Source organism: Callospermophilus lateralis, unplaced genomic scaffold, assembly GCF_048772815.1.
Source record: "Callospermophilus lateralis isolate mCalLat2 unplaced genomic scaffold, mCalLat2.hap1 Scaffold_121, whole genome shotgun sequence".
Taxonomy (NCBI): domain Eukaryota; kingdom Metazoa; phylum Chordata; class Mammalia; order Rodentia; family Sciuridae; genus Callospermophilus; species Callospermophilus lateralis.
Window position 1 is genome coordinate 1,962,117 of NW_027512399.1, and position 72,089 is coordinate 2,034,205.

The 72,089-nt window shown below is 33.1% G+C and overlaps 1 pseudogene; it reads left to right on the forward strand.

The window, feature by feature from the left end:
- The first annotated feature begins 13,279 nt into the window (after nt 1-13,279).
- LOC143387180 (cadherin-10-like) lies at nt 13,280-48,817 on the forward strand (annotated as a pseudogene).
- Nucleotides 48,818-72,089: the final 23,272 nt, after the last annotated feature.

Here is a 72,089-nt window from a genome sequence, read left to right on the forward strand (position 1 = left end):
GAGTCTTGAGAAGGAAAAGGGTAAATATCAAGGATTATATGAGGGATATCTCATCTATAGTGAGCATGCTAGGCCCAGCATCCTTACTTAAATGTTGCAGAGAACAGCTGCAGAACTCTACTCTCAATTTCTTTCAAGCAAAACAAAACAAAAACATCAGAAAGGAAGCCCCTCTTCTAGAGAAAAAGAGTTTGCAAAAGCAGTTAAACCGGTGGTCAGGTTTTCATTCACCTAGTTAGTGTCTAAGATTTGGCTCCAGTTTTTGAAGGAACTGCAAGTGTCAAGATAGCAATAGGACTCAAGAGACTTGATTTAATATACAAGACTAGCATCTGAGACTCAGGCAAAACATACAGACCTGACCCACAAATGGGATGCAAACCCTTGCAAAATTTTCAGAGGCTACAGCTATTTACACAACACTGAAACAAAATACAAAGGGAACAGATTACTTTACATTCTAACTGAGGATGTGTCTGCTGTCCTAGCATTTACTCACAGAACTTGTTTCGTACAACTTAGGTTGAGAAATCACAAACCAATAGCAAGTAAATTTATGTAACGTCAGGTTAGCTGAGATTTTACGAGGGGAAAACTTTTAAATTATAAACCAAAGATCATGCAATGAATGAAAAAACCCTCATTTGTGGTATATTAGATATATGTCAAATTAATATGATATATTATATATTATTTATATATATATATAAGATACATGTCAAATTAATGAGAATCTGATATGGTATTTATTATATAGCATCCAGATATATCCAAAGTGTACTCAGAATAGTGAATTTATTACTGTCTGTTATATTTTTTTCCCATGAACTATTGAGAATAGTAACAAAAATCAGTTGTTGACCACCATTTATTAATGACCTGAGAACTAATGCAAAATTTCTCACAGGAAAGTTTTTGTTAAAATAAATTATAGGTGATGGATGAGCTTTGGGATTGAACATTAATTTAACAAGACTCATCTTCTGCATATTTCAAAACCATCCCTTAGCTGGGCACGGTAGCATGTGCCTGTAATCAGCTTGGCTGGCTGAGGCAGGAGGAGTGCAAGTTCAAAGCCAGCCTCTGCAACTTAGTGAGGTCCTGAGCAACTTTAGCGAGACCCTGTCTCAAAATAAAATACAAAATAAGGTTGGGGAGTTGGCTCAGTGGTCAAAGTGCCTCTGAGTTCAATCCCTGGTACCCAATAAAACAACAACAAAAAAAGAAAATGCTGTCTCTTCATATTTCCCTTCGATTATCACTAAATATTACACACAACTATAACTATTTAAAAGAAAAAGTAAAAAACAATTCAGAATCACTGAGGTCTGGAAACAATTTCATATTTATATATGCTTTTTGTTCTTTTTATTTGGATCTTCTTTTTTTTATTACAGCTTTATAGTTATACAAAGCAGTTGGTGTTATCCTGACAAGCTTATCAATGCATGGAAATCAATTTCAGTTATAATCCCCTACATTTTTCCTCCTCTTTTGCCCTCCCATTTTCTCTCCCCTCTCTGACTCACCTTTCTCTGCTTGACTTCCTTTTGTTTGTGTATAAATTTGTATTTGATTGGTTCTATATAATATCCTGTCCTTCCTTCCCTCTTTCCTTTTATTTTACTCTAGCTTTCACATATGAGAGAGAACATTCAATTTTCAGTTTCTGATTTTGGCTTATTTCACTTTGCCTGATAGTCTCCATTTCCATCCATTTAGCAGCAAATGACATAATTTCATTATTTTCTATGGTGGAAAAAAAAACCTGTGTGTGTGTGTGTGTGTGTGTGTGTAATAATTTCTTATTCCATTCATCTATTGATGGGCATCTGGGTTGATTTCATAAATTAGCGACTGTGAATTGTGCTGCTATGAATATTGAGGTGGCTGATTTGCTACAGTATATCAATGTTAGACCTTTGGGGGCAATACAAAGGAGTGGGATAGCTGGGTCCTACATAGTGGCTCCATCCCTAATTTTTCAAGGATTGTCCATACTACTTTCCAGAATGGTTGTACTAGTCTGCAATCCCACCCACAATGTATAAGTGTATCTTTTCCCTCACAATCTTATCAGCATTTTTTATTATCTGTAGTCTTGATTATTGCCATTCTGACTGGAATGATGCAAAACATTAGTGTACTTTTAATTTGCATTTCCCTGATTGCTACACATCTTAAACATTTTTTCATGTATTTGTTGGCTATTTGTGTTTCTTCTTTTGAGAAGTTTCTGTTTAGTTCTTTTTTTTTTTTTGCACATTTATTGATTGGGTCATTTTTTTAGTTCATTGTATATTCTGGATATTAATCCCCTACTGGAGGAGGAGTAGCTGGCCAAGATTTTCTCCCACTCTATAGTCTCCCTCTTCATACTATTAATCATTTTCTTTCCTGTGGAAAAGCTTTTCAGTTTAATGACATCCCACTTATTGATTCTTGGTTTTATTTCTTACACTTTGGGGATAGGTGTCAGCACCAATATGGTGGAGTGTTGACCCTTATATTTTCTTCTAGTAGTTTTAAAGCTTCGAGACTATTTTCTTAATCTAATACATTTCAATCTGAGTTTTTTGCAGTGTCTAGTTTTATTTTTCTACATATAACTATCCAGTTTTCCCAGCACCATTTGTTAAAAAAGCTGTCTTTTCTCCAAGATATATTTTTTGGCAACTTGGTCAAATATTAGATGACCTATTGGTATGTAGATTTGTCTCTGTGTCTTCTATTCTGTTCTATTGGTCTTTATGTTTATTTTGATGCCAATACCATGCTGTTTTTGTTACTACTTTTTTGTAGTATGTTTCAGATTAGAAATTGATCAGATATTGTGATTCCTCTTGCTTCTCTTTTTCTGTTTAGTATTGCTTTGGCTATTCTGGATCTCTTATTCTTCCAAATGAATTTAAGAATTGTTTCTTCTAATTCTGTGAAGAATATCAGTGGTATATTGATGGGGATTGAATTAAAGCTGTACAATGCTTTTGGCAGAATGTGCACTTTGACAACAATGCTCCTGCCTATTCAAAAACATGGGATGTATTTATCTTCTAAAATTGTCTCCATTTTCTTTCTTCAGTGTTCTATAATTTTCATTGTAGAGCTATTTTTTCTCCTTGGTTAGGTTAATTCCCAAGTATTAAATTTTTTTTTTTTTTGGTCATTGTGAATGAGATGGTTTTTCTGATGTCTTATTCAACTCAATCAGTATTGGAGTTTAGGGGAGCTATTGACTTATGGCTATTGATCTTATACCCTGCTATGTTGCTAACATCATTTATAAACTGTAAAAGTCTTCTGGTAGAGTTTTTTGAATCTTATAGAATCATATCATTGGCAAACATAGATCGTTTGACTTCTTATTTAGTTTTATCCCTAAGATTTCCTTTTCTTTCATGCATGCTCTGGCTAATGTTTCAAGAACTATATTGAATAGGAATGGTGAGAGTGGACAGCATTGTCTTGTTCTTGATTTTAGAGGAAATGCTTTTAGTTTTGCCATTTAGTATGATGTTGATGTTCTTGATTGATGACTTATATTATCCCATTAGTTTTTTGTAAGTATAGATTATATGTTTTGCTCAAAATAAACAAGATAGAACAATATTATAAAATAATAGGTATTTTTATAGCATGTGCTAAATAGTATAAAATATAACACAAACATTCTCATTTAATCTTCACAACATCTATATGAGGAAGACTATTATAATTTTCTCCCTCCTTTTACTAGTTAAAACAATAGAAATTTATAAACTGAAGTCACTATTCAGAATTATGCAGTTGGAATAGAAGAAACAGTCTGAAGACTGACATAATTTGGCTCTCAATTCTGTACTTATAAGCAGTATATAAAGAAAATAGTACATTAAAAAATCGTTCCTCCTTCTTGCAGTCCACTTTTAGTTAATTATATGATTCACTTTACACATCTGGATTATAGGGTCAGCTTCAAGGAGGACACACTGAATTCTTCAACATCTAAGCATTTTGGTACAAGAGCATGAAATCATACCTTCATAGGTGGGTGCTTTTGTGATACTTAAAGACCAAACATGACTGGTCCTTTTCATGAGTTCTCTATACTGCTTGGGCAGATGCATAATCAAGTTTTCACTAGACAAGGTCTTTCAAGGAAATTTTATATGATATGCATAGGAATTTAAGGCATGTATATTCAGGGAGCTCTGAGACTACTATAATCCCTGCCTGGTACCAAAGAGATTTGATTTAATAACTGCTGGTTTTCTCTTTGTAAATAGAGTCAACCTCCCCTCAACTGGGGATCCAAAGATAATGCAGGCCCCAGGCTGATATGCATATTTTAAAGTTAGCAAGCACTTTTCAACTAGAGTAACTGTCAGGTATGTCCCAAGGAAGATGCTTCAGCTTGAAAAGAAAATGAAATTTAAAATGTCTTTTTTCCCCTTCTTATTTTCTAGAAAAAATAAATATACTCATGTTTCACAGCACTGTTCTATAATTTATTTAGTTAGATATAGTGTGATTTTTACTGCGACCATAAAAATAATGTCAAATATTTGTTGGATTTTTTCCCTCTTCGCCCCAATGCCTACAGTTTGCAAGAATTACACAGCAATAATATTATCAAGAATTTGTCAATTTAATAAACATTGATTAAATTCCTAGTGTGTGTCAATAACTATGCTGGGAAATAATAATAGTTTATAATAATCATAAAGCAAGTATTAAGAAGCAGGGTAGACACACAATAATCTGCATTTGGATAAAGTATAGAGATTGATTCTCTCTCTCTCTCTCTCTCTCTCTCTCTCTCTCACACACACACACACACACACACACACAGAGTTTATGATGTCACTTTGTAATTTATCTTACAATCTTGATGCTTTTGCATGCATATATTGTGTGTATAAATATATATCATGTGTGTAAGTGAAAATACAAATGTATACACCACATATATATATACAAAACATGAATGAACATGTAAGTAGAGATTATCTATGAAGATCAGTGCTACAGCTATAAAAGACTGCTGTAACACAAGTGATGTGCCCTCTCACATGTAAAACCATCAGTAAAAAGAAAATTATCTAAAACTCCCTCTAAAATAAACAACAACAACAACAAAAATATTGGCACTGGCAAAGAGCATTTTTTTGTTTTGTTTTGTTTTGTTGCTAGAACAGAGTGAACACCATTGGTATTCAGTGAAAGGTGTATGATTTAGCATGGTGGGGCCCCAGGGTTCAAAGCAGGGATTGTGAAATGAAGTGTAAGCAGTGTTAGTATCAGGAGAAGGGCTAAATATAAAGCACTGCATGTATTATCTAAGAGATCCTTACTATTTTCAAAGCATCAGGCATAGCTCTTCTTTTTGACTAATTGTTTTGGTAGCAGTGAAGCATGCTACTTGGACAGGAAAGGCAAGAATTGAAGAGAGTCTGAACTAATGCTGAGGAGAGGAGGGATTTGAGATTATAGTATATTTAAGGAGGTGATCCACAGGACTTAGAAACCAGGTCGATAAAAGATTTGTAAGATAAAAGGTAAAATATCAATACAAAGATACTTTCACGCTTTCTACCAGACAAGTCTCTTTGAAGAGAAAGAGATTTCAATTCAATTTGAACATTTTGAATTGAGAGAGCTAAAGAAAGACAGTGGGTTATAAATATCTATAACTAGTAAAAAATGACTATCGGAGCTATGTATGTGACACACAAGTGAACACAGACGTGACCAATCTTGGCTAAAGGTTTAGGGTGACCAAAAGTGGGAAAATATACTATTTCTCACATGTGATAAAATCATATGAGTCCAAGAGAAATCAGATATACAGAAATATGTAAAAACTCACTTGCAATATTCCAGTTATTCTAAAGGAAACTTGACCTACACCAATCAACTTGGCATTTTGTGTAATGGGATTCAAAGTCCTTCTGTATCATGATACTCTCTAGAACAAACTTGTGTGTGTGTGTGTGTGTGTGTGCGTGGTGTGTGTGTGTGTTTGTGTGTGTTTGTGTGTGGTGTGTCTGTGTGTTTAAAAAAATAAGGTATGCAAAATTAGGCTGTTGTTTAAGAATTTTTAATGCACTTAAAATTTCAGGTGAGACATATTGTCTGTCAGAAGACTGAATAGTACTATATCTATGAATGATTAACTTAAGGTTTATCATAACCTTCCACAAACCTATATACTTTTTATGTTTGTACACATTGCAATTCTGCATAACTGTTGATGCCAATTAACTCAGAGACAATTTCAAAGAAATGTATAAAGATAAATTCTAAAAACTATGGGGATCACTGGCAGCCTATCTGAAAGCTTTGTCATGCTACTTTCCTCAATGGCATAAACAGGAAACTAAGATATTTTGAAGAATCTCTGTTTGCTCCAATTTAACTTAAATGCCCAAAGCTAAGTTTGTGATAAGGTCTCCAGGGTTCACAAATATAGGTTTCTCTCTTTCCTCTGATGAGTATCTTCAATTCCAAAGTCTTAGCACTTCCTCAGTCTCTAGTGTGACTTTCAATTCTCCTCTGCTTTCTCCTAAATGCCCATTTAGCATTGCATGATTTCCTTAACTACTCTGCAGTTGCCTCCAAGGAGCTTTATCTAGTTTTTAATTTCTTCCTGTTAAGCTCATTGAAAAACATCTTTTAAACATTATACAATGGAATTGTTTATAAACATGCATAATTGTGTCATTTTTCTTGAAGCAAGTATTGTTTGAGATTATTATGCAGCATAGAGATGTTACCATAAGATTGCACACAAAGCAAATAAAAAACTAATGTTAAATTATTTTGTTGATTCACATGTGTGGTGCTTTTTTATCTCAACTCTGGAAAAGCAGAGCACTCTTATGTAAATGTGAATAGCAACAAGGGCAGGGAACAAAGGATAAAGACAAATTACAGCTCTTTGAACCTCATTGTTTTTAAATCAACATAACAAAACAGTAGCTATTTGGGGCTAAATTCAAAAACTGAAGGTGAAAATTTGCCTGGCTTCCCCTCTAGCTGATTTCTGCCACTTCTTGTGTGGCTCTTAGGGAAGTCTGTGTCACATTTCTTACTTTGCCTGTCTTATGTCTGTCCTCCAATGTTTCTTACCCACATTGAGCTATCGATGATTTCAATTCTGGTGCACCAATCTGTAATGTTTTTAATATTCTAGTGAAAAGTCCTATCGATCAATTGTATGGTAGAACAAGTGACTTGAAATATCAGTCTCAAATGTCAGAAGCAGAAAACAACAACAACAACACAGAAATAACTCAAAATCTTTTGAAACCTTTAATAATGACAATTCAGGTGATGTGCAAATGCATGTTTATTTAAGTAGCCATATATTTTGTTCAGTTTTCAGGGAACCTTCTCTGCAACATCACTGTCTAGATTTTTACTTGCTTATTACAATTCTTTGTATGCTTTACAGAAATGGCAATTACCTGTCTCCTCACATTCTTGCCTTGGCCAGAGCATACTTACCAGGAAGAATTATTTATCTGCCCTCAACTTTAAAAGAGAAGCAGATGATTCAATCTGACACCTGAGAATGAATTTAAAACAACTATAAATTGGAATTGATAGGAAAGCATACCACATAATTAAAGATCCATCAACTGTAAGATAAAAAATAAGAAGCATGCAAATAGATGTCTTTAAGGAGAAATTAAACTTAAGATGGGTGACAGATGCTCTTTTGCCTTAGTCACTGTGTAAGTAACAATCTTTGCACTTTTCCAGCTCTCCTCTGCTGCATGCCCTATGTGGTAAATGCTCTTGTAGGGAGAACAGACTGGCTCTCAATTAAATCAATTTCAGTGAACTTGACAAACTGAGATACTTGTATTCAACACACAGGACATGCAAATAAATAAAGTATGAATAAATCATTCTTCCATGTGTTTAAAATGTAGAGAAACACTTTTTAATTTTGAAAAATACTCAATCAATCTTGCCCTAAGAATGGTTTCTGAGTAATTCTGAAAAAGAAGCATTATTAAAGTATACATGTAGGACCCTGAATAAAAGTATTTTGAATGAATTAACTACTGAAATTGACGTGCCATGAAACCAACTGTGATATGTGTACAACATTTTTTTTTCCTTTTTGGTACTGGGAATTGAACCCATGAGTACTTAACCACTGTGCTACATCTGGAGCCCTTTTATTATTTAATTTCAGACAGGGTCTCATTAAGTTGCTTATGGCCTTGTTAAATTGCTGAGGCTGGCTTGTGATCCTTCTGCCTCAAACTCCTGAGCTACTGAGATTATAGGCTTGTGCCACTGTGCTCAGCAACATATGTATTTTTAATAAATCTATTTAGATTATTTGACAGAAGACCAAAGTTTTTATTTTGATGAGGATCCATCTCAATTGTAGTTTTTCAGAAAAGTACAGAACACCTTGAAAATATTTTAATTAATATCTTAGGAAAAGACAAATACATGTATTTGCAAATATGCATACACCTTTATCCACATATATACTTTCCAACAAATTACTGAGGAAGAATACTGAGAGATCATCATTGCAATTATAACAATACAGTTCTAAAACTTGGGTTCCCCTTAGTGTGAACCAATGGAGCATGAACAATATCCTAGTTAAGTCTCAGAAGGTACTAGAAATTAACAGGAATATCACTAATTATAATCAAAATGAAATATACACCTTGTAATGGATATTGTCCTGTACAAATCAAGAAATTAAATAAAATGATAAATAATTTTTGATACTTCACCAGAGCTATAATAGCAAGTTCACAGCAGACCAACTTTCAGAATCTAAGGTTGTGTCTAAGAATACAAAGAAGTCCAAGCTAACATGAAAAAGTAAAAGAAAACATAGAGGCTAGAGTAAGTAGTCATGGTTAAAAATAATTTTATCATCAATTTTGATGACATTAATTACCTGGCAGAAACACTTTAGCCAGGTGACCAAGGTTAACTTCTTCAGTCCTAAGAAAAATTGACAGCATGTACTCCCTGACAAGTTATGACATACAGAGAAAACATCCCTTTTGGATATATCTCACAAAGGTGCATAGCCTTAATCTACTCATGAGAAAATATCAGACAAACCCAATTTGAAGATACTCTGAAAGAACTGACTAGTGTTCCTGTAAAGTATCAATGGAGTGAAAACAAAGCCTGAACTCACACACTGGAAGTCAGTAAGGAGATATGATAACCAAAAGCAAAATGAGATCTCCTAAAGACTAATGGAAAAGATGATGAAATTCAAAGAGTAAGAAATTTGATAGTGAGAAACTAATGTGACTCCATTTTTGAGAAACTGGACTCTACCTCAGAGCAAAGCCTGTCCAAGGATGGGGCGTGATCCTTGTCCTTGGAAAAACCCACAGAGCACTCCTAGGCACATACCCACCCTGCTGAGTTGTTTGTCTGTAAATAACAGGAGAGGTCCCTGGTGCCAGGTGTCCCTGATTCAGTTAGGCTAGGTGAGGACCCATAGCAATCCCCCTAGCAACCTCCAATCAGCATGAGACAGGGAAAATACTTGGAATGCCAGATGACCCCCAAGTAGTTTATGGTGGTTGATAACACATTGGGAAACCAGGTAGGTTAGCACATATACCCCTCATGGCCTAAACCAATCAGTTCAAATGAATCCCCCTATTGTACTAACCAGTCACCCCTACCCAATTTGTTCCCGCCATTGAATGTGCTAATCAATGTTAAGAGTTGTTGTTTGATTTTCCCGCAGTATGGGATGATTTGCTGTGTGATGTTGTGACACATAGAGTATCCCCCCAAAATCTATAAAATCTCACTGAACAAAGGACCAGGACTCACTCCCTAGGACACTGCATCGGGAACAGTTGTGAGTCCAGGCTTGAGATAAAGACTTTTGTGTGATTGCATGGGATTCAGCTCCTGGAGGTCTATTGGGGTCCCACAAATCTGGCATAACAATAGAAAAGTGATTAGAAAACTATTTAGCATAAACTGAACTTTAAAATTGAGATTATGAAATATAAAAAATGGACTGAGTATTTACATGTGGTAGACTTGAAATTTTGACCATACTATATTACCCACCAAACACTTATCATTTGCTTTCTTTACCAGGGTTATACTGATCTCATATAGTGAGTTAGAAAACAGTCTTTCCTTTCTGTTCTCTGGAAGACTTTGCATAAAACTAGAATTATCTGGTCCATGAATTTTCTGTTTTTTGAAAAATGAGCTATTTGTGTCTAAATGGTAGATGATTTTAAAATCATCATTTACTTCTTCATTAGTAGGGTTTGGTATAGTTTAAATTATTTGTATTCATTTTTCAACATACAATATTTCTAATATTTTCTAATTTTTCAATCTTCTGCAGTTGTAGTCTTTTTCTGTAAAATTTTTAATAATAGGTTTTTTTTTCTTCCTTTTCCATAAGAAACGTTTCCAGACATTTGGTTGTTTTGTAAGGTTTTTAATATAAGAAACAAAGTTTTATATTTTTTTAAAAGAGAGAGTGAGAGAGGGAAAGAGAGAGAGAGAGAGAGAGAGAGAGAGAGAGAGAGAGAGAATTTTTTTAATATTTATTTTTTAGTTTTCGGCGGACACAACATCTTTGTTTGTATGTGGTGTTGAGGATGGAACCCGGGCTGCACACATGCCAGGCGAGTGAGCTATCACTTGAGCCACATCCCCAGCCCAATGTTTTATATTTTTAATCTCTTCCTTTTATATCTATCAACTTTATTAGTTTCTATATTTTTTTACTATCTCCTATTTCTTAGCTTTGTGTTTATGTCATTTTCCTATGTTTCAGGCTTAAACTATTAATTTAGATTCATCTTGTCTTTATTTTTTTATAAGTATACAAATTGATAAATTATCTTCTTTTGGTAGTATTTTCTGTGCACCACATTTTACTTTATTACTTCTTCAATTGTAGGATTTTCCCCTCAACTTGTTTTTTCTTCTTAATTTGAACATTTATAAGTTAATTTTGATATTTTTCTTTCAAGTTTTTTTCAAGAATATAAAGATTTTAATTTACCATTTTGTGCTAATGTTTAGCTTGTGGCATAGTCAAAGAGTTTAATAAATACTGTTTTAAAAAATTTACTCAAACTTGCCTCATAAACTAGTCCTTGATCATATTGCAATAAATGATATCTGCTTAAAAATAATATGTAATCTCAAGATGGATATCATTCAGTTTTATGTACATATAAATCAAATCATTCATATTATTTATATTTGTTTTCCAAACATATCATATATTTGTAATTTTTGGGATGGTTAACTGATACTTAGTTGAGAACACATTAGCTTGGCTGCATTTCTTAAGTACTATAGATTTGAAAATAGATAATAAAAATACTAAGGTTTTTAGCAGAGATCAGATTTTAGGCTTTCTAAAACAAATGAAGTTAAACAGTTGACCTTCATAATGAGTTCTTTCTGTATTGTAGTGATCATTTTTGTATTCTTTCTGTTTTGTGATCATTTTTGCATTTCACAAAGGACATTTTTCTGTATTTTAATAGATTGATTTGTGACTGTATGACATTTAATTTTTTAAAGAAAGTTCTTGAAGTAAGAAGGCTAGAGTTCTAGTTCTGCACTAGAAGATTGATGATACAGGCATATATCAAACAAATAATAAGCACTTCTATAGATTTAAATGGGTAATTTTTTATGAGGAGGGAAATGTATTAAACTGAAATAAGAAAAACATGTAGGAAAACCTCAAGGAGAAAGATGTTACTCCTAAGTATAAATTAAGGGAGAGAATGAAAGAGCAAAATTAGGAAAAGTCAGCCTATGGATCTTTTGTTGTACCTTAAGTAAAATGGGAGCAATCATCATATAGTGCTTATAATATTCACAGGGAAAACATTGGTGAAAAAATGCAACCAGCCTATGTTTTATGTCCTTGTGGCATACATAAATAGGTATGTAGGTAGTATAGTGCCTGGCAATGGAAAGAGGTTAGAAGCACGACTGGGATTAGTGCTTCTGACTAGTCTATTTGCAATTAGGTTACTGATGGAATGTTTCTGAGAAGGTCATAGTTGGGCAAGTACTTGAAGGAGGTGATCAAGGGAACCATCCAAATACCCAGGGCTCAGGTGTTCCAAAGTGAAGTGATGAAAAAGGCCAGGAGAGGCAGTAGGAGAGTAGTCACGAAATGAGTTAACTGACTTTCCATAGTGTGATACCAGAGACAGAGAAAAACGTAAGAAAATACCCTCTGAGACTGACTGGTATGTGATGAAAACTGAGTTCTCACAATGTTCTCCTGGAAAATTACTTTTAAAACTGAGTGAATGTATATGCCTGTATTAGGTTGTTACATCTGCCACAGAAATTCCATAGGCTAGGTAGCCTAAAGAAAAGGAAATTTATTGTCTCACAGTTCTAGAGGCTAGATTTCTAAAATCATGCTGTAAGCAGGTTTATTTCTTCTGAGCCGCCCCCTGCCCTCGACACCTTGGCATAACACCATTCCTGAAGCGCTTCGCCCATGAAAGTGCTATTTTATTCTGACAAACTGCATTTTAAATATATTTGGGTAATGGGGAGAGGATTTTACTTGAGGGAAATAGCATGAGAAAAATACATAGAATGATGTTGGATAGAAAGTAGGGGTCAGAAAAAACTAAATGGTCTAGTTCGATGCAAATCTTTCATGAAAGTGAACAAAAGCCAAATATGTTAGGAAAGATATATGTAGGCAATAACATGGCGAGACAAGAGGTCTGAACTTTATTATGTATATTAAGGAGAATTACTTAAGGTTTATGAGCAAGAAGGCACAATAATCAGAACTGTGCTTCCAGTCGATTAACCTGTTAGAAATATGTAGTTTATGACCAGGTGCTAAACATAAATCTCATTAGCAGTAGAGGTTGTTCAAGCTGGAAGCACATCCAGGTACACCAAGGGCTTAGATAAATTCTTGTTTTGCTCTGGAAGGAAGGCGAGTTTGTCAGATTTTAGTGTTGTTGTTTTTTTTTTTTTCTCTGACTCTGAGAAGGGCATCTTGATATTTCTGCCATAGACTTTCCTTTGTTTTTTGTTGTCACAAATAGAAATAAGATTCCTACCTGTTACAGCTGATTTCACTGGAATTTTGGAATGTTCTGTCTTGCAGCTAAAGGAAGAGAAGAAAATTACCAAATACAGCATAGCAAAATTAATTAAATAGAAATAGTCACTGTGTATCCTGTGATTTATTGTGATTATATAAACACACATAGATATATAACTGCACTCAAAGCAAACGAAAAAAAAAGACAACATGCTTATTTTCAAAACCAGAACTCCTGATACTATTAGAGGTTGGTTCTCAGTATTCATTTTAACACACACACACACACACACACACACACAAGTCAAAGCCCTCATGCTCCTAGACTTTAATAGAATGTTAACCATAATTGGTATACTCAAAGAATGAATCAATCAACATCTAATGTAGAGTTTAAGATTTACAGGATTCTCATATACATTTTACTTCTGAAAATTCTGTTCAGAAATCTCTCTATTCATCTCTTCTTATTCTCTGCAGACACCATTCATCTTTGGGTTCTTGAATCTTGCCCAGTCGGCACAGCTGTTGGAAGTGTGAAAGCAACCGATGCCGACACTGGGAAAAATGCTGAAGTAGAATACCGAATTATTGATGGTGATGGGACTGACACGTTTGACATTATAACTGAGAAGGAAACCCAGGAAGGCATCATAACCCTGAAAAAGGTGCTCTGCATCAGCAGAAAAGCATGGTGTGTTTAAAGAGTTAAGGTTTCATTATGTACTTTTGACTCATGCATTATCCATTAAAAGATATATTACTGCCATGCTTGAATGTAATTCATAGTTTACTTAAGTAAGAAGGATATAAAGCCAAAAGCTTCTTAGACATGTTCACTGTGTTTCTATTGATTGAAACGTGAGTCTTGAGATTTTACAAAATTTAAAACGTTAATGTATGTGTGATTATATTTTCAAGTCATATTAATAAAAGGCCACGATAATAACATTATTTTCTTCAGAAAATGCTTAGTAGCTAATAAGATCAATATATCATTATAGTTGAAAGCATAAAATGTAGTACACCATCCAGATTCATGAAGCAATAACTAGAGATGCTAATAAAAACAGAATGGATTGGAACATAATTCAATTGTTCACATTTCCCCTTATGCTATGTAAATTAAACTTTTCTGCTAACATATGTTCAGTGATACAATTTTAAGGTAACCAGTTACGTTATTGTAGGATCAGTGCCATATTATGAGAAAATGCAGGGAAATTAAAAAAAAACAATAATTTCTAATGAAATGCCAACCATCAAGTAACCACTGAGGCACTGGTTAATAAGAAAACTATCCTGAGAGTGCATGGCAAGGCAGGAGGTACTCAACCTTCATTAAACAGTGACCAGCAAAGGGCAAAGCAGTTTTATTATTTTCCATGACCAGAATGTAGCACTCATGCAAACAGAATCTTGGGGATCTAAAAATGAAAAAGAAAACTTATCTTTCAGAGTGAATGTGAGGTGAGAGACATAGTTCTTTATTTGTGACAGTTAAACTATATTGATATTTAAAGCCCCTTTTTTTTTATTAATGCATCCTCATGCCAACTTGCTATTAAATCTGTGCTCTCTTTTTTATGTGTTATTTTTACTTATATGTGACAGTAGAATGTTTTTGGCATGTTATATATACATGAAGTATAACTTCTCATTCTTGTGGTTGTACAGGATATTGTCCTTTCTTATTCCTGAGATTTTCTTTATTTTGACTCTTTCAAGCAAGTATGGAAATTTATCACCAAGATTTTGTAAATTTAAAATTTAAAAAAAATTTTGGTACCGGAGATTGAACTCAGGAGTACTCAGCCACTGAGCCAAAACCCTAGCGCTATTTTTTTTTTTTTGATGCTGGGGATTAAACCCAAGGCCTTACACATACAAAGTAAGCAGTCCACTAACTGAGCTATATCCACAGCCCCTCCCAACCTTATTTGGTATTTTATTTAGAGATAAGGTATCACTGAGTTGCTTAGCACCTCAATTTTGCTGAGGCTGACTTTGAACTCACAGTCCTCCTGCCTCAGCCTCCTAAGCTGCTGGGATTAGAGGTGTATGTCACCACACCCAGCTTCACTTTTTTTGCTTAGAAAAATTTAGTAGTACCCAATACCTCAAAACACACATGTGTGCATGCCAACATATACATAATCTGCCAGTCAATTTTTTTTTTTTTGTAGAGAATCACCACCTATGAGATAGATTTGAACATCTAGCCCAATTTTTTGCAAGGTTTAAAATCTCATTTTCTTAAGTTCCAAAGTGCTACATTTTGAATATATAAAAAGTAAAAATTGAATCCTAAACAATATTTAAGGATTATATAATTATCTGTGCTACTTTCTAAACTTATTAATAAGCAAATCAAATGCATTCAACCTGGATTTTAAAAATCATTCTCTAACTTGAAATGAGCATGTCATACAATTCCCCTCACTTTAATTGAATGACATTTGTCTTTTTACAGCCACTTGACTATGAGAGCTAGAGACTTTACACTCAGAAGGTTGAAGCAGAAAATACCCATGTGGACACACGTTTTTATTATCTAGGACCATTCAAAGATACCACAATTGTGAAAATCTCTATAGAAGATATACATGAACCTCCTGTTTTCAGCAGGTCCTCCTACCTCTTTGAGGTTCATGAAGATATTGAAGTGGGCACAATAATCGGGACTGTAATGGCAAGGGATCCAGACTCTGCTTCCAGCCCCATTAGGAAATTATGCCTGTGTTTGAGATGAAACAGAAGAAATTGAAATTCACATAGAGATTATGAAATTCTATTTGAAACATTTAATGCAATAAAATACTACAGGAGTTTTTCTGTAAGTTATACATAAATTTGGTGAGCCCAGTGTTTAAGGTATATTGGCTTTGAATATATGGGAGCAGGTGTGCACAAGGGTTATAGCTTATTCTTATCACATCCTATAGACTGAAGTCTGGCTTGTATCATCTGTTTGTCTCCTTAAAGTGTTTGTTGTTTTCTGGGGGAAACGAGGTACTGGGGATTGTACTCAGAGGCACTCAACCACTGCCATATCCCCAGCCTATTTTGTATTTTATTTAGAGGCAGGGTCTCAATGAGTTGCTGAAGCTGGCTTTGAACTCTTCCTGTGTCAAACTCCCACTAGGATTACAATTGTACATCACTGTTCCTGGGATCAAGAATACTTTTTTAGATGTACATTCACGTTGCAACCAAGCCATGATATTTGTATGTGAGATAAATATAAACGGTTAAAAATAATGTGATTGTGTTATAATTCAGTTTTCTCATAATTTTTATAAATTGTAATTATACTCTAGTCATTAAAGAAGGGAATTTTTGCATTGTTCTTGGTTTTGGGCTTTGTTGTTGTTGTTTAGCTGTCTCAAAAAAATGCAAGGACATTCCAGAAATATCAGTCACTCAACATTTTTCTTTATTATGGCAATCAAAACACATGAGACGTGATAGACACATAAAAATTAGAAAGACTCAAAGTTTGCATTGACATTTGCACTGATATAGCAAGGAAACAGAGATATACCTAATATTCATCATCAAAGTGAACGCTTACTTTAGTCTGTTTTTCCAGCATGTGTTCTGGATTTCATTTGTTTCCTTAATTCTCAGCAGGTTGATTTTGCTTCCACATGAGCTAGTAAAGTATGAGTTTAAAGGTTTGCTGTACAATTTCTGTATGTACTCATGACTCATTCACCTGACTCTGGTCAGACTTACTTTGAAAATTCTATAAATTCTGCAAACTTTCAAGTGAAGTCATACTATATACAGTGACAAATGTATGTATGGTTTTATTTAATAATATAATTATGCATAAATACTATTTTTTGGATTGATGTGCAGCATCACAGTTTACATGCTGCAGAAGAAAACTGTACATACTATTCACATATTACTCCCAACTGCCAGCAGGACTTTCCTATAAATATCACACCTCCAGTCCACTTGTCTTCATCTAAGTGGCTGCATTCCCTGAATTTTTCTGTAAGCTTTAAAATAACTAATATACATGTTTAATTTTACCCCTTAAATACTTACCAAGCATTTTCTTGGCAGAAATTCTAACTAATGTCAGCCATCTCTGTTCTGGGTTCCTGATTTCAAAATGGTCCTTTTAAAAAATGATACATCAGAGTTTTGATGATACAAAATTAAGTTGACTAGTATTAAGTCCTGATATAAAGATATATCTCCACAAAGTGAAATATACATTCCATCCTCACATAGATTGATGGCTATTTTATATTAAAATCTATATGTAGGTACTTAAAAACACAATAAATATAATGTTTAATGAAAACACAAATCAAAGGACCAGGAAGAGTCCATTCATGTATAGAATATACAATGCCAATAGGTATGGCTTTGTATCACCTTGTTGTAGAAAGTAGGAAGGCATACTCTTATATCTTATTATTTTTGTAGAACAAGCAGATACAATGTATACATGTGATATACTATACTATGTATATAATCAAATAAATATAAATATTGTGGATAAGTATGCACATATATGAAGTAAATTTATATATTCTACAGGTTCTGCATCTACCAATTCAAACAAAATCAATGGAAAGTTTTTGGAAAGATATTGTTTGTACTGAATGTATGAAGACATTTTTCTTGTCATTATTTCCTAAATAGTATAGCACAATAATTACTTGTGTAGGGTATGGCATTTATCTTATATTAGGTATTATAAACTATCTAGAAATGATTTAAAGGAGAATGTGCATTGGTTCTAATCCCCAGTGGATATAAAAGGACAATTTTATATATTCAAAGAAATAAAATAGCCTTGCAAGTTTAATGTATTTATGTCATCATTCTGGACATGTTACAAATTATGTCATATATCCTTAATGGTAATGCAGTAATCAAAAAGTTTTACTGAAAACATGTATGTTGGAAATGATTTTAAAAGAAAAATGAAAGTTAACATATAATTTGGTGATTAAGAATCAGAAAATAAAATTATATTTTGAATAATATTTGAAAAAGAAGGGCTGTAGTTTCTCTACATCTTCAAGATAATATCACATAATACTCTAAATCTTATTATTTCTTCTTTAAACTGAACTGCAAAAAACTAATTAAGAAAACCACAAAAACTGTGTTTGGCAAAATCATGGTACATGATAACAAAAGCTTTCTATTAATGTACATATTTCTACTTCACATCCTATTTCTATATAAATAAGGGAACTTCTATTTGCCAAAATTCCTAATAATTCTGTCATTTTTTCTTACATTGGATAAATATTTGTAGATAACCATATCAGATATTAACATATTATTCAAGGAGTTTTCATTCCATTGGAGAAGAATATGAGAATCAAATAATATTCACTAACTGCCTACTAAAGTTACAGTAGTAGATATATTATGATAGTGGTCAGTAGGCACATTGTTTTCAAGTTTAAATTCCTGTTTTAGATTTGGAATGAAACAAATTTCAAATACATGAGATAAATGACAGATATAGTTGTACAGTTACTTTAGGTAGGAAGCAGATAGATTCTTGAAATTTAGGTGATCATGGAAGACTATAAGGAGGAGATAAAATGTATGTTGAGTCTTTCAGTAGTAAACTAATTTTGTCAATCTTTGGTGGAATTTGGGAATTATTCTAGATATAGGGATAAAATTATTTGCTTTATTTGTGAAGGCTAAAACATGTAGTGTGTTTTTTTTTTAAAAAATGGGATTTATCCCAATGACATCATTAAGATTGAAAAACCTGGTATTAGGTTTCAGAATGATATACAATACAATGCCACAATAACCAATTGCTGCCTATTTTAATACAGATATATGAAGATTTCTCATCTGGAATTATACTATTTTAAAGTTATACATTTTATAATACATGTGGTTAGAAACTGAAGCTATGTATATATCATACTCTGAAGCTCCAAAACACCATTAGTTGATGTCCAACCAGTTTGATGAACCTACTGTTATCTCCAATTTTGTCATTAAGGAAAATCTGAGCTTCTGGGATTGATCTGTTGCAATGGATTACTGCAGTAATTCTCCACTACTAATTAAAGCAATGTAACCACATGTAATGCATACTATTTTGTGGTCAAATATATCAATATTAGTTCACATGAAAATAGACAATGATTTTAAGAGCAGAGATTTTAGAAGACTAGCATTTCAATACAGAACCAAGTACTTGGAGAGAGTGTATTTCTGTGATTAACTCATGAAACTCTACATTCTAGATCAGTACTGTGTTTCTTCTGATAATTATTAGTAATATGTGTGTCTTTTAATTTTACCATTTTCTCCTGTAACACTTCAATAACACTGCCATGTGCTTTTCTTTGGCCTCTATGTTCAGATTTTCTTTGGATCGTTATACTGACCTTGATCATACATTCTGGAAATGGATCGCTTTACACATCAAAACCACTTGACCGTGAACTATCTCAATGGCACAATCTTACTGTCATAGCTGCTGAAATCAGTAAGATGACTTTATGTCTATAATACATAGTTATGTTTATAATTCTGTATATTTTAGTTTTGTATATTTAACATATATTTATAGATTTAATTATATACTAAAATAATTCATTCATTGCTTATGCAAATTATACAAATTATAGTTTTTGTTCTAAGAAATTTATATTTATTTTATTTATCTTTAAAATTTATTTATATATGACAGCAGAATGCATTATAATTCTTATTAAACATATAGAGTACAATTTTTCATATCTCTGGTTGTATACAAAGTATATTCACAACAACTCATGTCTTCATACATGTTACTTTCGATAATAATGATCATCACATTGCACCATCATTTATAACCCCATGCCCCCTCCCTTCCCTTTCAACCCCTCTGCCCTATCTAGAGTTCATCTGTACCTCCCATGCTTCCTCTTCCTACCCCACTATGAATCAGCCTCCTTATATCAAATAAAACTTCCAGTGTTTGATGGTTTGGGATTGGCAAATTTCACTTAGCATTATCTTCTCTAATTCTATCAATTTATCTGAAAATGCCATGATTTTATTCACTTTTATTGATGAATAATATTCCATTTTTATCCATTCATCTATTAAAGGGCATCTAGGTGATTCCACAGTTTAGCTATTGTAAATTATGCTGCTATAAACATTGATGTGGCTGTGTCCCTATAGTATGCTGTTTTTAAGTCCTTTGGATACAGACCAAGGAGAGGGATAGCTGGGTCAAATAGAGGGTACATTTCCAATTGTCCAAAGATTCTCCGTACTGCTTTCCATATTGGCTGTCCCAATTTGCAGTCTCACCAGCAGGGTATGAGTGTACATTTTTTCCCACATCCTCGCCAGAACTTATTGTTGTGTGTCTTCATAATAGCTGCCATTCTGACTGGAGTGAGATGAAATCTTAAAGTGGTTTTGATTTGCATTTCTCTAATTGCTAGAGATTATGAACATTTTTCATATATTTGTTGATTTATTGTATATCTTCTTCTGAGAAGTGTCTGTTCAGGTCCTTGGCCTATTTATTGATAGGGTTATTTGGGGTTTTTTGATGTTTCACTTTTTGAGTTCTTTATATACCCTAGAGATTAGTGATCTGATTTGTGAGGGATAAAGATTTGCTCTCAGGATGTAGGCTCTGTATTCACCTCACAGATTGTTTCTTTTGCTGAGAAGAAACTTTTTAGTTTTAGTCCATCCCATTTATTGATTCTTGATTTTAATTCTTGTGTCACCAGAGTATTATTAAGGAAGTTGGGGCCTAATCCCACATCATGGAGATTAGGGCCTACTTTTTCTTATATTATATGCAGAGTCTCTGGTTGTATTCCTAAATCCTTGATCCATTTTGACTTGAGTTTCGTGCATGGTGTGAGATAGGGGTTTAATTTCATTTTGTTGCATATGGATTTTAAGTTTTCCTAGTACCATTTGTTCAACAGGCTATCTTTTCTCCAATGCATGTTGTTGGCACCTTTGTGTCATATAAGATAAATGTAATTTTGTGGGTTAATCTCTGTGTCCTCTATTCTGTACCATTGGTCTACCAGTCTATTTTGGTGCCAATACCATGCTGTTTTTGTTACTATTTCTCTATCCTATATAGTTTAAGGTCTGGTATAATTATGCTACCTGCTTCACTCTTCCTGTTAAGGATTGCTTTAGCTATTCTGGGCTTTTTATTTTTCCAGATAAATTTTATAACTGCTTTTTCTATTTCTATGAAGAATGTCTTGGGGGTTTTGATCAGAATTGCATTAAATCTGTAGAGTGCTTTTGGAAGTATGGTCATCTTGATAATATTAAGTCTGTCTATCTAAGAGCAAGGTAGATCTTTTCATCTTCTAAGGTCTTCTTTGACTTCATTCTTTAGGGTTCTGTAATTTTCATTATATGGATCTTTTACCTCCTTCATTAAATTCATTCCAAATTTTTTGAGGCTACTGAGAATGGGGTAGTTTTCTTCATTTCCCTTTCTGAGGATTTGTCACTGATATACAGAAATGTCTTTGATTTATGGGCATTGATTTTATATCCTGATACTTTGTTGAATTCATTTACTGATTCTAGAAGTTTTCTGGTGGAACTTTTAGGGTCTTCTAGGTACAGAATCACATCATCAGCAAATAGTGCCAATTTGAGTTCTTCTTTTCCTATGTGTATCCTTTAATTTCTTTCATCTGTTTAATTGCTCTGGCCAGTGTTTCAAGAACTATGTTAAATAGAAGGGATGAAAGTGGGCATTCCTGCCTTCTTCCAGTTTTTAGAGGGAATGACTTCAATTTCTCTTCATTTAGAATGATGTTGGCCTGGGGCTTAGCATAGATAGCCTTTAGGATATTGAGATATGTTCTTGTTATACCTAGTTTTTCCACTGTTTTGAACATACATGTGTGCTATATTTTGTCAAATGCTTTTTCTGAGTCTATTGAGATGATCATATGATTCTTATCTTTCATTCTATTGATGTGATGGATTATATTAATTGATTTTCATGTGTTGAGCTAACCTTGCATCCCTGGATGAATCCTACTTGATTGTCGTGCATGATCTTTTTGATATGTTTTTGAATTCGATTTGCGAGAATTTGATTTAGAATTTTTGCATCTGTATTCATTAGAGATATTGGTCTGAAGTTTTCTTTTGTTGATGTGTCTTTGCCTGGTTTTGGAATCAGAGTGATATTGGCATCATAAAATGAGTTTTGAAGTGCTGCCTCTTTTTCTATTTCCTGAAATGAATTGAAGAGTATTGGTATTAGTTTTTCTTTAAAGGTCTTATGTAGAAGTTGGCTGTGTATCTGTCCAGTCTTGGGCTTTTCTTGATTGGTAGACTTGTGATGATGTCTGCTATTTCATCACTTGAAATTGAGCTGTTTAAATTCTGTGTATCATGCTGATTCAATTTGGGCAAATTATATAACTCTAGAAATTTGTCAATGCCTTCAATATTTTCTATTTTATTGGAGTGCAAGTTTTCAAAATAATTTCTAATTGTCTTCCATATTTCTGTAGTGTCTGTTGTGATATTTTCTTTTTCATCATGTATGTTAGTGATTTGGGTTTTCTCTCTTTTTCTCTTTGTTAGCATGGCTAAGGGTCTATCAGTTTTATTTATTTTTTCAAACAACCAACTTTTTGTTCTTGTCAATTTTTTCATTTCTTTATTTTGTTTCAATTTCATTTATTTCAGCTCTGATTTTAATTATTTCCTATCTTCTGCTGCTTTTGGTGTTGATTTGTTCTTCTTTTTCTAGGGCTTTGAGATGTATGTTAAGTCATTTATTTGTTGACGTTTTCTTATTTTAAGAAACAAACTCCATGCAATGAACTTTCCTCTTAGAACTGCTTTCATAGTGTCCCAGAGATTTTGATATGTTATATCTGTGTTTTCATTCACCTCTAAAATTTTTTAAATCTCCTCCTTGGTGTCTTCTGTAGCCCACTGTTCATTCAGTAGCATGTTATTTAGTCACCAGGTGTTGGAGTGGATTTTATTTCTTATTTTATCATTGATTTCTAATTTCATTCCATTATGATCTGACAAAATGCAGGGTAGTAGCTCTACTTTTATATATTTGCTAAGAGTTACTTTGTAGCATAGTATATGGTCTATTTTAGAGAATGATCCATGTGCTGCTGGGAAGAAGTGTATTCTCTCTTTGAAGGATGAAATACTCTATACATGTCAGTTAAGTCTAAGTTACTGATTGTATTATTGAGTTCCATAATTTCTTTGTTCAGCTTTTGTTTGGAAGATCTATCTAGTGATGAAAGAGGTGTGTTAAAGTCACCCAAAATTATTGTCTTGTGGTCTAGTTGACTTTTAAACTTGAGAAAATTTTGTTTGATGAATGTAGATGCTCCATTGTTTGGGGCATATATATTTATAATTGTTAATTCTTATTGGTGTATAGTTCCTGTGAGCAGTATATAGTGTCCTTCTTTATCCTTTTTGATTGACTTTAGTTTGAAGTCTACTTTATTTGATATAAGGATGGAAACCCCTGCTTGCTTCCACAGTCCATGTAAGTGTTATGAATTTTCCCAACCATTTAATTTCAGTCTGTGGATGTCTTTTTCTAGGAGATGAGTGTCTTGGAGGCAGCATATTGTTGGGTCTTTCTTTTTCTTTTTTTAATCCAATCTGCTAATCTATGTCTTTTGATTGGTGAGTTTAGGCCATTAACATTCAGTATTATTATTGAGACATGATTTGTATTCCCAAACATTTTTGTTTATTTTTGGTATTTAATGTGACTTGGAATATCCTCTGATTAGATTTTCCTTTAGTGTAATCCCTCTCTCTGCTGATTTTCAACATTGTTTTTCATTTCCTCTTCTTGGAATATTTTGCTGTGGATGTTCTGTAGTGCAGGCTTTCTAGTAGTAAACTCTTTTAACTTTTAGTTTATCATGGAAGATTTTTATTTCATCATCAAATCTAAAGCTTAGTTTTGTTGGATATAAGATTCTTGGTTGGCATCCATTTTCTTTTGGAGCTTGGTATATGGTGTTCCATGATCTCCTGGCCTTGGGGTCTGGGTTCAAAAATCTGCTGATATTTGAATTTGTCTCCCACTATGTGTGATCTGATTCCTCTCTCTCTTGCAGTTTTTAAGATTCTACCCTTATTCTGTATCCTAGGTATTTTCATTATAATGTATCTTGGTGTAGATTGATTGTGATTTTGTACATTTGATGTCCTGTAAGGATCTTGTATTTGTTTTTATCAACTCGCTCTTCATGGTTGGAAAATTTTCTGATATTATCTCATTGACGAGATTGTGCATTCCTTTGGTTTGAAACTCTGTGCCTTCCTCTATCCCAATAACTCTTAGATTTGTCCCATAATTATTGGATGTTCTGTTTATGGTTTCTAACTATCTTTACTGAGTGATCAACTTTATTTTCTGGATTGTATAATTTGTCTCCATTGTCTGTATTCTTTCTTCCAAGTGATCTAGTCTGTTTGCTATGCTTTCTACTGAGTTTTTTATTTATTATATCCTTCATTTCAAGGATTTTTGACTGTTTTTTTTTCCAGAATCTTTCTCTTGAAGTAATCTTTTGCTACCTGTATTTGCTCTCTTATCTCATTGTTGGAGTGATCAATTTTTTTCCTGTATTTGCTCATTTAATTTATTCTTTAATTCACAGATATTTTAACTATGAATCTTCTGAACTCCTTCTCTGACATTTCATCAACTTTGCTGTCCATTGGTTCTGTTATTATAGTGTCCTGGTTTGTTCGGGGCACTTTCCTCACTTGTTTTTTCATGTTGTCTGTGTGTTTTCCTTTCTTGCAGTGTGGATCTGAGATATTACAATTTCTTTCCTATATTCTTTTAGTACCTATGCAGATTGTCTGTACCTCACTTTGATGTTGGGCTTCCAGACCCTGCTGGTGTCCCTAAATGCATACTACTGCATCCTAGATCTGTGCAAGTTAGAGTGGTTGAATCTGGGCCTCTTGGCTTAACCTCCCTAGTAGTCTACTTGTCAGAAGGGGAGTTCCTGCATCACAAGCTAGTCTCTGGCAGGTGTCTGGCCCCGCCTGGAAGGTGGGGGTGGGGGGGGAGTTACCAGGCCGGCTGTGAGCCTGGGTCTCTCAAAGACTGGTGTGGGTGAATCTGGGCCACTAGGCTTGGCCTCCCATGGTAGTCAGCTGGTTGGAAGGGGCGGTCCTGTGCCTGAGGCACACTAGTCTGCTGTGGGGAAGAGTCAGTCCTGAGTCAGAGGCTAGGCTCTGGTGAGTGTCTGCCTTGCAAGGGAGGCGTAGACTGGCTCCCCTATGAGCCTGAGTTCCACACAGGCAGGTCTACGAATTATAGTTTTAGTTGAAATCTTAAATTGATTCCTCAAAAACCTATTTTTTTCAGTATTTCTTTTACATATATGCTGAGGGATGACTATAGGTATTGTAAAAGAAGCAAAATTGCATTTATGCTATCTTAGAATTTTTACCACATCTGAAAATTAAATTGATATTATGGCAGATTAAGAGGAGAAAGGCACACACATTTATTTAAGATTTATGTAATAAGGAGAATTCTTAAGGAAATGGGGAACCAAAAAAATTTGCAAAGCCTGAATACTTTGGAACTAAGATGAACAAAAAGAGGCAATAGTGAAAAAAATAACTAAATATTTACAGAATGTTAATTTTTGTTTATTTTTGTACAGAATTATCTCTGTTTCAATTGCCTGTCCTCCTCAATATTAAGAATGTCACTGTCTTCCTGATATGTAAGAATACTTTTCATATAAGTGTTTTTTTCTTCTGCTTTCAGGAAAAATAGGAAAGGTTCAGAGTATCCTTCTTGTACATTCTATTTATACTATTGTATTTTATGTTTTCTTATATTACAGTCCTGGGGATTGAATCCAGGGCTAGGCAAGTGCTCTACCCCTGAGCTATATACTCAACTTTGATTTTCTCTTTTTCTTTCTTTCTTACTTTTTTCTTTTTTTTCTTAATGACTTTGGGTCAATGTAATCCTTATAGCAAAATGATATATTTTGTGTTAGCATATTCTGCTTCTCTAAAGTATCTGTAAATCTAACATTTATTATTAACTAATAACATTCAAGTAGAATGGATACTGCAAATTTTCTCTTTTGAGGAAACAACTGAGATGTTAAATTTTTACATCAACACTATTATTGTGAATCTATGATAAACCAGGTATGGGTTATGATTCTAAGAATTTTAAATTACATTTCATCTTGCTAATATATTAAATTAGCCTCATTTAAATGAGAAGAAACTAAAACTAAAAATCTGGAGATTTTTGAAACTTTCTGAAATAATGCTAGAGGTAGTAAATTGGGACTTAAAACAGGTTATTCCAGTTCTAGCTCTAATAATTCTACACATAATTTACAAAATTTCTTCAAACTCTAAACAGAGATCAAGGATTCAAACCCACTCTTTCTTTAGTTGCAAAAGGTGTTGCCTGAGCACAGATGGCCAGCATCATTTATGGAACTCATTTTCAAGTTGAAATGACAGATGGCCTATTCAAAAAGTATTAAGAAATTCAACAGTAGCTTCTTCAATATAGTGTGGGGTTCTTTAAGATGGGAGGTCCTGGTCAACAGGTGAAATCACATGTTCAGGTCTCACACACCTGCTCCATTTCTGATTACATACTGAGACAAACATGAAGCAATGCAATTCAAACTGCTTTAAAAATAAATATTCATCAGGAGTTAAGTCATGGTCAGATAGCAAGCTGGTAATTTCCACATCTGAAATACTAAGCTGAATCCTCAAATAGGTATCAAGGTCAAGTTATTTGAAGTAACCATTCCAGACTTTGGAAGGCAAAACATCAAGTCTGAATCACCAAGTGCCTCTGAAGAATGTAACTAGGCTAGGCAGATCATCAGCAATCACTCAAAGCTTCAAGCTAAAGTAATAGATTTAGTTTATCTTTCTAATTTGGCTCTGAAATACAGACCAACCCTAAAAAAATCCAGTTTCATCACAATGAGATATAAACAGTGGTACCTGTTAATACTAACAATTGCTGGAGTTTTCCTTTATGAAAGCTGTCACTTCTCTGTCTTCATCCTAAGAGTTGATTGTGTCCAACATGATTCTCCTCATTCCAAAAGTAAGGTTGTTTGTGCTCTGCTCATTTCAAGATACTTTCTCAGGTCCAATGAGCTTGGAATTGCACTTTCCATTTCAGATACTGTGAGAAATTTAACTTCTAAAGCTAGTTGAAGTAATTATGATTCAGTAAAAAGCTAAGCCAATTACCTCTTCTAAGAACTAAACCTATTTTTTGCCACTAACTGAATTCAATCTGTGGCACAACTGTTGGAATTACGTACCTGCCAAACCAACACCAGTCAGTGTCCCATTATGCTATTCTGGGAAATAAATTAAGCAATGAGAGTTAAAGGGAAACTGCATATAGGGAATTGTTTTTACGAGACTTTAAACACTGGTTTTATGCTAAGCGTGTCACACACCTCGCCTGGAGCAAGACAGAATGACATACAAATGTACTTCTTACCAATGTGTTTCCAGGCCCTGCCTCAAACAGTTTAATTCTACATTCCAATGCAATGTATCACATCATGTGGCAAGTGCTATCTACTGCAAGTAATTATTTAGTGCATTATTCCATGGCATAATTCCCCTTTTCGTCTTTAAAAAATATTTTAAAATGCCATGCAGAGAATGAAAAAAATCTAAAATGAAGGACATAATCAGGGTCTTAATAATAAACTTGAAGTATCAGAACACATTTATTGTAGCGGCCAAAGAGTTCCTTCAAGAAAATTTAGCTATACTCATTTCAATACACTCTGAGGACAATGGAGCTTGGTATAGGAAGGAAGGACTCCATTACATATTAGTAAAAAAAAGTTGTGTCCTAAGCATGTGCAACATACAGTTCTATTTTTTGAAAATCTGGCGTATCTAGACAATAATTGAAGACTTCTATTTAGAGATTTGCAAAAGCTTTTGGAATTCTAGATATAGTCTCACCTCAGCACACACATTTTAAGATCCTTTGTTGCTGGTACATTGTGCTACTCTCCTGCTTTCCTGAAGGACTCTGAGGGAGACTCAAGTGGTAAATATATGCCAGCAGCTCTTCTGTATAATTCTGCATTCTCAGAATGCTTGTTTGTTTATTTATACATAAGCCATGGCATTTGCCAACAAATGTATATATATATACATATACACACACACACACACACACACACACACACACACACACACACATTGCTTTTTTAATAGGTGATGCCAGACCCAATGCTTTACAAAGACATTCATCCCTGTGGCTTTAGCTTTTGAAGATCCTTGAGCTATTTAGAAAGAGGTTAAGAATCTACATATTGTGTTAGGGCAAAGTCTAACAAAGCCATTTTTGAGGCTTGAAACTTTCCTTTTTCTTCTTGTTTTCTGTGACATAGCTAGTGATTGAATTGCTACCAACAAAAGTTACTTTTATGTCACACTTTATATTGAAAATACACATTTTGTTTATGTCCACTTTCTATAGCAGTAGATTAAAGAGCAAGTTCTAGAGAAATGGAAGAAGTGTGCATTTCCACTCTTCTTCATAGCAACAGGTAACTAGAGAGTCAAGGGTCCATTTTTGGTGAGTACTCTACCTCTGGGTCTTATGAATAGTATGAGACAGATAAAGGTGCAGATACAATGGAAAATATTTTTCTGTTTATTTTCCTTTTCCCTCTTCTTCTTCCCAATGGGCACCTCTTCAGACCAACGTGAATTGTGAGAAAGCTTGTTAACAGGTTTTTAATGTGTGAATGCATTACATGGAGAAAGATTGCACAAACACTTATAAAATAGCCATGAATACATGATATTGGTAATAAAGATGATGTTCATAACATTTAACATGTTTGAAGTACTAGTCATCAAACTGATGCTCTGACAAGAACTTTTCCTGATTTATCACACCTAATTTTCCAAATAACTATGTGAGATCAGAAGCCCTGTGTTTTTACACATACTAAGTAATAAGGCATTGGGCAAAGTCACAATGCTTGAACATGAGTGGACTTGGATATAAAAGAAGCTCACTTTACCTCCAGGGTATGAACTCTCAGCCACCTGATGCAGGAAAAGGTGGAGGGCATGCAGCCATGCATTACAAACAGGAAATTAGAACCTGTCAACAGAATATATGTGGATAAAGAAGTAAGAGCTAAGACTTAAGAGGAGTGTCAAGGAGATGCATTTTAAATTCCCTCTTGGGAAGAGGAACAGAAGTTGTATATACTTCAGATAGATTTAGAATCCTATTTGCCTTCCTTTTTACTACTTCAGACTTTAAATATGCCTGCTAAGAAATCAGGTCTTACAAATTATTTTTTTAAAAGGTGAAATTATTATATTAATAACAATACAATTACACATAGCTGGAAGAAGAATTCTTTTCAGCAGTAATATATACTCTATTTGCATATGACAGTATTTTTTGTATCTGAAAATTATTTAGTTAAAATTAGGAAGTCAGATAAATTTTGTAAGGGCAAATGATAATATCCATAGCACTTTTTGGTTTATATCACTTAATAAGATTGTTAAATATACTCTTTGAGCTTTTATAAAGCTAAACTTCCCTTTTATTCTTTTAAATTTAGTTTTAACTTATACATTAAAAACAAAAATGTACATATTAGTGGGATTCCACTTAATATTCTATATTAAAATATATACATATTCATATACACACACATATGGAATGGTGATTAATCAGGTTAAACATAAGTTTCTCCTCAAATATTTATAATTTCTTTATGATGGAAACTTCCAAAATTCTTTCTTCTGAGTTCTAAAATATATAGCACATTGTTATCTGTATTTCCCCTCCTGAGCATAAGCACACCAGAATTTCTTACTACTTTGTAACTATAACTTTGTATCCATTGATCAACCTTTTCTTATTTTTTCTCACTTCTCTACATTTTACAGCCTCTGGTAACCAGCATTCTACTCTCAACTTTTATGCATTGCACTTTTTGAGATTTAACATATGAGTGAAATCATGAAGTACTTCTCTTTTTGTGTCTGGCTTATTTCACTTAGTGCAACAATCTCCAGTTACTTCCAGTTTGTTGCCAAAGACAGCAATTGATTCTTTTTCAGAATCAAATAATATTCCATTGTGTATATGGACCACATTTTCTTTATCCATTAATCAGTTGACGGACGCTTAGGTTGTATCCATTTCTTTACTGTTTTCAGTGGTGCTGGAAGGGATATGGAATTGCAGATGTTTCTTCAACATTTCTATTTTCTAATATCGTTCCTCTACTTTGTCAAAGTTTTCAAAGAAGTTGGATTTTATCTAAAGATTGTGATATTTGTATTTAAATCTGAATAACTATAACATGATTTTAAAATGTTAAAAAACTCAGATATCAATAAAACTGCTTAGAAAAATCTACAATGAAGATTATGCAATTGTGACTATTATTGGTTTGTTACTCAAGCTAAGGTGAAGGACCCTCTGACTCCCTGTCCAAGGAAGAACGCACGAGACACTGGCTGCAAAAAACATGAGGCAATTTATTGATACACAGGTGCCTGCGGGTGCTCAGCAAAACCTCAGCGGGAGCTTTGGTGAACTGGCACTCCGGGCTTTGGGGTACAGGTCTTTTATAGGATAAAGGGGCAGGTTTCGCGCACACGGTAAGCAACAGGTTTCTTATTGTTTATTTTGAACCCAGCATATAGATTACCTAAAGGGCAAAGTTGTTCTTCACTTTATGTTATCAGTTCCTATTTGCCTAAAAATGCCCTGGGACCTGGTTTTTTGTTCTTTTCCAACCATCCTGTTCTTTCACAACTGGCTACCCTTAACTGAATATCAGATAAACATCTCCAGAGTTTGCGTGAGTCTGCAACACGCCCTGATGGTTTTGCAATTGGGCCTGGGGTTACTGGGCTAGGGTCTTTCATTCCCCCCTTTGTCTGGAAACTTGGGAACCAATCATGGTTCCCTCAGTTGGGGGCCTATTTGGGCTGGCTCTATATCTTGGTAAACACTAATCCTCAGGGGACAGTCTTTAACTTCCCAGACTTACTTAAATTTGGCCTCCTAGATCCAACCTGACTTGATTTAGCTATCTACACTGCCTATCCACTTTTGGCTTTGTTCCCCCCCCTAATTTTAGAAACTTTATTGCTGTGTGGAGAAGGGGCAATGACACGTTCTGGCTGCTTCAGAGCTGAAGAAGGGGTGTCGAACATAAGGGGGCTTGAAGAAGTGGGGATCGACTAGGGGGACGTGAGTTCCCTTTTAGAAGTCAGTTCCATTTGAGGTCTGGTTGGGGAAAAACATGTTGTAATCTGGGAATGGGTGCTTTTATAAGAGAAACAAAAACCATGAGTACTGAATAAGTGTTGCAAAAGCTGGAACATGTCACTATACATAAGTTCCCTCATCAGGCTTTAACATCCTCAGTTACCAGGACTGTAAACATAACATTTAACTTTTAGGGTTACAGATGTCCTTCCCCTTAAGACACAGTTTAATAATTTAATGTCATCTGAGCTTGCAAAATCCTTTTACTGGTATGACCTCTGTGTCTAATAGAGAAATTTTTAATTCTATTACTTAAGGCTGGATAACCATACTAGCAAACACCATTCCTACCTGTGTAGGTTAGAAATAAAGGCCTTGAACTAAAAACTACTCTGGCAGTTTTTTTTTGATAGTTATCAGGCATTCCTGTCTGAGAATCTCTTTTGAAGCCTCCAGTTTACTTATTTATGGAAGTTACATTTAACTATTATTTTATTTAAAATGTCCAGGAATAGCTGTGTTTTGGCTTTGACTGTCTTTGCTAAGTGTTTAAGATGAAGCAAGTCAAACTGACTTTTGTTTCTATCTATTGTTAACAGTCAGCTGAGTTTCCTTGGGAGTCCTAGGGAACTTGCAGCAGCTTCTCAGATCTGCTAGTGCCATTTGCGCTAGGATGGGTCCAGGCCTTGCTTGACCATGTGGCTTCCCTCGGAAGCATCAGGCATGTCTCCCTTTTCTGATGACCCTCCTCTTCACAGCAAATGCACTGATTGGCTTTCTGTCCTCCACTGGTCTCATTAATCTCCCTGATTGGGAGGTTATGTCGCCTAGAGTTGCAAAACTCTTTGGAAAAGTCCCCTATCCCCTGACTCAGACTGACTCAGAGGGCAAGAGCCAAATTTTTAATTTTAAAACTTGATCTTACACATCTAGCAAATAAGTTAACAGCCTTATATTAAGAGCTCTGGGCTTTAATGTCTATCTCTCTATCCTGTACGTGGTAACTACTTATCTTACATTAACCCAGGTTGTGAGTTCATAAATCAGTACCTCTGCAAATCATTAACAGGCAATCTTTAAGCCATTTTGAAAACTACAAAACAAAATTAACTAGGGTAAAAACCTATTTAGTTCATGTAATAGCTACCTTGAATTTTGGCAGAGTTATACATTATAATCCCCTGTTTGAGATCCTAGTAATCTTGACAAAAACCAACTTTTGGACACAACTTTAAATGTACTGAAATCTAGCCTACTTCTTTCATAGTCACTTTCACATGCAGTGAGATGGGACATAGAGCCTTATCTCAAGTAAGGTGGGGCTCTTCATGAATCTTACTATAGCTCTGAAGCTGATCTTTGCTTTTTAGACATCATTTTACAAAGCCTACATAAATTGTTGTGAACTTGAGCAAACACAACATAATATCACATCTAAAACATGAATTAAAGAAAGGCTGAAAGATTCTAACCTTTTGTAGAAAAGTAGCAAAGTACTTTTGTGTTTTACAATAAAACCTTTATACAGATTAAGCCTTCATTAACTTAAAAATACACTTGTTGTATCTCAGTGTAAAAAGGTAACATAGAACTGTACATATCTTATTGATAACAAGCCCAGTTATAGAACACTAATGATTTAATTATATCTCCAACATCTCTTTCTTTTAAGCCTAAAATTACCATACAACTTTAGAACACCAGCTTGATATAATGCTCTTTCTAAAGCTTCTACCTAACAGACTTGTATACCTGGAAGATGTGAACACATTAATAGCACCAATTACATTGATGTTTTTATATTAACCAAGTTTAGCTTTTAAAGAGATAACATAGCACAATTCTCTAAAATAATAGCACTTGTTTAACCAGCTGTTTAATTTCTTCAAGATTATTTGTTCAAAAACTTACACTTATAAGCAACTTACACAGACCTTTTTTATATCATTTACTTAAACCCTCTTAATTACTTAATCATATAGACTCTTATCCAGAAACACATTTTCCCTCTATGAAATCCATACCTAGAACCTTCTAGTTTCTCTTTTTTATCTGTTAACCTCCTTCTGTTCACATTTTGAAACAATACTTGTAAATTTTGAATTTAATCAGATTATTTTATAGATATCAACATTTTATTAGGGCCTTTTTTAACACCTAGAAAAACCTACAAGCTTAATTTTAAAGACATCTTTACTTTTATCTGTTTACCCAATTTTAATTGAACCATTTGAATCACGTGAGTCAAAGATATTTGGATCCATTTTTAAAATTTTTTATGAGCGCTCCTCATCTGTCAATTGTCATATCACTGCATGATATATGAACATACACACAGACATATAACACATAACACAAGTGTGCACACATACACAAGGCCTTGTAGCTGTTTTTTCAGGTGAAATCTCCATTGCAATGTTTAAAAACTTCACAGTTGATCAAAAATAGAACTGATCAGAAAACATTAACTTGTCTGTAGGATCAAAACCATGAGCTCAAAAAAAATACAGAATCTAAGAAAAAGCAAGAGTCCTAAAAAAAATGACTGGCCAGTAATTAGTAAATACCATACAATTTACTTTTTGGTTTGGCCTAGTTTGAGTTCAGGTAAAAGATCTGTCTCCTACTGAGTGCTCCAGGCTTCTTCTATTTGCATATCAATTTAAGTCCTGGCTGAGGTCTGGGAAAACTGGGGAAACTGGAATTCTGAGCAGAAACCTCATGCCTAAGGCATTTTAACCATAAGTCTTAATTTCCAGGTTTGGATGTTGAAAATTATGATACAAGTTTAAGATGTAATTTTTAAAATTTTATATCTTTATATCTTTTTATACTAGAAAAACTGGCTCACACAAAACTGAAAATAGGATCTTACTTAATAATATAAAACTACCATCAGAAGAGATTCCTTCAGGATCATTAAGCCACTTTCTTTGTTCTGAAGTTTCTAAAGTAGTACTAAGTTACATTAAATCACCTGGAAAAAAATCTTAAAAGAGAACCACACACTACCATGTATATCCAAAATTAAGCTTTAAAAATTTCCAAGACTATTGGTATTCAATGTTATTTTAATAAGCCAGACCAACATCTCAATCTAACATTTTTTTTTCTGAATCTTACACACTAAGGGGAACAGATACCAAATCATAATTTACTATCCTTGTCCAAATTAAGGCACTGGTACACCTAGTGAAATCTTTTCAGGCTACCCAGTTCAAAATTGATGAAAAAATAAAACTGAATGTTTAGGAGTTACTTGCCAACTTGGGAGTAGAGTTCTTTTAATTTTCTATCCTAAGTATTTAAGTTCTCTGGCATGAATTATCTGAAATCACAAACTAAACAATTACTTAACCCCAACTTTTAACTGCAGGATTATGCAATGCTTCAAACTCATTTAGGTACCAGATTGTTACAATAAAAAAATTATCTTTTAGACACACATTTAACCTAGATTATCTCCAAGAAATAATCAGACAACTAGATAAGAAGATATCTCTCCAGGTTTTGAACTTTTATTTAATTATGACTCCTATCAGTGGCACCATAGATTTCCCCATGAGTGGACCAGATGTTTTCACATAGGAGCAACCATAGGTGTAAAATTAAGGGTCTCAGTGTGACTGACTTTACTGCATTCAGGTGGAGTAATCCTTGCAGTGCAGGGAAAGAATGAGGAAATTCCCCAGAGTGGAAATGGCTCTGGCAGCTGCTGGGAGTCCCTCAGTTTTCCCTTTACTTATAGGATTAGCACTTTTGGATAGAGCCGATCCCAGGCAATCTGGCATATCTCCTAACTTTCCAGTAGAGTCAGTTTTTATCTGCCTTAGGTCTTGAAGGGGGAAGAGTGTATGTACTTTGATCGGCTCAAATTTTTTTCTTGACTCTTTTTTCAGTGAGTCCAAGATTTTTTCTCTTCATGGCAGAACTGTAGACTAAAGGAGCCGCCTAAGTGTTAAGGGATATCTACTGGTTGTAAGGTAGCAGATTACCGGAGGAGTTGATTCTAAAAATGCCTCTCTAGCAGCTTAAAGAACACAGCTCATTTTAAACATTGCGGTGGTAAAACAGACTATTGAAAGTCACCTATGCGTCTTAGGGAACCTGGGCAGATTTCGCTAATTATCCCATGCCTTTCTTAGTCCTGCAACCTGATTTGCTAACATTTCTGACCTGCGAAGGAAGGGGAGCATCCAGGAGGAATGGATGCGAGGTTGGGAGTGTTGCGTAGCCCATACGGAGGCAAATGTGATTGGGGCTTTCCATCAGTGCCATTCATCTACCGATCACCTTAGATACCCCTTAGGGCTGTCAGGAGGGGGCTCAAGAGAAAGGAACCTTAAGAATCATCTGAGAGTAGCCCAGACCAGAATTCCGCAGTTGTTCCAAACTCCTTCCTGCACCTCCACGCATCCAAAGCAGATCGGGATTCCAGACACTGTGTACTCACGCCAATTGCTCTCCGGGCCCAGACAGAAAAGTTGGAAGCGGCTTTGGCAGAACCCAACATGCCTGCTCTGTATTGATCAGGTGATTAAGAGCTGCCTAGGCCGAGAAACCTCTCACCCGAGTCTTGAAGAAAGGACAGGGTTTTGAGAAAAGTTAAAGCGACATATCAAATTTTTAGACGCCCAGCAGGCATTTCTTAACCGCAGTGGGTGCACGCAAGCCAAATACGGGAAGAAAAGAAAACACTACTTCTCTAATCTCGCTTACAATTTAGGTTAAAATTTAGCTAAAGTTATCTCCACACCTCTAAGGCAGATTGGAGTTTTGGACTCTGCATCAATCCAAAGTAAAACAATGCCATTACACTAAACAGAGACACAAAAAAACACACAGAGACACACAAAGACATAGATTCCTTTTTCAGATTGTCAAAAAAATGAAAGTGGGTGCTGGCCCCAAGCCAACTGGGGCCTTCCCTTCAGACAAACGGATTGGGGGAGCATCCCCCTCAGATTGGGTCTGACAACCTCAGATTGGGAGATTAGTTCTCTTGCCAGGGTTTTGGGCTGGGGACAGACAGGACAATAGAAACACATAACACAAAATTCGCAGGGCGGCCACAAAATTCGCAGCGCGTCGTGGATTGCTACCCAGAAACTAAAGGCTCAGACGGACCGCAGATCCGTCAGCTACAAAATATTTTACCAAATATTTTACAAAATACTTTACTACAGGCAATCCACTCAGAACCCTGGGACATCTCCCAGGGTGGCAGGAATCCCTGGGACGTCTCCCAGGGTGGCAGGAGAGAAGTCCGTGTTCGTCAACTCCTTCTCGAGCTGCCCAGAAAACAGAGCGATTACGCGTAATCGTACGGACGCCGTGCACAGACAGATAACGACCGAAGACTGCAAACATGGAACAAAAGAGACACAAAATGACATGAGCTGGCCAGCTTACCTCCCAGTGGTTGCCGGATGTTCCTCCAGCAGGGATCCGGATGGGGGTACAGGGGAATCTCGGTGGGACCTCCACATGAAAGACCCTCCGACTCCCTGTCCAAGGAAGAACGCACGAGACACTGGCTGCAAAAAACATGAGGAAATTTATTGATACACAGGCGCCTGCGGGTACTCAGCAAAACCTCAGCGGGAGCTTTGGTGAACTGGCACACCGGGCTTTGGGGTACAGGTCTTTTGTAGGATAAAGGGGCAGGTTTCGTGCGCGCGGTAAGCAACAGATTTCTTATTGGTTATTTTGAACCCAGCATATAGATTACCTAAAGGGCAAAGTTGTTCTTCACTTTATGTTATCAGTTCCTATTTGCCTAAGAATGCCCTGGGACCTGGTTTTTTGTTCTTTTCCAACCATCCTGTTCTTTCATAACTGGCTACCCTTAACTGATTATCAGAGAAACATCTCCGGTGTTTGCGTGGGTCTGCAACATGCCCTGATGGTTTTGCAATTGGGCCTGAGGTTACTGGGCTAGGGTCTTTCAAAGGTAAATAAGGAACATTTTTTATTTCCTTTACAAATCAAAATATTTTAACTGCATCACTTTATTTGAAAATTTTGATGCTCTTTATTTTAGCATTTGTAGTGAAGACATCATTATTAGCTTGCCATTTGTTTGTAGAGATAATTTAGAACCAATAAATTGTTATGCAAAATCAAATCATGGCTGTTGAAATGGTATCATTCATGACTATATAAATAAAATGTCTGAAACTTTATATCTCAGGGTAAATATTCTATCACATTGTAGAATTAGTAGCCATATATTATAATTTCCAAGAGGCAATTTGAATGTTACTATTAGAATACATTTTAATTATCATAGTCAAAAAAATAGGTTTTTAGTAGAACAAGGATTTATTGATCTTGGATAAGTAACTAATTTATTTAAAAATAGTTCTTCAGCTCAAAAAAATGTTAAAGATTAAATAAGTTATATGTAAAAATTATGTAATAAACATTTATTCACATCTTGTATATTTGGACAGGAAAGACACAGATATGAGCTCAATCATACTAGGTTTTACTGTTAATTTTTTTACAAAGTAAAAATAATCCCCTTGTGCTCAATATTAACAGAATTCATGACTACTTAATTAGGCCCTGCAGTAAATTTCTTCATTGCATTTGCTCATTATTTTAGGAGAATGAATAAAATGTTTATTAGTATGTGAGCACTTAAATATCCATAAGATGCCTATATAAATTAAATCTGGTGCACAAACATGCATTCCTAAACAAAATTTCTCATTTATTTTTTCTAGACAATCCCAAAGAGACAACTCGTGTAGCTGTTTCTGTGAGAATTTTGGATGTTAATGACAATGCCCCACAATTTGCTGTGTTCTATGACAGTTTTGTATGTGAAAATGCCAGACCAGGACAGGTGAGAAACTGGAAGATTGAAAACACAGGGCAGTTCTGTATTAAATGTTTTATTTTCACAAACTTGACAGGAATGAATGAAAAAGGGATAGGAACACTCACATATATTCCCTGCAATATTTTCAAAACGGTGACATGTTTTTAAAATTGAGAGCATCTAAAATAGCAGTGTACCAGGTTTCTTAATTCCTTCCTAAAGTTCTGGTGTAAAAGACATTATCATTTGCATACAAATGTATAGAAACAACTTCAGCAACCTGCACCTGTCAGGCGAGCGCGCTACTGCTTGAGCCACATCCCCAGCCCCATAACTTCAACATTTAAATCCCTCGAAAACATGAGCAAACTAGAATCCTCTGCTGTACCATTAGGTCAATATTGAAATTGCTAGAGAAATGGGAATGAAAGTTGGTGAAAACCCAGTACCAAATGCATGGAATCTTTGAAGCATTCCATCAATATTCAGATAAGTGTGCAAATACATTTTGAAGTAGGGCAGCAGAATTTGCTTATACATTGGTTTTCATCATTACACCAACATGTAAAGTGCTTAATGACTCAGTTTTAGTCCTTTAAAGCATTCTCCCTACATCAGCTTTGTTTATAATTATCTAAATCTTTTCCTCAGTGGACTCATTTTGTTGTTTAAAAAGCTCCAGAATATATGGCTGAAAAGACTGTTCTTAATTGCTTTGAGTGCTGTATTCCCAGAAGGAAGCTGCATGTTATAAATAATAATTGGGAATACAATGTATTTTATTAGAGAAAGAGAAGCCATCATGAAGCTGTATTGTGTTTTGACATCATTTGATGCTTTTATAAACATCAATGTCCTTGTTACATTTTTATGCAAATTATATTGTGGAATAACTCGAATACTTCCTTTTGAATATACTAACAGGAATTCAATAGCCTGTCTATTGTGAGAAATGGTAAAATGGCTGCAATTGGATTCCTTTTTTTAACTTGAAAATATTATAGAAGTATTCAATTGGGAATATTTAAATGACTTAGCTACTTCCAACTTTTTAATGAAACAGTGTCCACCCTAAAATACCATTCAAAATAGTCCTCTGCTTGGCAGGCTCAGCATGAGATAAGTTAAAATATTTTCTCTAAGAGATAAATTACCCATTTTGCTACCACTGCATTCATTGCTCCCTCTATGATTTTTCTATTTGATTTTCAAGAGATATCTTTTCAAAGCATTTCAATTATTATATAATGCAGACTTACAAATGTATTCAAAATATACAAAATAAAGAATTGTGTTTATTTTCCAGTGCCTTTTCTATTTTTAACTATAGTTGGCTCAGTAATGCTCCAGAATTTCTGTACATGTAAAACCTAGTTGGCATAATGAAGAAAAATAATCCAATGAAAGATGATTTTAATAAAAAGCAGTTAGCCTACCTTGACTATCCTGATAGAAAGACATGATTAATAATTCTTGTTTAATTGACTGCATGGACAAGTCTTCCACACTAGTTATTGTTAATATGACCAGTTTGTGAAATGCCACCATGTTCTCATTGGCTGAAAACTAGTTCTGCTTATACAAAAATGTTATAATAAATGATAGAATTCTAGGTTCTGACATCCAAGCTTGCAAACTTAAAGTGATTATTTGATAAACTTCTTCTCTGTGCCTTTTATGATAATCACTCATTAGTTTGGCCTCCCCTCCTCCTAGGAAAGGAAGATTAGGATATCTGGGAATGCTGCAGTTATTTATAGAAATCTCAGTCCACCCAATACTCCTTCAAATTAAGTGCTCTTTAAGTAGCACTTAGAAAGCAACATGGGGAATAATTCCATTCATTTGGCATGCAGACAAATTGATAAGACAGAAATAAAACTCATTGCTACTCCCTCCTTCTCCTTATTTCCTGGACTTAGCTCTTCCTTGATCTAAGCATACAAGACTTTCTTAGATAGGATGCAGTTTGCAACTGATGAAGTATTAGAAGTCAGTCCTCTCCTGCCTAACAGGGTTACTTAAATTGTCACCTTTCTACTTCAGACAGACAGGACCTTGAAGGAAGCAACAATAGGTCTTTTACTTCCCTTCGGTTTCCCTCACTTACCTTCACTCCTGCAGTCGGTAAAATGTATTTAATAATTTTCCAAGTCTAGATGAAGAAAATACCATGTTACTCACAAAGAACCTTTCCCAAGGAATCTCTCTAGGGAGGGTTGCTGTTTATATTTACTGTTCACTAAGCACCTTATTAAAGCTAATACCACTGACAGCAAATATCAAACCAGATAGCAACCAAGACTTTATCAAACCAAAAATCATTTCATGTAGTTTTCATAGGACAAAATTTAGTTACTTCCTAAGAGCTAAAAGATTGAAGTTTTCCAGAATAAAAGAAAGTGTTTTTTTCATCAACAAAAACTCCTAGCTAAAACATTACAGCACAATAACTATTTGTTTAATTTTAAATACATTAAATTCCACTCATTATTCCACATTTGGTTGTAGTATGATCACTGAAACATTCTTAATGCTTATATAAAATGTAAAAATACAATGATAATATAAACAATTATATTATTGCCAAGAAGAAAAGCTAAGAAAGAGTTACCTATATCTCTTTTCGATAGCTCAAAATGAATATTGGATATCACCAGATTGTGTTCATGTGTTTCCTAAGTGTGATAAATTGTTTCATTGCAATCGGATTAAAATGATTTGTCTCCAGTAGAAATAAAATATTGAGTGTTCATAAAGAGAGCCAGCAGAAAACTTTTATCAATTCTTGTTGTGAACTTCTGGTATTGATTGCAAGTCTTTATGGCACACTTACCCAAACAATAGTTTTGTGATTTTGAATGTATGATTGGAATAGAAAGTAAGGTTAAATTGAAAGGTAAATTTTGAAAATAAAGGGGTTAAACACTAAACCAAGTATGCCCCCCCCCAAAAAAAAATCTTATGAAGCAGTACCTCTATTTGCAACAGAGAAGTCTTAGAGTCATAAAATTTATTTTAAAATGATAGGGATTCTGCAAAATGTGATTCTGTTTTTTGTAACTTTAATATGAATTGGAATTACTCCTTTCATAACAAAGTATATCAATTAACCACTGACATTTAAATCAATGAATCGACTTTTTCATTAAAATAACATTGAGCATTTTATATAAAACTTTATGGTTTACATATATATAAAGATGTGGATATATGTCCTCAGAAATGTATTATTGTATTATTTTGAGGATAAAAATGAACTGCAATTGTTATTTGTAATAACAGTTACAATCATATGTTTATTTTGAGACATTGTAGTTTTTATTCTAAAGAAATTAGCTCTTTCTTGTGTTTCTAGGTATATTCATATAGAAATCTTTGTGACTAGGAATTTGAACTACTCTACTGTCTTTCAAGATATGTTACTTCATTTATTTCTCTTCAATATACTCTTATGAATCAAATTTTTAAAAATAAATCTTTTAAGTATATTTGATAGATACAAATCAGTTAAGAAATTCTTTGGTAAATGAATTAATAATTCCTGAGTAGTTTAAATACCTTTTTTATGTTTTTATCTTTAACTCCTATACCATTTTTATATTTTATAAGTCTGGCTTCTATTTAATCTTATTATAAATAAGATTTAGTCAAATATATTTTTAAGTTGTTTTAAACTGTTAGTTTTAAATAATTTTTGATGCTAATTTCTAGATAAAAACATATTTTTGCATGTCTTAAGTAAATTCTTGTGTCATTTTGATAAATGAGTAAAATCATAATTTTAAAAGTTAATACTTGAAATTTTTCACATTTCTGTTGATGTAGCAAACTTTGAAAGAAAATAAGAATGGTTATAATGATCTCTTCATTTATTTCTTGTTTTGTTTAATGTTTTAAACTTGAAATCCCTAATTAAATCAAGAAAACCTCAGCAACAAATATTTCCACCAACTATTCACACAAAGTTAAATTGAATTGATGCATTAAAAAGCATATTCCTTTTAATTAAGCATATATGATGATTTTTACAGGCATAAATAGACATCAATATGCATAAGAAGCAACTTTTGAAGCCCTGATAATAATTTAAATATTTTTTAAAAACAAAATAATTATTTCATATGTAACTTAAAGAATAAAGAAATCATATACCGACCCAAATACGTAACTGTTACATATATTATATATTTATATAGTATCAGTCATATACTGTATCAAAAACAATGTTCTGATTATGTATAAACTGTTAAATTTTCCACTGTTATCAGACAGTTTTTTATTAACTCTTATATTAAAACCAATTACCATTTCCCCATATAATACATATCTTGAATTTAAAAATATATACTTGTATTTAAAGTGCAAATGAAGCAAACTATTGCTATTACAGTAGAAAATAATATATAAACTTTTCTTTGTAAAATTTATATTCAACATTATGTATGAAGTATCTATTTTCTTTTATTATGTTTCACCTAACTTTGGGGAGGAGCAATGCAATATTTTTATTTCCACAATTTTTCCTACATCAGATCAACTGGTTCTACATTTAAATATACAAACCCTCAAAAATATAATATCTTACAATTTACCATTTTGAAGGAAAAGACAATATTTATGAGAGAGAAATAAGTGGAACTGAGTGGTAGAAGAGAAATATCATTAAAAAGGAAATGATCATTAAGATTTATTCACCATGAACAAAATAAGTTCTTTTAAATTTTTCTACAAAGCAAATTTTTTAAAATTATGTATTACAAAAGCAGATTATACATGTATATATTTGATGACTATATAATATTTCTCTCTCCTACTGCTAATACAGACTATAAGTGCAGTACACAAAGATGACCCTTTAGGTGGTCAGAAATTTTTCTTCAGTTTAGCTGCTGTCAATCCAAACTTCACAGTACAGGATAATGAAGGTAAGTTTTAGAATTTGTTCATTATAATATAACATGACATTAACTGGAAATTTCTTCTAAAGTAACTATTACAATATACATGATCTGTCAATTTATTGATCTGCATTATGAAATTTTGTTTTTATCTGATAGTTAATGATATTTCATGATAATGTCTTGTTTGAAAATGTTAGCTCTCTTTTATTTAATAAACTATATGAGAGAAGTGTCTGTGTAGATATGAACAATGAGATTAATGATGAAATGATTAGAAAGGCTAGAAATAATCACTTTGCCTAAGAAAAGGTATACAAAATATGAATGGAGAAATAAGTAACTCAGTGAAAGTGTTATGCAAACTCTGATGAGATTGAATAGCAGCAGGTTTATTGAAGCCAAGTAGGCATAAAGGAAGAGTAAGAATGTGATGTAGCCTCACTAGCCCCTTAGAAAATATGGTGAAAAGGCATTGCAAGATATGCTCTTGTCCTTATAATATACAAATTTTATTTTTTAGAAATTAATTTTTCTCATAGTCTCACAAAAATAAAACACATTTTACAGAATAGTTATGATTGTTTAAAAGTTGAACAGCTCTGTTCCCTGATAAATATGTCATTGGAGTCATTCTAGCTAAACAAAATTATGTTGTCAGATCTCTATTCGGCTTATTGTATGTTATGTTAAGCTAACTATGCAAGCTTCTGTTTGCAAAAAGACATGAGTTTTAGAATGGCTGCAAATTTGTGTATTTTTAAATAAGCCTCATAACCACATTGGCATATATGTAAGTGCTTTCTTCACAATGCATGATGTGTGTTGGCAGAATCAGAATCTAGGTAGTTTTCAAAGTACCAGCAAATAATTTAAGATAATAGGTCATTTTACATTGTGCCAACCTTTATTCAAGCTATTTCATCTTGTAGAATCTTAGCAAAAACCAACTGAAAGGGGGAGTATCTATTTTAAACATCTGTTTTTTATTAAATATGAATTTATTAAAATGCTAATGTTTTCTATCACTCCAAACACCTAAAGTTATCAAGTTGAAAAAAATTAACATGAAGGTGGCAGTCAAAATGCAGAATGAATATTTAATTTTTAAACATGAATTTTAGACATTCATATGAAATATGAATTAGAGATTAAGTCTGAATTAGAGATAAACAACATCCTACTTTTTAATTTGCTGAACCTGGCAACATATGCATTGAGTTTTGTTGTTGTTGTTGTTATACATGACAGTAATCAAACATTGAATTTAGACTGGAGCTGTCCCTAGTACTGAATTTACAGTACTGAATTGACAGTACCTGCTTCTAGTTGTATTTTAATTTTCTCCCTGCTCCAGTGAAACTGAGCACTGGTTATTAAAAAGTGATATAGACATGAAATAGTATTGTCTTAGCATGGCATTTCAAAGTTATTGGGGAAATCACTCAAGACCAGCCTTAATTAATTTTTGACAAATATTACCAAGAGTTCTTTAATCTATATACGGTACTCAAAGCAGGAAATAAGCCCACAGAATATAAACCAGAATATTTAACCTAATCATATAAAATTAATGATGCTGTGATACTGGGTGAAGTTTTTTTTTTAAATTGAAATAGCATATATACTACCTTAGTGTTAATTTTCTAGCCTTGTATTAATTAATATTTGCCTTAAACTCCCTTATTTCTAGGTTATTCCTGTTTAAAATTAATTTTGTTTATTCTATCATAGGTCAAAAATTATATCATGAATTTCTAAATATTCCATAAAATAATTTGAAATGAGTCAAACTTTATTTGGTTCCTCAACCTGTCAAAACTATTACAAAACTAAGGTTCAAACATTTGTTAAAAAATTAAAAATTAGACAAGCAAGATTCTAAAAGTACCATATATATATATATATATGCTCATATTATCTTAGGATATTTCAGGGGAAAAATAGTTATTGAAAGATAAAATTTAAAAATTATTTATGTGAATGTTATTTTGTTAGTCTGCTTTCCCAGCTTATGTAGTTAACTGGTATCATTAAGTTCCAACTCATAATTAAGGAATAAATTATTTTGTATTCAAACACTGTACCTGCAACAGATTACCTCTATTTTTTTCTCTCCTGTTTGTTTGATTTAGCAGCTCACTGACTCCCTCCCTATATTGGCATTTTGAACAACTCTGCAGGGCTGACTAAACAAAACTAACTTCTCTGGGCAAACAACCGGGATAGAAACTATCATACCAATTATTTTTTAAATACTACTTGTTTGGGGATAGAAGTCTTTTTTCATTTTAACCCCACAAATTCCATGTGAGAATACTAGGTCAATTAACATGTAAAGAAAAAGTCAGTAGTATAATATGCTAGGTAGTGGGATATTTGTCTTTATTAAATCTTTACTTCACTCTGGAACTTTATTAGGCACTTCTTAGAGTTAGCCCAGGCTTTCTGTTATTACTTTCAGTTAAATACATCCTTTAAGTTATGTGTTTGTTTGAATGAGTGGAAATCAATGCTCAGAAATGTTAAATAATTTGCATGCTGCTGGGTATATATTGAGATTCTTCATGGATTTTGACTATTTTATTGCTTTAAACAATGTAACAATGCTTACAATGTATCCAATCCTATTTTCTTCATGAATATTGGATTGAGATATGCTGTATGTGTGTAAATGAATAAATGAAAGAAAATAATATTTTCTTTTGGTCTACAAAGCAGATTTTCAGAAAACAGTAAAAAAAAACTTCTCATCTATGTAAACTTGATATTTACTTACACAAACTCACCATTTTGAAAATACTATGGGATAATTTTTGAAGTTAGTACTCAATCAATATTTAGTTATGAGGTATTTTCATATATAACAAAGATAATAAATGATTTCACTTAACAGAATATGGGAGAATTGATAAAAGTTTATTTTCATATTTTGACTTTTCTGTATTACTAAACATATTAAGAGAAGTCAAGAAACAGACTTTATATTAATTAAATCAAAAAGTTCAAATATGAATAATCTATTTATTTGAGGACTTTATAATTTATATGTAAATTATATTCAGTCATTCTGCTGAAATATGTATTAAATATAAAATCTCCAGTAAGAATAACATCAAGAGTAGCAAGCTTTTATTAAGTTGATTTTGTCAAACAGTGTAAACAACAAAATAATGAAAAACACTTTTATCTTTCATTTGATGAAACAATGTATGCAGTATGTATGGTTATCTTCACTTTATACATAATAAAGATGAATGTTCGAAATACTTAAAGCATTCTCCAAGGCCATCAATTTGTGAGAAGTTGAACCAAAGCACCTTGCTTCTTGGTGATTGTGTGTACAATTTTCCAGTGAAATTTGGAGTTTTTGTCCATGTTTTTTTTTCCTCATAATGGCTGGGTTGAGGCCTCACTGTCTTATGTGTTCACTAAAAAAATGTTAAAACTCTCCCTTTATTTGATTTACTTGTCTCTAAAATAATGATTCTTGATTTTATAACCTAGGGTAAATTGCTTTTTAACTGCTTTTGAGTTAAGAATGAGATTAAATTTACTCTCCAGATGCATTAGCTTCAAACTATTGTTTTGGGTATCCCTCTGACCCTTATTGAAAACACTATATCTGACATTCCAAGAAGCAAGGAAATGAACTTGGAGTTGGAATAAATATTACTAAATTTTTGTTATTAGAAGCTTTTTGACTCAGTAAAATCATTTTGTTCATAATAATCAATCTGAGTTTCAAAACTTTACTTCATACATTTTATGGATGCATGAATACATGAGTTTAAGCAAAATAAAATTAATTTTTCCCAAAGACCTGAATAATAAACAGCTTTCTGTCTTCATCAAGGGCTATTTTTTTATCATTTTAAGGCCAAGATTACTTAACAGTGGGTTAAAACTCCTTTTGGTAGAATTAGAAAAGTTTCTTTTTTTGCCCTGTCACAGATTTGAAGACCAATAGTGTGAGAATTCCATGTTAATAAATAAGGAAACAGAACTTAGAATATCTTGATACAAAAATATCATAATTCGCCAATCCTTTAGACATTCTTCTAAAAGAGGCTAAGGACAGATATATATATAAGAGAAAGATTTCTCCCCTTCTTTTACCTATGTAATTGAATTTCCATCTGTTTCTCTAAATCAATTTAATGGACCAGAATCTAAATTTTTGGGAACAGCAAATAATAGTTGGAAATTTAAATGCAATCAGAAGAATTTGATGTTAACTTCCTCTTAGAGGATGTTAATGTTATTAACATTATTTTGGTTATTAACAGTATTATTTTTATACTTATTGTTACTGTCTCATCAAAGTGGAGAACTGTCCTTTGTGAGCAATACACATTTCAACTTATGTATACAAATTTTTAAAAATGTATCTTGGGCTGGGGATATAGCTCAGTTAGTAGAGTTCTTGCTTTGCAAGCACAAGGCCCTGAGGTCCATACCCAGCACCAAAATAAAATAAAATTAAAATAAATAAAAATGTATCTGGCCAAGGTCCCTGCATTGATTTGGAGTTAATCCAGTGTAGTGACTTGAATATACTTGTTGTACTGTCATCTAACAATTTGGGGGAGTTCTCTTACAAGATATATATTTCTAAGGAAAGCATCATAAACCTCTAAACCCATGTTATGTCTAAACATCTGGGTCTTATTTTCTATAATGTAGGCCTTCTTTTAATAAAGTAAGAAACAAAGCTATATAAATCAATCAACACAGTTATTTAACAGAATCAATATTCTATACCTTATTAAGAATGGTAAGGATGTGAAAATACAGGCATATTTTAGCCACTTGGATCTTACATGAAGCTTAGTTCAACTTCTCTAATGTTTGTATAACATCTATCTTACCATTTATTACACAAGGCTCATATATTCTGAACATCCAGAAACTAACATTTCTTAGAAAAACAGAAAAAATATGCACTGTAATTAAGGAAGATTCCACAGTGCCTTAACAATAAGTCAGAAACACAGCTTTTGAACATCACCTACCTTCACTAAACCCTTTTCTGCTTCCCCCAACCAAAAAAAAAAGGAACTTGCAAGAAAAAATGGGGAAGTAAAAACAATATCTAAATAACGCATGCTTCTTTTTCCTGCTCCCACTTGCTTGATAGCATTCTGAATGGGCTTCTTACGTCTCTCCTTTTTTTTTTTTTTCAAGTTATAGTAGTACTGTTTGCAGCTCTAAAGAGACAGTGGAAGAAGGAACCTCTGATCTTATCCAAGGAGGACATCAGGAAAAACATCGTGAGCTATAATGACGAAGGTGGTGGCGAGGAGAACACCCAGGCCTTTGACATTGGCACCCTGAGGAATCCTGCAGCAATCGAGAAAAAGAAGCTGAGGCGAGACATCATGCCAGAAGCGCTCTTTATCCCCCACAGGACTCCCACAGCGCCTGACAACACGGATGTGCGGGATTTCATCGCCAAGAGGCTCAAGGAGCACGACCTGGATCCCACCGCACCACCCTACGACTCCCTGGCCACCTACGCCTATGAGGGCAACTACTCGGTGGCTGAGTCGCTGAGCTCCCTGGAGTCAGGCACCACCGAAGGAGACCAGAATTATGATTACCTCCCGGAGTGGGGTCCCAGGCTTAACAAGCTCGCGGAGATGTATGGTGGTGGGGACAGTGACAAAACTCCTAACCTGGATTTCTGTTCTGCTCAATAAGAGGAAGCGACGTAAAGGACACTGTCTCCACTTCACCATATTTGATAATCAGGAGACGTTTCCTGCCACTCAGCACAATTCTTTCCCATTTATTTCTTAATTTGTTCATTAATTGCATTAATTATTTCCTGTAGGATGTCTCATGGAATATATGCGACATTTTATTTAATCACTCCAAGAACCAAAGCTATGGAAATTCAGTGTTGTCCATCTTAGTAAAAAAAAAAAAAAAAAAAAAAAATTCAAAAACATGAACAGGATAGCTCTCCCTTAATCAACCTCAGAAATGAGCCGCTTCTGTTAGATACATGTTCTGCCCTTGCAAATGAAGTTTTTGAAAAGGTGCAGACAAATTTTAAGATATATCCTGTTCTGTACATTAAATTTAAAAAGAAAAAATGTACATGTGGTGTTAATAGGTGTGATATGCAACCTGGTATACAAAAATTTGTGCAATTTCATTTCATCAAATTCTATCTGCTAATGTTTTATATTTATATTTTTGTATTTATTTTTTAAAAAATAAACCAGTTTTTACAACTACTTTGTCTCCAGCTTCTTTTTCCCCCCCTAGGAAGAAATGAAGTTTTCCATGAACTAAATATCTTGGTAGAAAATTATATTAAATACAGGTAAGAAGACAAAGCCACTTTAATATTGAAAACGGTAACCAATTTAATATAACTTAGTCAAGACTTATCCTTCCTAGTGAGTCTTGTTGTGTTATAATATGTGAAAAAAAATCTTAATATTAAAATTTTAATTTATATATCATTTCAATGTACCATTCAAACAACTTTAAAATATTGTCATCCTTGTACTAAAGACACCAAGCAATGCAATAATTTCATTTTGTTGATATTTCCTGAAATAATTGAGAAAGGAATAAAACATTTTTCTCATTTTTGTATGACATCTGTGCTATTGAGGTTTATAGGCAATAATAGTTCAAACAGATCTCAGACTGAAATCATGTTTTAATGGAAAATATATTTACCTCCCATGATGACTTTGAAAATGGCTAGTAATGACAGTAATAATGCTGAATGTTCCATTAAGATACATCATTGCAATTATGTCAACTTTCCAAAAAGGCATTACACATTTATGTGTAACAAAGTCTGTTTTTCTGTCAATGAATGATTCAATAGCAAAGAAAAGGGAGGGAGGATTTTTTAGTTAAATACACTGGCAGATAGTGCCAGTCCAAAGTTTCTGAGAATCATGGAGTTTAGCTGCCACTAACTGATTCTTTGTTTCTCAAACTCCACAACATAATTTATTTATAAGTGGAATACTTTATTGGATCTAAGCAAAGTTATGTTTCCTGTTGAGTATACTGTAAACAATATCAAAGATTTGTGTGTTAATTAGTGAAAATGCTATGGTTTTGGAGTAAGTCAAGGTATGATATTGACATGTCCTTAGTGCAGAATTAGTTATTTCACTCTTTTTGAACACTAATGTTTTCTAACTCCCAGGTTGCCCCACATCACTCTGACCACAGATACTTAGGTTTGCATAGTAATAATGAAAGATAATGAAAAGATAATAAAAGATAAACAAGCCAGGTGGTCTAATTAAAATTACAGCCACATTTAAGACCAAATACACATCACACTGTATAGTAAGATCTAATTTGGCACACTCCCTCAAGTTCAAGAGCCCATTAATGATATAATGAAGTCTGGCTACCAAAAATATAAAGTTTCAGAAACAACAACAACAACAACAAATGCTTTATATGTTGAACTGAAAGGAAGAAAAATTCTCCAAAGCCCCTAGAAAAAGAGTTCATTAAAAATAAAATTGGGGCTGGGGATATGGCACGGTGGTAGAGCACTTGCCTAGCATACATGAGGCACTGGGTTCCACCCTCAGCACCAGATAAAAAATAAAATAAAAGTATTATGTTCACTAACAACTAAAAATATGTATTTTAAAAAGAATACTTCATAATAAGGTACTTGCACTACTTGTAAAAGCAGTAAAATGTTACAGGTGGATCCATTTTAAAAATTTTGTTTAACAATGGAAAAGATAATAGGATATGTATCTTATGAGCATTTTATACTATGATTCAAAATATAATTTTGTTTAAACATTAGTTTTAATGTTTCCAGAATTAGTTGTTTTTATTAATATTAGATGTTGGTAATTGACATTCTTAATTAAATGATATAATTATCTATGCTCAAATAATTTAAAAGCGACATTAACTTGTTGTCATTTATTTTGACATACATTTTTTTTTAAGAATTCAAGAATTGTGACAATGATCCAAACCAATTTTCCAAAAATACTCTCCGAACTAATATTTGTTGGCAATGAAGGTGGTATGGTAAAGGTGTGAGATTTCTTGGTAACCCTGAAATTCAAAATGTATGCCTATATTTACCTGTTTAATTTTTCTTAATTGTTCTTCTAGAATTATTCTTCTAGAATTAGTGTTCTTCTAGAATTATTTGTTCTTCTAGAATTATTTGCTACCAAAGGAACACACAAGGTATAGCTTATTCTATGTCCAAATTTTGTTTTGTGTAGGGATTAAGGCAACTGTCTTCAGTATCACAGACTATTGATTTCATGGAACGAATGTGGAATACTTATCTATTTATCCATGTATATGCTCATTTGTCAAATAATTATTGAGCATCTATTAAAATCAACAAATATTTGAACTCCTAGATATGTAAAAACAACTCATATAAACATTCTTCTACAAATGAAAATATGGTAAAATTGTTATTGAAAAACTCTGATTTTATGACAAAACTCCTAGATTTTCCTATAATCAAAATTTCTAAACACATAATAATAAATCATTCTGTTCTTTTTCATGATTAAATATTCAAATAAGTAAAAAAATATTGGCTTATAAATCTTTTGATCATTAGTAATGATAACTGAGTTCTCATTTTTTTTACTTTCAACAAATTACCAAAGACATATATAATTTTATATTCAGTCAGATTGAGTTATCTCTTTCTATCTCTATATATACAGATATATCTATTTGCTATATATTCTAAAATAAAATAATTTTAGATTTAGGATTGAGGATTAAGGATGCCTTCTTATCTAGTTCAGGTATCAATGTATGTACTTAACTGTCTATAATTTATATCAATAGTATATTCATAGATATGTGTATACAAACTATGAAAACAATAAAATTAATTCCATAAAATGTTCAATGATTTCATTCACATTGTGAAGTTTACAAATACATATAGACAAACACATAACTCAGATATTTATTAAATGATTTTCACTAGACATATTTATAAGAAAATGAATCACTTCTCATTTATTACAGGTCTTTTGATCCAATGAATACCTAAAGGGATGGTAGGATAGACTGATGCCTGCAATCATTCAGAACTCCTTTATTAATCATGATCAATACTTACCTCTGAAGTTTATTTGAAGAATAAAATCATACAAAGCTAATAAATTTTCAAAACGTTTTGATAGAACAAATGGCTGAATTGTGGACCTTGCCTCTAGGCAAGTAAGTATAACCAATGTTACATATGTTCAACAATAACAAAACAATATGCAGAATGACAAGTAAGAAATAAAATGAATAAATGTGTGGCGAGGACCTCTAATGTAAGGGTGCTAGCTGTCTTCCCCTCAACAGTTCTCTCAGTAGATAGTGCTGAGTATGTAGCACATGATAGTTATTCACTGAATATATATCCAGTCACTATCAAAGCATCTCATCCATTATGGTTATTCAAGGTAGAATTGGGGCCTTATTTATTAATCCAATCAACTTTCTTACATGTGTCAATGATTCTTTTACTGGAGACTCTTAAAATGTAAATGGACTTTATTTAGTCTGTTACCTTTTTTTTTTCAATTTTCCTAAGCACTAAGCAGCACTCTTGTTAGTTTTTGCCACACACTTAAAAGAGTTTAATCATTACAATAAGTTATATAGTGTTAATATATCCATATTATTTCTTTTAAATAAATTAATAGATTGGCTAAGTACTGCTATGCCCTTCTTTCAGTCGGGACTTGAAATTGTACACTTGGACAATTGCCAAGGTAACACATGCCAAATTTTTTTCCTTCCTCCAAATATAGTTTTGCCTAATAATCCATTCAGTCTTGTAAAAAAAGAAATCAGTGATTGTTCTGAAGAATTTTTTTTTTAAAAAATTTTGTATTGTTCTGTTTCTCAAGATTTCACTGAAGCCTCCTTACCTATACATTTAATTCTGAATTCCTATAAAAGATTAATAAATTTGCCCAACTGAAACACTTTTGTTTTGAACAAACAGTTTGAACTCAACTTAAAATTACCTGTGGGTTTTTTTCCTCATTGCTATATTTATAAACATCATTTTAATGCTCAAGATTACCTAGTTTACAAGCCTAAAATTTTTTGGAAACTTCGAATACTATTACTACTTATTAGTAGCATCATTTACTTCACATACTCAGAGATGAGCCATCTAATTCCCACCAAATCCATATTGAACCTTCTCTACCTGCTGTCTTCTTCACCTGTGATTGGCAATGTTGTTTTTCCAGTGAAATGCTCAATCATGTTATTGGAGTAATTCTTGATCCTACCTATTCTTACAAATCTCACATTCATGTGGTTGGATTTGTTCTATTTTTAAAATACACTGTTAATAGTTCAGATATGTGGTGGCACCCAAAGTTCATGTGTAAGACAATGTGAAATTATTACATTTCAGAGGTTGAATGATTGTATTATGAAAGGCATGATTTAAACAGTGGGTTAATCCAGTTATATGGATTAACTGGATGGTAACTATAGACTGGTAGGGTGTGGTCAGAAGGTTGTGCCCTTGGAGTATATATTTTGTCCTTGGTGAAGGAAGCTCAGCACTCTCTCTGCTTCCTGGTTGCCATGTTCTGAGCTGCTTTCCTTTGCTTGCCCTTCTGCTGTGATATTCTGCCTCACCTCCTTGGGCATATGGACTGAACCTCTGAAACTGTGGCCCAACTTTTCCTCCCCTGCATTGTCCTTGTCAGATTTTTTGGTCACATTGACAGTAAAAGTGATTAGAATATGTAAAGAATCTTGCAACTTCCTGGTGGGAGGCAACAACTTCCTTGTCTGATATTCAAATCAAATATCTTGCTAGGTGGACTCTCATTTTATTTTGATGCAGGTACACACTACTGTCAGAAATGAGGTCAGAAGACTTGTTCACAGTGAATTTACTCAGTGGCTGTTGCTTTCTCATAAACTCTTTTAGTCAAAGTTGAGTACAAAATTCTAACATTGGCCTCAATTCTTTCCTGTGACTCTTTTTCTTTTTTTCCTCACATTTGCTCCACTCCAGCAGCTCTATTATTATTTCCTACCTCTGTGTGTTTACAGTGACAGCTTCTTCTTCCTCCTTTCATTTCCTTGCCTTTTATAAGTTCTTGATCAAAAAGTTTGATTATTGTACTGTCATGTGTAACTAATAATAATAATAAAAATGTTTGTTTCCAATTGTGGTAACCTGATCCAGTTTATTTCAAATTAAATGTATAGTATTTCCCCAGCCTGTCTCAACCATGTATTTGTTTTCTTCCTAATACTTCAACATTCTTAACATTTTAATGAATTACTGTATACTATGATATTCTCTGTCTCACCCAAACAGAATGGTAAAATTCATGATAGCCTGGTTGTCTAAGTTTTCTTCATTATTATGTCCCACTTACATCTGACTAGGTGCTCAATAAGCATTTTTGGACAAATTAAAACATATTTACTATTAGATTCATTATTCATTTTATTTAATTTCACTCATTCATTTACTATATTTATTTTAAAATATGTGCATATATGTATTATATGCTTATAATATTTTGATCCTCAGGTAGTGAACTGCTAAAAGTTGTAGGAAGTGTTTTAAGGATTTCTTTGTTTATTTTTTGGCAACAATTTTTCTCCTAGAATTCAGCTGTGCTGAATCACCATTGAATAATATTCAGGAAATAAGAATTTTGATTAATTAGTTTAGGAAGTTATAAATAAATATTTAAGGGCATAAAAATCTGAGAAAGGCAAAATACTATTTTCAATGAAATTTTATTACAAATAGGTTTGGGATATTTGTGAAAAGCCACTGACTATGGTAATCGGAATCAAAATAAGCTAAAATATGTGCTAGCAATTAGAGAATGATAGTCTTTTCAGATTCTGTTCTGATAGGTTTGAGTCTGGGTCACAGTTTGTGGGAACTTCATAGTCTAATACTGTGGAAAGACTGAGTTGAAGGGGAACTATTCCTTACAGAAAGTTTTGAAAAAGACTATAATGCCATGATGTTAGATCACAAGAAAAACTTTTCTAGAAAAAGCTTCACTATTTGAGATTATTTTCTTTTTGTATTTTTTTTGCTTATTATTTCCAGGTAATAAGGGTTAAATTTGCATTTTTAATAAATTTCACTTTTTGATATTATCAAGATATACCAAGTATTAATATCCAATGACAGTTCTCATCCTCATGATCCACAAACTTTGGAGACTAACTTCATGAATCTACAGCAAAACCAAGGAAGAGAGGTGAGATAATTGATAAGAATGAGCATGAAGCCAAAAGACATGGTGTTGATTTAAAAATAAAGTAAAATGAAAGAATATATTTTAAATTCCAGCTCCTATAAAGTAAGTAAAATTTTATGTAAATTATGTAAATTCTGGAAAATTGCATTTAATTTATACTTTTCAGACTCTTTTTATGCATATTACAATTTGCACATGTGCCTCCTGAAAAATCTCATTAATTCTTTAAGTCTTAATATATAGTACTTACCTCCTTGCCATATTTTCTACTTATTTACAGATTTTGTTACTGATAAATGAAACAAAGATGGAAAAAGTTACTTTTCACAAATATAAGAAATAATAATAACAATGACAACAACAAAAAATAGTAAAAGGGGCAAACAAAAATCATTCATACCATCATATTTTCCATTCATTATAAAGAGAACCAATCTAAAGCATCCATGAGTTAATTCAATGGATAGTTTTTAATTAAAGGATTTATATAGGAAAGGATTAAAGATTAGCAAGAGCACAAAAGAAGTGGTAGACCATTTGTGAAAATTTTTCCAGCTGTGGAATTATCCTCAATTTGGAACATGACATTTACAACTCCACAGGAAGGATAACACAGCTACTTCATTCCCGAATTTATCTGAGAAAACCTCCCACACAATGTAAAATAATTAGAAGCAGGCCTAAGACTCTTGCTATGTTATATTCTTTGTCTCTATTTTACAATCAAAAGGATTTTAAATGAGTTTTGTTCACAATATGTACAATCTGTGCCACTGTTACAATTTGCCTTTATTTTGATAAATAATGATTCATTTTAAATGAATTTCTCCTTAGTGATTTTGTTAACATCAGTGCATCTTAAAAAAACAAAAACAAACAAACAAACAAAAGCCAAAGTCAATGATTGTTTCTACTTTTGGAATGTTCTACTTTTCTTTTAGAAAAGTAAGATTTTAGCACAGTAAATTCATGAGTGAGCAATTATCATCACTTGAATACATAATTAAATTTCATATTTCTATTTCCTCAAGGAGCTACATTTCTTTTAGTCATAACTTGGCTTCATTTGCAGTTACTGTGAGCATTCAAAGGCTTTATTGACATCAGTAGTTCCGATGTATGAGTGTTACACTCTGTTGATGGGTCTATATAATTTAGATTAAGAAAATTCTTAGATTTTTTAGGTTCAGTGCTTAAATTTGATAAAACCATAGTTCCCATAGTGCCTTGGGCATCTAAATAGGTATTACATAAATTCTTGTTGAGTGATTGATTAATGTTGGCATTCCAAAAAAAAATGTTTTCTAATTCTGGCACTGTGGAAAATGTCAGGTTCAATACATTCCCCACCTTCAACCAAAAAGGTAGCATGTTTCATTCATATTTGAAAAAGCATATTCTAGAAATATCACAGTAACCTTTTAAGATGACAGTCTCTGACTAGGAATTCTTGACAGTATCTATGCACAATTATGCCAGCTATAGATCGAAACTTTCTTACATCATCTTCCCAAAAGTGATAGCCTGAGCAGACAGCATGAAGATGATTGCATGAACGAAAACACAAACTTGATGTACTCTTTAATAAGTTTTATTTATTAGATAGGAATAGAAAAGTTAACTTTAATTTAGGAGTATCTTTAGCATAAAACTGGATGACTTAAGTTATTTTAAGAAAAATATTTTATACCTTCACTCTCCTATCACATTGAAATCTTTGTCCATTTCTAATATAGAGTATTTAGCACAATCAATTTTGATATGTTTTTTAATATAAATATTTCAATTTTGTTAAAAATGCAAGAAAAATACACACAAACTCAAGGATATTCTCCAAATCATTTAGAACAAAACAAAGCATCTTTGTATTGGTAGAGTAAAATATTTAAAACATCAATAAAAAAAAATATTTTTGTGCTTACATGGAAAACTGATATATAGAGTTTTCTGACTATCTTTTGTAACATACTAGAAAAGAATAAGAAGATATAGATGATGATGATAATGACTTTTATTTGCCTCCTGTATGCCAGGATTACTAATTATTTTAATACATTAATACATTTAATTGTCATAAATGACTCTGAGGTAATCACTATTGTTCTCTCCCTTTTATCTGTGGGGAAAATCCAAGAACAGTCAGGTTAAATAAAATTACACAAAGTTCTACTCCTAGTTCGAAATAAAAGTCTTAGTTTTAAGCCTAAAACTCTTACACTCATAATATCTAGTAGGAAGACTAAAATATATATCTCTCTATATATAGCTATAAATAAATAATAGATATATATTTATAGATATCCAGGGTAGTAATAATAGTAAAAACATTTATATCAGCAGTGCTGATAAGGCAAATGAAGTTTTTGTGTAAAAAAGAATTTTAACCATACATAGAGCCAACACCCCTATAATATAACCATCATAAACAGGCTTTAAAAAATCTATTTGACAATTTCTTTTCTCTCAGAAATATATGATGAGTATAATTAGAATAAATGTGATTTTCCAAATATAGTTTTAATTCCATCTCATTGGAAAAAGTAAAAGCAATAATGAGTCTGGATAAATTTAGAAACTTTTGCAAGTTGAAGTAAAAGTAATTATGTATTAATGAGAAAAAATACTGACAATTAATGCTTTTGTTTCCATTATTTGTTTTATTAAGCAGTTAACATTTGCCCCTCACCAATTAAGCATCCATTTACCAGAGTGTATCTTATAATTTTAATATCACAATAATATAATAATTTCAATGTAGTAAATTTTATTCTTAGATTAGACAATGTGATGAGGAGTTTTAAGTTTATTATTTAAAATAGTATTCAAAGTTCTCCGGGCTCATATCTCATCAGGATGGTGATTGATTTTATGTCCATGCTTAGTGTTTCAAGATACCTCTCAACAGTGTATATCAAGACTTAGGGGAAAGTATTAGTCATGTTTTGCCAATAATAATGCTGCATAACAACCAATGCCCATTTTTAATAGCTTATAAGTATTAAAATTGTTCTTATGAATCTACAGTTCTGCTTTTGACCTATAGTTTTTTTATTTATAGTTTTATATTAAAATGAGTAAAAATTACAATGCTAGAATATCAATATTTATTTCCTGCATATCTTGTATAATTAGACACTAAAGTTAAGATTTTAATAAATTGTGTTCTTTTCTATGATTTAAATCCTTATTTTTAGAATATTTGTACTGTATTATCATTAAGACTTGTATATTATTGGCATATTAAAGTCTTCTATCAGTATTGTGTTTGTATTTTTCTTTTCATTTCCTATACTTTTTGAATTGAGCAATTACTCTTTTCTATATAGACAATCATAGCTGATATATCTTCATTATAAATCCATTTAGTATTATATTACTTCTTTGTTTCACTTAATTTTTAACTCAGATTTGCCTATTATCAAGTTGTCAACTTCTTTCTTATCATTTTCATGTACAGGACTATTTTTCCTATGACATTGTTGGCAGCCTTAATCACCTTGATTTAGTGTGTCTTTGATATACAGAATTGATAGTGTGGGTTACTGTTAGCAAGTCTGAATTGATGATATGCTCATTCCTAAAGCTAACAGGTAGTGACCAATACTTGGGCTTTATTAATTAAAAATAGTATTTTTTAACCATGCTTTGGCAGTTTTTTCATAGAAGATGTATCACTGTGTTAGCATTTTTTTTAAAGAAAAATAATTAGATTCTTGATTTGTATCAAGTTTCAAGAGAGACTATGCAGTTTGGGGGGGTGATGGATGTAATTATCAAGGTCATCTGAAGAATTAGATTGTGTCCATGACCAGCTCACCATTGGAGACCTCCATCATGAGAAAGTAGTCTGTCCGCTGCTAAGGAACTTTGTATGATGTCAGCAGTTGTTTCAGGTATGAATGTAATGAGTTTCTCAAGGATTTGTAAACTAAAATATCTTACACCTGAGATTTAGGTTGTTACAGGAGAGCATCCTTTGCTTGTAGTAAAATGGTTTTATGACAGTAAAATCTTTGAGTTTTATAAATTATTCTGCAGTGAATGAAAAAATATAAAACTTTGTTAATGAAACAAAAGCATTATGAATTCATTTGAACCAAATACATCCATTCACATTTATTGATACAAAACATTTCTTTAGTCTCTGATCATATTATGTTATAATTAACGTATACAATTATACATGTATGTCTATAAATATCACAGCATATACATGTATATGTATATATATATATATATATATATATATATATATATATATATATGAATGTGTGTGTTACATATATTATGTTACTGTGTTTATAGTAAGCATTGGTTCAATTCTTCATATGCAGTGTATTGTTTTCCATTTAAAATATACCTAGCAGCTAGAAATGTTTATTATTTTGTTATACTGAATACCTTTGTTTGTTTTATAGAACACTTTACTTGCTGGAATATTGACTTTAGTAGTATCTTTGGGCCCTCACCTACTACATATACAAAATTTATTGACTTCCTCTTTTGTTTCACTTCTCCCATAATTTACTTCCAACTTTACTATGTTGTAAAAAAAATATAATGTGTATGTGCTGTGGTATAATTTTATGCGTCAACCCGACTGGGCTAAGGCACACAGACTTGGTAAAGTCTGTGTCTAGATGCCTCTTTGAAGGAGTTTTTAAAAGAGGTAAGCATTTTAATGGGTAAGATGAGTGAAGATCACTCTCTCCAGTGTGGGTGAGCATTATGCAACTCACTGAGGGCCTAAAGAGAAAAAGCCAGAGAAAAAATGATTTGTTCTTATTTCAGCTGGTATATCCATCTTTCCCTTATCCTCAAACATTGTTTCTCTTATTTCTTAGGCCTTCAGATTCAAGGTAAATTACATAAATAGCATCCTGGAGGTACCATTTTGCATTATGTAGATGGTGGGAATTCCCAGCCTATGTAATTAAATGAAGCTGTGTAATAAATCTCAGAGACTCTGCCTTTTTTTATATTTTTGTCTGTCCACTATCTAGATAGAGAGAGAAAGAGAGAGACAGAGACAGGGATAGAAAATTACGGGCAGTGGACTCTTGTTTTATTCCCAGTTACACTATTAAATATACTGATTCATATTCTTTTAATTTTTTTTCAGCTTTTGCCAGTTATCTCATGTTTGGATGAAGCTTCTATTCTACTAAAATAATAAAGACACACTCACAAGAAGTCTTTGGGCTTTTCCATTTTCAATATGTATGTTTTAAGAGAGAAGAGAGAGAGAGAGAGAGAGAGAGAGAGAGAGAGAGAGAGAGAGAGAGAATTTTAATATTTATTTTTTAGTTCTTGGCGGACACAACATCTCTGTTTTTATGTGGTGCTGAGGATCGAACCTGGGCCACACGCATGCCAGGCGAGCGCACTACCGCTTGAGCCACATCCCCAACCCCAAAATGTATTTTTAAAACTTTCAGAATTAATTGAAAATATTGCTAAATAGAAAACTATGGTTTGAATATGATATGCTTTGCTCTGGTTTGAATATGATATGTCCCCCGAATTTCCAGAATTTTTAAAAATTTCTATTGCCTGATTTCTTTTTTTTTGGTAGATACTATTTGAATAATCTTAAACTGGCCTAATTTTACAAACTTTTAAGTAATGTGATTTTTGCTTAGAGTTTCCAGAATTTTTTTCATTGTCTCAAATTCTATAACTTTAATTAAATTATATCTCACATAGCCTAAGTTTCTCAAGGAACATGGTGGGAAATAACTTATTTAATATTTGGAAATCATTTCTAAAAAACTCTAGCATAAGAGTTTACATATTCTTTCTTTTTCTTTGCTTTTTTAAAATTCTCCTTATTTATATAAATTTTGTGTATTTTTTTGTTGTAGTTTAGTCTTACTTAGTAAATCTGTTCTCTGATTTAATTCTAATTTCTTTTCACTTAGCAATTTTATGTTATACTTTTTTTCCTGATTTACCAGTGTATAATCATATCTATTAGCATTTATTCCTATTTTGGATATTTATTCCTATTTTCTGGATATCTGACATTATGGATTTTTTTATTACTTTTTAAAATCTTCAACTATTTATCTTCAATATTTACTTCAAGTAGTACCAATAAAATATACTTTTTTGTTTATGGGTTTGTGTATTTTCTATATAATAATTATCTGCTATAATACTTTGCTTTTCATTTCTTTTATATCAGAGGTCTATTTAAAGTTTGTATATTTCTAACCTTAGGCATAACAGGTGAATAGTTTTATTAGTTTTTTGTGCCTCCTGCTGAAGTTTACCACAAATTCCTTAGCTTAAAACAGTAAAAGCTTATTTTCTTACAGTTCAGTAATTCAGAAGTCTGACACAGTTCTCACTGGGTAAAATCATGGTGAACACCAGCTAAATTACTTTTTGGCAACTTCAGGGGAGAATCTGTTGCCATTCTTTGTTCTGTTTCTATATTCCATTTGCATTTCTTGGTCATTACTCCCTACTATACCATCAAATCCATCTGTGGTGCACTTAGTCTGGCTTATATCATACTTGATACTTCCTCTCCATTTGCATTGCAATCTTAAGTCATTACTCCATACTATCCCTTCAAATTCATCTGTGGTGCATTGAGTCTGACTTACCTCACACCACATATTTCTTCTTCTGCTTCTTTCTTCCATTGCAAAAGACCCTTAGGATCACACCTATGGGAAAATTTGGCATAATCTCTATGTTTAGGTCTGCTGGCTTGTAGTGCTTACTCCATTTGTATCCTTGACTCACTTTTATCATATAAGGAAATGGGCATAATTTTTAGAAAGTAGCATGTTAATATCTTTCAGTTCCATTATTCTGCCTTCTCAGGTATCCAAATCCAAAAATACCCACTTTTGCTATTCAAGTGATTTTTATATTATTTAATTGGTGATCTTGTTGATGTTTACTGCAGTAGGTGAAAGTGAGGGGTTAAGTGAGATTTGTTTTACTTTTTTTTTAATCTGTAGGATGTTTTATCCCCTCCCTCTTTATTTCTTTTTACCCTTGTTTACTTTTCAGATTTTTTGCTTTGCTCTGGTTTGAATATGATATGTCCCCCGAAAAGTTTCTATGTTAATTCAGGAATATTGTGAGGTAAAAGGATTAGATTGTGGGAGCTATAATCTAATCAGTCCTTCCTAGTTTGAATGAATTGAGTGCTAATGTAGGCTGCTGAGGAATGGCTGGAGAAGGTGGACCAATGAATACACTGGAATGGTTAATCTTCCCTGTAACCCTTTCCCCTTGCTCTCTCTGCTTCCCATAAGCTGAGTAGCTTTTCTCTACAGTGTCCTCTGCTATGATGCTCTGCTAATCTTGGGCTCAGAGCAATGAAGTTGGCCAATCATGAAGTAAAACTTTGAAACTGTGAGCCAAAACATTTTTTTTTCTTCTATCCTCTAAGTTGTTCTTGTCAGGTATTCTGGTCACAGCAATGACAACTGACTAGCACATTCTTCGAAGAAATGTTTCTCAGTGTCTTCCAATTCTGGTTCTATTCTCTTTAAAACTACCTTCCTATCTTTCATTCTGTGAACTACCAAATTCTAGGTAGGAGTTCAGTATTTTGACAGTTTGTATTGAAATCACTCTAGCTGAAAATACAATGGAAATTTAGTTTATAACTTTTTGAAATTCTCCTTTTCTTCTTCTTCTCCCCACCCAATGATTCTCTGAAGTATTATTTATCCACATATCTACCTTTGCTGTTTATACCCACAGGTCTTCAGCAGTGTAATTAATAACATTTCAAAGATACTATCTCTTTCCTAGTAGAAGTGAAATATAAAATTTGTATGTATGTGTGTGTGTGTGTGTGTATGCCCATGTGTTTCAAAACTCATTGGCTTTATGATTTCTCTCTTTCATTCTCTCTCTCTCTCTCTCTCTCTCTCTCGAGAGAGAGAGAGAGAGATTGATTCAAGCACATAAAGTATGGTCCTTTAAAGCTTTTGCATATATAATTCTTTACAATTAAAAAGCTGAAAGTCTTTCTGATGAAGTATATCTGCCATGGATTTCTTTGCTTCATACTGTAATAAAACAATAAAGACAGATACATAGGGTAATTAATGTTTTCTAGGTGACCATGCCTATTACAGAAACTGTGTTTCTTCTGCTCTTAGGTATTTGTCAGGAGTGAAGACTAAACTAGCTAAAATTAAAATGTCAGAGAAACAAAAATATACTATTTTAGAACGAAATAAAATTTCTCTGAGAATATATCAGACCCAATAAATTAGGAAAACACAATGTTTTATACAGAAATTCATATTTTCATTTATTAAAAAAAATAACATGCAGAAATATAATTATTTCTTTCTTACTTTCCAGTCTCACTTTGCTCTTTAAGTAGCATAGCTTTGTACTACATGATATTTATTTGAGCAATTGCCCCTTGTACCTGATATTGCCAATTACTTTTTATTTCTAAAACTGCTTGCATCATATTCCAAATACCAGTTTTTCTTTCCATAATTCCATACATATATACACAGACATTTGAATACACACAAACACTTAATATTCACCCACATATTAGTTCTGAATCTTTCATAGGTGGTTTACATTACTTAAGGTTTTTCATTGTGATTTTCTTCCTCATATGCCAAGTTCTAATTTCTAGGCTCATGGGTTCTACTTATTCCAGCTAATAATATCTAATAAGGGTGCAAGGAGGGATATAAGTGTAAGTTTCATCTTTTGAACTTTTAGATAAATTCACTTCATTGCTTTCAAAGTTCTTTAAACTTATTGAAAAAATATCATGTGATATGTATTTTCTATTATGATTTTAATAAAGTAGCATGTATCTATGCTAATTTTAAAAATGATTATTGATTACCTATAATATACTATCATCAATAGAACTGTGTGAGTATCAGACATCTATGTCCTCATGGAGTTAATGTTTTCACATTTATTACCTATATGTCTATCTGAAAAGCCTAGCTCACAAAGATTTCATTTAAAAATACATGCTACCACTGTCACTTATACACCACAATGTATTCAATTTATTTTCAGTTTATTTAAACATGCTCATCATTATCCATAAAGTGTTTTTTGACTTTTAAATGAGCTATATACAGCAGACTGAAAACAATTTTTATATTTTATTTATTATTTATGATGGAAGAAGAGCATGATCTCACTGATTTTACTTGCACAAGTTTACTGGTAACTCAGAATGACTTCTCACCATCTTTACAAAGGCGTTACAAAATATTTAGCCTGAAGTTGTCCATCATAATTGGCAAGTATCCCATACATGGTGCTATGAGAGAGATTAGCAGTAATCAGAGGGAACACAGTGAGGTGCCTTTTTTTTACACATTGCAGGTTCCTGCTTATCCATATGACCTCCAGTGCTCTCTGGTTTTCTTTACTAAATGATATCAGCTATGCTGCCTGGTCCTCAGTGAGCCAACAAGGAGGCAAAGGCCATGTTTGTTCAATCTGCAAAGGAGCATGGTACAAATAATATAATTTCCCTACCTGTTCTTTATTGCTAATGTGTGCTTTCTCATCTTTGCACTCCAAGCATTAATTCTCTAATTTTGAGTCCTATTCCTCTTTTACCCCCGTCCTTGGATCCCACACAGCACATTCCAATATATACTTCACTATTCATTAATAATTTCTAAAACCTGTTCCTTCAGCACTTCCACTTGTGGGTTCAGGGTGGCCTCTGGGAGTCAAATGTGTTTGTCTTTTCATCAAAAGATTGAATTCTCAGATCTTTAAAGTTCTATTATCTTATGTCTTGACTCATAGCTTTTTGCTTATTTAACAAAACTGGATTCAAAATTATAGAAAAAGAATATGATGAGGAAAAATGGGCAAATATTTGTTTTGTATAAAGAAGATTAAAAACAAGCAAAGATATACCTAAAGAACAAGTTTTTAAACAAGTTCATGATTAAACTATAATTACTAAGAATATTTTAGGATTATCATATAAGGAAGAAAAAATTCCCAATATACTACCATTATAATTAAAAGCAAAAAGAAAATTCTTTACAAAATAATATTTTTAAGCATAATAAACCTCAAAATTATATATGTACATAATTGTATAATTAGACAGGACAGATATTAGACAGGTATGATATTTAAATATGTAAATAATATCTTCAACCTGCAGTTAAATAATGAAAGAATGTCCAGGCCTTAAAATGCAAATAATGACATATTTTTTTTTAGCAATTATTGATATATCCTTAGAGGGTGATATATATACACACACACACATACATATACATGTCTCATACATGTACATATCAACAAAAATATGTGAATATGTATATACACAAATTCACAAAAATATGCCTATATACACACATATATTTAAAATAACATTATAGGTAATTATATATCAAAATATTTATATAGATACTATGTACATCATTTTACATGTAATATGTGCAGTAGATTTTTGTTATAGAGTTGCATGCATAGATTGGATTTGTTATTTTACTTTAATAAGTTACAAACACACACACACACACACACACACATACACACACATGATTAAATAAGAGTAGAATATATTTTAAGTTTTAATATATATATGAATCTTTTGTTTTGTGAAATATGTGCAAAACATAATTCCAGCCCCACTTAGCTTTTTACTGTAGTATTTTCCTAACATTTCATTTCAGTAATTCATATTCCACAGTACCCAGTTCAAAACACTTTTCTTATTTCTATCACCATCAATTAGTTCTGTCTGTCTAGCAATTAATATAAATTGAACCATGAAATACATATAATCCTGTAGCTGGCTTTTTTCATGTACTACAAAATCTTTGAAATCCATCCATATTATTGCAAGCACAAGTTATTTATTAGTTCCTTTTGCCACTGAATATAAATTATACATCTGAAAAAAATTCATCTGTTTTTTGTTAATGGACATTTTGTCATAATGACATAATATCATTTTTCTCTTTTGTTACTGTAAATAAAAAAAAGTTTTCTGAATATTCCTTAGGGTATAATCAACTGAGTCATGTTTTCTTTGTTTTGGAATTGATCAGTCATGACATAGGTCTTTTTAATTTATCAGAAACTAACAATTTGTGTTTTGTAGTGACTGAAATTTTTTATTCTCTCAGTAATATTGCATAAAATACAGTTTTTCCATATGCTGGCTAATATTTAATACTAAAAATTTAATTTTAGTTATTAAAGTCAACAAAAGGAAACTTTTCTTAGTAGTTTTAATTAACATTTTTCTGATGATGAATGATTATGAGGATACTTTCACATGATTCGAAGTCTTTTCACATTTTATAAATTGTGCTCTCCTTTTTGCTGGGTAGTAGGATACAGGTACTGCATACACACCACATTGTGACTACAAGTACCTGGACAACTGTACTTCTACTAAGTGTTTTCTGCTGATGTGTAACTTACCCTTTTTCCTCAATAATATATTCTGAGAAGCAGAAATGTGCAATATTCATAAAGTCTGGGTTTTCATTTATTTTATAATTTTTAAAGATGTTTTTAGTTGTTGAGGAACCTTTATTTAATTTATTTAATTATGGGTGGTGCTGAGAATCAAATCCAGTGCCTCACACATGCCAGGCAAGCACTCTACCACTGAGCCACAACCCCAGCCTGATATTTCATGATTTTTATGGTTTACCTAGGAAGTAGTTATCTACTTAGGGAGCATAAGTTATTCTAATTAAAAACAAGAACAAAAGACTTCTTAGTAGAACCTTCAGGTATAAAGACATAGATAAGGATATAGATATGTCTTTCCCCAAAGAGATAGTCAGATGTTTTTGCAGCATTTGTTGGGAAAATAAGTCTTTCCCAACTAATATTTTTGTCAAGAATTATTTGATTGTGTATGTTTATGTCTGTTTATGTACTCTGCATTCTGCCTTGTCTACTCGTGTACTCCTATATACCTACAGTTGATTTATAAAACTATAGTATTAAAATATTAAAACCAAGTACTGAAAGTCTGCTGTCTTGGTTCTTTGAATTTCTATGTGCATTTGAGGATCAACTTGTCAATCTCTACAAGAAACAATGACAATCATGAGAATGTATATTATTGGAGGGAAATTTTACATATTTACAAGAGTAAAATTTGTAATCTCTGACATGATCTCAATTTATTTATACCTTCTTTGATTGTTTTGTAATTTCAATTGGAGTGAACATACCACATTTATTGGAAATATGTTTTTAAGTTTGATGTGAATGGAGTTTTGATTTAGATAATAGGCAGCTCCCAAAAGCTCCTGTGTGAGGCAATGGAAAAAAGAAGTTTAGAGGTAAAATATTGATTTGTTAGAGCCTTAACCTTCTCAGTGCATTAATCCCAATATAGGGATTAACTGAGTGGTAACTATAGACAGGCAGGATCATTGAGGAGCATGCCCTTGGAGTACATATTTTCTTCTTGGTAAGCAAAGCTCTGTGCTTCCTGGGTTCCGTGTCCCCAGCTTCTTTCCTTCACCACACACTTTTGTCATGATGTTCTGCCTCACCTCAGACCTTAAGGAATGCAGCTGGCTGTATGGACTGTTACTTCTGAAACTATGAGCCCCAAATCATTTTTCCTCCTCCAAATTTATTCTTGTCAACAGAAGAAAGGGCTTATTAAAACAATGGCATTGTTTGAAAAATGGAACTATTAAATTACTGAATTCTTTGATAACAAACACTAATGTTTTATCTAAAAGAGATAATTGTCTTTCATTCTTATCTGAATGCATTTTTTTCTCTTTTGCATTGTCTAAGGAAATTTAACACAATGTCAAAGAAGTAGTGTGAGCAGATTTCCTTGCATTGTAGCCATATTTGGGAATTCGTGGTTTACCAACTGTGATGCTATCTTTGCCTTTTTGAGAATGTCATTCATAATATCAAAGGCATTTCTTTTTATACCTACTTCATATGTGGGTTTTGAATTTTGTAAAATGTTATTTCCACATTTGTAAAGATGATCTAATGGATTGTACTCAACATTTAGTTAAAATAGAGAATCGTACTGATTGTTTTTGAAAGTTGAATGAACTATTTTAAGTAATTTACAAATGTGAATTCATTTAATTTCAAAAACATCTTAGGGAGAGAGGTATGATTTATTTACCCAAGGTCACACAGAAAATAATTTGTCAAAATAAGATTTGACACTGGAAGTTTAACACCTGAATTTATGCTATTACCTGCTTTATTTAACAGTCTTTTAAAATAAGTTACACACACACACACACACACACACACACACACACACGATTAAATGATGTAAACTCAATATAATTAAGGTCTACATTCCATACAGTTATCTAAATATTTTGAAATTCTAAAGTAATACATACCACAATAGTATAAAGGCCAAACTCTAAATTTGAGTCTTTGAGGAACCAGGGTGTCTAAATTCTTTTGCCTGCTAAAACAAAAATGAAAAAATGCACCTTCTTAACAAAGATCCTTTTTCCTGTTGATTTTATTGGGTTCAATGAGAAAAACACAATAATAATTAAAGTCTCACTATTAAATTATCAAACACCTAAACATGCAAATACAATTTTAAATTTAATGATACTATTTTTTCAGAGTAGAAAGTTAAAAATTTTAACACGTTAGCCCTCTTGAAGATTTTCAATGAATCCTCCATTTCCTAAGGCCAGTTATCAAAAGAGGTAATAAGAACATTACTTTTTTTTGATAGCAATAATGTTCAAAAACACCTGAATAATGTGGGAAATATAAAATTAAAGTGAATGATTACATTTGAATTGACATACTAAATAAAATCTTTCCTGGGGCTTTTCCCTATATCAATATCTTCCAACACGAAACATTAACTGAGTTAAAAACACATTTCTTTTGATTTTTTAAAGTACATTTAGAAGATACTGAATTCTAAGATAAATGATGATGCATTCTGTTTTATAACATGCTACTTAAGAGTACAATAATCTGCATTATTTCACTTGATCTTCAGTTAAAAAAATATTGGTAGATAAAACATAGCAATTATCCCAATAATTAATATATTTTCTTCTATGTTTATTTTATTAACCACGATCAAAATGAAAAGGCATTGTACTTATTTGGGGTTTTATTCTTCTACTATTTCTGCTTCTTGAATAATTCTAGTTAATCCTTAACCACTAAAGATTACATCTATATCAACTGATTCCTGGACATTAAAATGTGCTGGTCTCAATTCTCTTAAGAATTTTGTTCAGAGTTTAGACTTTCAAAGATAATATAAAAATGAAACCAGATGCTCTTTTTCTTTGGTCAAAATCCTGACCCTGGCTAATTTCCACAATCATTTCAGTCCTGTGTACCACAGGAATCACAGTGTGTCGGCGCCCTCCACAGGCTTCAATCTGCCAAATAATATTTCAGTGTTGAGGGGAGGAAGTCTCTTTTCCCAGGATATCAGTCAGACAAGAGCTTCATGATAAGGTGATGAGGACTCTCACAATGGACGCTGTAAATTATAATTTTGGTTCATTGGTATAGAGCACACATTAGTGTGGTAGAATACCAAGAGACACCAGAAACATCCACATTTTTCCGTCCTGTAACGTATTTCCTGAATAATCGTGGTCTGGTATTTGATGTTAGTCACCGTCTTATACCATATCTTTTCACATCTTTTTTTTTTTTTTTAATAGTAAGGATTAAAATCAGAGATTTACCTTTTTTATTATTTGCTGCAGTCCGGCTCCAGCAAAATAACCAGGGGGTGACGAATAACTTGTGTACGTTGATACAGCAGGAGTGGAAGCCGTTTATTGTAGAATAAGAGCGGTATTTATACATTTTACACAGCTTATCTAATTAGCGTAAAATAGATACAGCAGTCAACCAATAAGGAATCTCCACACTAAATGGCTCGCTTTTGTTACTTCACAAACCACTCCCTCTGGCATTTTGCCAGGTGCCATCCAGACTTGTTTACAGACTCTAACATTTCTCTGGCAAAATAACAGGTGCCAATCTGACTTGTTTACAGACCTTAACATTTCCCCCTTTTGTTTAATTTAAATAAAGACCATAGTGTTTTTTACAGAAAACACCATAAATAACCTGCTAGAAACAGAAAGGGAGGATACAAAATGCTACAATACCAAGCCACTTGATGGCTCCATGCAAGAAGCCCTTGGAAAAATTATACCAGCAATAACACCATTAGCAAAGATACCGAGTTACAATTTGTTGTAGATTACAGTTTGTTGTCTCAGTCCACATAAAGCAGTGTCTCAATAGATTAACTCACAGTCCAGGTAAATCACAGTCCAGGTAAGTTCTGCAGGCAGCTAGCTTAAGTTGTAGCAGAAGAAACAGCAACAGCTCCGAAGTCTCCTCGAGTTCTCAGCTGAAGTTTCCTCCGGTTCTCAGCAACACTGTAAATTATTTCACCTTTGTTTTCACCGGCACTGGGATGGAAGCAGGAACTCCAGATGGCTAAAGAAAATCCTGTAGCATTTCACTAAGAAAACAACCTTCTGAACAATTTAGTACATGATTTCAAGGATTTTTTACATTTGAAATAAGCCTAAATAGTGCTCATTACTCATTAGCTTCCAGGTGTGGGAGACCCATTGTAGTTACTGGCCTTGGAAATGATCAAACTTCAGGGACACCAGTAGCGTCCTGTCTTCTGCCAGCTGTAGCATCCCGGCAGCCCCAGATGGCCCTGGGGAGAGTCCCAGACTCAAACTGCTTCCAGGCACAGGGAGCAAAAGTCTGCGAGACTGTGACTCCAGGTCAGGTCTAGATTTGGGCTCCCAGTGGCGTTCTGCCGCCCCCCCCCAGCAGGGGGGTGGGGGAAGAGCCGGCCATTGCTGCTTGGAAAATTCTTGCTGCACCACAATCGGCTTGGGCAGGTGGCAGCCGCCTTGTCAATTCACACACCCTCCGGTAATGAAAAGTATTCAGTAATAGCCTTTTGTTGCAACTTTTTTCCTGATAATTCTTCTTCTGAACTTCCTTTTTCTTTCTGACTAGAGTTTCTGGGCTTTTATCAACACATGCCCTAACTGCTCTTGGTTCCACTGGGGTGCCTTTTTCCCTTATCAATTTACTTCTCACCCCTTCCATATTTTCGTCACAAAGACAATACAACATTTCAAGACAAAACAAGACACAAACATACTGTATCAATCTTCTGCATTTTCTCGAAATGGCCATTTTTCCTCTTGCCCTATCTGCCTAGGGACGAGCAGATTGCTTCCATCCTATCTATGGATGGGCAGCTTTTTTCGTCACTTACCCCCGAGTGTCCCGTGGCTCCCCGTACGGGCCACCATCTGCCGCAGTCTGGCTGCAGCAGAATAAGTGGGGGGGTGGACAAATAACTTGTGTAGATTGATACAGCAGGAGTGGAAGCCGTTTATTGTAGAATAAGAGCGGTATTTATACATTTTACACAGCTTATCTAATTAGCATAAAATAGATACAGCAGTCAACCAATAAGGAATCTCCACACTTAATGGCTCACTTTTGTTACTTCACAAACCACTCCCTCTGGCATTTTGCCAGGCGCCATCCAGACTTGTTTACAGACTCTAACATTTCTCTAGCAAAATAACAGGTGCCAATCTGACTTGTTTACAGACCTTAACAATTATTTGTTTGTTTGTTTGTTTGTTTGTTTGTTTATTAGACAAAGGTTTTGCTAAATTGCTTAGGGACTTGCTAAACAAGTCCAGCTGAGGCT